The 72,089-nt window shown below is 42.4% G+C and overlaps 1 protein-coding gene and 1 pseudogene across 1 annotated transcript; one reads left to right on the top strand and one right to left on the bottom strand.

Annotated features, from left to right (window-relative positions):
* Positions 1 to 15,575: 15,575 nt before the first annotated feature.
* LOC147459640 (geranylgeranyl pyrophosphate synthase, chloroplastic pseudogene) lies at positions 15,576 to 23,980 on the bottom strand (annotated as a pseudogene).
* Positions 23,981 to 38,665: 14,685 nt separating this feature from the next.
* On the top strand, positions 38,666 to 43,429 carry LOC147459641 (uncharacterized). The gene is made up of 3 exons (XM_086510855.1): positions 38,666 to 38,797; positions 38,893 to 39,018; positions 39,153 to 43,429. The coding sequence occupies exons 2-3, from the start codon at positions 39,015 to 39,017 to the stop codon at positions 43,133 to 43,135; spliced, it is 3,987 nt and encodes a 1,328-aa protein (XP_086366981.1). The 5' UTR covers positions 38,666 to 38,797; positions 38,893 to 39,014; the 3' UTR covers positions 43,136 to 43,429.
* The last annotated feature ends 28,660 nt before the right edge of the window (positions 43,430 to 72,089 follow it).

Raw genomic sequence — 72,089 nt, forward strand, 5'->3', positions numbered from 1 at the left:
TTCAAGAGTGAAGAAGGACACCAAGTAGAGCTTCAACTGCTATCGAAAGAGATTTATGATGTTGTTGCAAAGCCAGACACAAAGGAGGCCAACAGAAGGCTAGGCCTCAGGGACTTCTACAACCAAGAACCGTGCAACGTAGATTCCTAGAAAGCCTATGAGCTACTGTCTACGATTAAAGAGGATGGATCAGCCCAAATTACTGACCAACAAGGGCAAAAAGTAGAAGTGGTGATCACAAAAGAGATTGTGGCCAAGACATTGAAGTTGCCGACAGAAGGGATGACAATGAGGGCCCGAGAAAGGAAGATAGCAGGCACCTTCACCAAGGAGACTGCTGCTGCAACCTTTGCTGACCTCATCCAAAGGCAAGTGGAAGAACTAGCACGTTTGTATCATCAACACTTCCACTTTTTAGCAAAGAGACCGCCACGATACACCACCCCTAATCATGCAGTTGCGACTACCTTCACCCAAGTGTTGAAGTCGACAAGAAGGCAACTGATTGATCACGCGTAGTATGTGCTAACAATGCTGAAGGTCACCAAGAAAGAAGGAAAGATCACCTATCTCTGCACGCCTGAGGTACTGACAAGAATAGCATACCATGCTATTGGCATGGCAGACAATTTTCCACCAGCCCCAGATCAGAATGCATGGATTGTGTCTGCAAAACCTTCTCCAAGAACTACACGTTTGTCAAAGAGAGTTATAAATCTGATGAAGAATCTACTGAAAGCTCCCACGAAGCTCATAGCAGTGAGAGCTCAGACAACGAGGAAAGACGGGCTAGGATTGAAGAGATGAAGAAGAAAGCAGTAGCTGCACACCAAGAGGAACCTCAACAAAAAAAGGTGAGGTTTGAAAGAGAAAAAAAAATTACGAAAGAAGTCGACAAGCAGGTGAGGACCCAGAGTGGTGGGTTCCAAAAGAGATAAGGGGACCCAAAACAAAGAGCCCTACAATGAAAGAAGCAGAGGACCCTACATACTTCCTTGAGTGCATGTATGCAAAGGTAGAAGCCCTCGAGTTGAAAGAAGCTGAGAGAAAAGCAAGAGAAGATGCAACAGAACAACAAAGACAAGTGGAGGCTACAGGGCAAAGCGGGACACATCATGACCAAGAAGAAATGTCTCCAAAGCCTACCTCACCCGCTACAAAACAGGCAGATCACCCAATGCCAAGCCCCCCCCCCTTCATCAACAGTTAGACCCAATGAGGGCGAGGAAGCCAAAGACAAAGAGCCTGAACCATAGGAAGCAGCCAATTTTGAGCAACCCAAAGCAACAGAGACAGAAGCCACACCTTCTACAACCAACCAACAAGAAACAACAAAGGCATCCATGAAGATTGAAGAAGCAAAAGCAGTCGAGGCAACCGCACAACCTCAAGGAGAGGTAGAACCCCCACCGCAACCACAAGCAGCCACCACAGAACCACTCAAGGAGCCACACACAGAGACTGCTGAAACATCTAGGCAGTCTATAGAGCATGAAGCCTGGGAGACGAATGACGAAGCAAGTAAATGAATATACCAAGCAAATGCAACAAATGACAGAGAAAATGCCAACAAAGGCACTTAGCCGTAGTGCTAAGGCTAGGGAGTGAGATGGTCATCGATGCTCTACAAGAAGAGCTAGATGACAGGATGAATGTCATCTCAGATCTATGGAGACAGATCAAAGAGCTAAAAGATAAGGCAGAACAGCACCAACTGGCCAAAGAGAAACAAAAAAAAGAAATGGAGAAGCTAGAAGAACTTCTCACCAAGTTAACCGATGCCTGCAAGATCAAAGACCAATAGCTGACAAAGGTAGCAAATGAACTCCTGAATCTGTCAGTACAGAAGATTCAAGTGCAGCTCAATGTAGTGAATGCTTCTCTGCAATGTTCAGAGCAAAGGATCAATGGTCAGGCATCTTTTTTGAGACAGATCAAAGAAAATCCTGTTGTCGCTTCCATAAAAGGTACATATAAAGTATATACAAAGCTTTGGAAAAGAAGAACAAGGATCTCGAGCTAGAGCTAAGAGCTAGAGCTAAATCTAGAGCAATCCCAAAGAAGAGACCTTGCACTGATGCAGGTACAATGAGAAGAGCAACTGCTCAAGGAAATAGCAGAGCTAAAGAGAGTCAATCAGCTGTTGTGAGAGGGACAACTAGAGACACAAGAAGAAGCTGGTACCTCTGAGCAACCAAGTATTAAAATTCTCTCTGACTCTTTTATTGAGATGGAAACACAGCCAACAGAAGGGCTAGGAGGAGAAGAAGACTTTTGGTACCACTCATAGATGTTGAACAAGTGCCCATGGTTGAGCTATCTAAAGCTGAGGAAGATGCACTCAAAGAGCGGGTTGCCTAGGAAATAGATGCTAAATGGAAAGCAGTGATGGATTGGGAGTTGAGAGTTCTCCATTCAGTTAATGTCACTTAACTCACTCCCAACCAAATCAATGCACAATGGCATCAACAATCATTGCCATATCCTTTGATCAAGGTAGAACTGTTATTACAGGTAAAAGAAAGACTATATAAGGATATGCAGGCAGAAGGCGTAGAGGATGCAATGGAGAAAGAGCTGGTTGAACAAGAATTCTATATATTTGATTATGTCCATAAGAGCACCTGCAGCCTTTTAGAAAGACCCAATCTTTTGTCCTGTACCACGGGTAAGGACATGGCAAGCACATGAAGCACTTACTAAGAAGCGGCCTACATGGCTAAACTATCCAAGATTGCCAGCTCTAGAACAGGGAACACCAATAGAGGAATACATGGTGAAAACCCTAACGGGAGCCATGACATTCTTCAAAAGCCTCCCTGATCTCTCATGTGTCATGCTCTACAAAATTTGCCGAATTTTGCTCACATGCATTGAAGCTTTTCACGAGCCAAAGCAAGCAGGAGCACCATGGATGTCATTCCTTGAAGGCAATAAGAGTCTCTGCTATGACCTAAGCGGCCAGCCTTCCGAAGAAATTCTTTACGGCTTCTACACTCGATGCATGTTCTTGCCATCTAGCAATATGTTGGCGTTTGAGGAAGCATTTTATACGGGTTTTTCACTTGGTGAACGAAGATATTTGGGCCAGTGATAAGCAACCTAACATCCAAATTTGTTGGCTATTCGGCCATTGAGCTTAAAAATAGGGTCACCATGAAGTTCTTGGAGGTTCCAGACAAAGAAAGAAAGATCAGATATGAGAAAGCCTTACATGTACTTAGAGACCGCCTCGCCAGCCGTCAACTCGAAGACTACTTCAACCCATGAAGCTGTGTCAAGGGACGACACAGTCAAGGAGGGGGGAATGTTAGCAGCAAGCTAACTCGAATATCATTTATCGGAGCTTTCATTATAAAAACACTTATTATTTTGATGAATTGAGAATATTGTAACTCCTACTTTCTAGATGAACATTGTAATTGATGAGACGGGGCTACAAGCTTCCAAATTGTATCAACCTCTCTTTAGTTAGAGCTCCCAGATTATTAGTTTTGACCACAAAAACCTTGGCTAAGGTATAAAAGCCAATTTTTGTAGGTTTTTCTAAAGTTTTGGATAATGAAGCACAGCATGAGCTAACGGTGCTCACTTCTCTCCTTCTCATGCTTCCTACTCCCTCCCCCGATTGTCACATTGCAGTCGTGTCTGTTGCGTTGCAACCGCAGGTAAGAGCTCTACGCAATAACTTATTGCACCCAAGGCAAGGGAGGTATCCCACTTGGTGGAGGGGTTGGATATCCCTTGATATCTTCCATATACACAAGAAAATATGAGTATTCATTAAGCCTCTTCCAAGATATGGAAAGAAGTGTTATGTGACCCACCTTCTAGTAGGCTATCCAAACCATCCCAAAAACCGTAAGAAAGCAACTCTAAGACCAGTTAAGATGCTACCTTTGAGTGCTTCTAAGAGTGAGCTAACTATTCTCATCAAAGTGATAACAAGGATGCAAGCAAAACTTTAGAAACGAGAAGAGATTGAGGACTCAGTTATAAGAGAAAGTCTTCAAAATGATCTTGGAGATCCAAGATCCTTTTGAACTAAGAGTGAGCTAACTTTTTTTATCAAAGTAATAATAAGGATGCAAGCAAAACTTTAAAAATGAAAAGAGATCAAGGACTCAGTTAATAAGAGAAAGTCTTCAGAAGTATCTTGGAGATCCAAGTGGTGGAGGCATGAGGGGTCTATACGAGAATTATATAGTTTACACTTTCATACAATTTTCTATATATAACCTAGGAGAATGATAAAACCGAATCTTTTAATGTCCCATCTAAATAAAACAAGAAACCATGTTTTAATGCTTATCAAAATTTGGGTGTATCATAACTAAAACCATAAATGAATAAGTAGAAGCATTGGACCTAGTGTGGGATCCATCGGTCCACCCATCAACATCCACTCCTAATATGGACACAAAGAATTTCACTTCACCAGAGTGAGCCAAAACACCTCCAACTTACTAGAGCCATAAGCCCATCCCACTTGGCCTCCCTCCATCTGAAAGGATTACAAACACCAACAAATGGTAGAAAATAAACCCCAACCGTACCAGTTTAGGCACTGTGACTCTTCAGTGCCACACTGAGTGTTTAATCCAAGCCAAGGCAAGATCTCTCATGTATTAGTTGTGTAGATCATTCAACCCCCGATGCACTAACCGTGTAGATGAGCCTAACAAAAAGAAGAAGATTTAGGCAACTCTTCCCATCCAACAAAGCACCAAGTCATCTAATTCTAAGTGATGTAGGTGATCCTAATCTTGTATCGATGCTATCATGAGAAACATAACACAGATTCCAACCACAATAACATCTTGCATATGCACAAACAGTCCTTCCCAAGGCAATCAACAAACTCTGCAGGGTCTATACCCTTATAGCTTTGAAATAGACTTTCAAAGCCACTTCATAATTCAATCCAAAACCATAAATAATAATCCAGTCCTCATCACATGGGTGAGAACTCCACACAGCTCTGTGTGATGCACATCCATCGTGAAAAACCACTTTAGTACATAACATGGCTATTAAAATTTTGACATCACAGTTATAACAAAAAAAATTGCTAATCCAAGAGCCACACCATCTTTCACAACAAAAAATAACGACCAAAACCATAGGAGGTCTTCAGCTCTTGATGATAAACCATATTCCTTATTATTGAATCCAACTCCCACACTTAGAGCTTTGACTATACATGTTGCAGTCAACTGAGCATTACACATGACCTTTAAAAATCAAAATTTTTATGCAGACAAAGAACTCCAACCAAGGACTAATTATAATCTCAAACCACCATTTTGAAAGAATTTAAATCATATGTAAATGATGTACCATGATCGTACCTCACCCCCTTGCACATAGAGCTAGTTTTGATCGAGAAGAGTGGAAAGTAGTACATACATGTACATGAAATAACAACATATTTCTTCCAAGGTTCCATGCACAAGTCCTCACATAACCCCAATCATGATGCAAAACAGCCCCACCACTTTGATCAACCATATACCATAACTTCACATGCAGGTGCAAAACAACTTTTTTCTATTTTTGAATGCACACAAACATACAAAAAAAGTGCTTGACATCGTACCAATGCATCAAGCTCAAACCTATAACACAAAATAACACCTTGTCATGTCACTTCACCCATATGAGACTCATCTTAACAATTGTGACACAAAAAGAAAGCCGTTTTATGCAAAATTTCCCATACAATTTGGGTTGGATAACCATACATCCACACATGAGTCTATGGACATCAAACACATGAAATCAGCTCACCAAAAAATGTATAAAACATATATGGACCTCTCATCAAACTCATGACTCTGTATGGTACCTCTCCTTGGCAGCTACCTACAAGTATAGGTAATCTCCTACAAAGAACCATTGGATTCAAGGAATACAACTTAAGGATAGTATGAACCTTGTCAATGCCTACAATGCTACAGTAGAGTAAGCAAATATAAATGTTTCTTTTAACTGATCAATGTTTTTGGTCTTATAAGACTGATTCTCTTTTTCTTGTGCAAAAATTTCAGTAGTATGCATGCTTACAATCATGTTTGTGATGACGACGTCTCTCAAACACCAAGTAGAATTTGTCACTCTAATTTGGGAGAATGAAATGGACTCAAGAGCAGACATGCTTGCGGAAGCTAAGTCTCCCAAGCCCCAAATGGATTAGTCATCCATCTTGGAAGGATGTCGTAGGGTAAAAAGGGATCCTCTACCCGCTAAGAGACATTGACTAATGACTAAGGCTTTATCTCTTCTACCTCATAGTGGAGGACGACTATGATTTCAAGAGAGAGGTAATGTCATGAAATCTAATATCTAACCAACCCAAATGATTTTCTCATATTAAACTGGTCATTTAATGTGGGAGAATAAATGGGAACAAGGGTTAGGATATAGACATGTGCTTATGGATCTATCTCAACAAAGGGCCAAGGTTAAAGGGTCCAAATGAGACATGGCCTGTCAAAGAGCAATGCTAGCTAAGAGAGCTTGAATACCTTAGGGTTAGCTTCCTTAAACACCTCCAAATGTTAGTGTTAAAAGTCCTTAGACCGTAGGCAAGATAGAGTTGTGCTTGAGGTGAGAATCGGGCCTAAGCTTGAGGTGCTTGTCGTGCTTGCTGACTAAGATGCTTGAGGTGCTTATCGTGCTTGTTGACTAAGGTGCTTGAGATGCTTAATGATTAAGGTGCTTGAGGTGCTTGTCGTGCTTGCTGACTAAGGTGCTAAGGTGCACCATGACTAAGGTGCTTGAGGTGCTTGTCGTGCTTGCTGACTAAGGTGCTAAGGTGCTCCATGACTAAGGTGCTTGAGGGGCTTAAGGTGTTCCCAAAGTCAACCACAATCCCTATTCATGGGGGGGCAAGCCCTTATTGTAGGGGCATGAGAGATAAGACACACCCTCATACAAAATCCTTTTCTAAAGAAGCAGCAAGGACACAAATCAAGTTTCTCTCCATGTTGCCCTCATAAGATGCCTAAAGCCTATTGTTTGGCCTCTCAAGGGGTCCAATGCTAATTTAACTAATTTAATTAATTGTTTATACATTTATCAAGTCCTCTCTGTCAAAGGGGAAAGGGGACACTTGTCCCAAGGCTAGCATGGTTGCTGGATATGCACTATGCATGTGATTGGCTAAGCTTTGACGGGTCCAATCAACTTGAAGCTTGAGCTACAATGAGGGGTCGACCAAGGAAGCAGGGGGCTTGCTTGCAGGGTATACTCTCTCCCACACACTCACACACACCCTCATTGTGTGAAGTGCAAAGTGCAAGAGCTCCATCTCCTTCTACAAGCTTGTTGAGAAGTTGAGAGCCTACACCAACACTCTTGGCTATGGAATGCAAATCCAACCAAGAGCCATGCTCCAATGCTTAAGATTGCCATTTTCTTTGTCATCATTATTATGCTATTATACTATTATACTATCTTATGCAAGAAGAGTGATTATAAGTGAGGAACTTCTTCTTCCTCTTCTCTACCCTCATTCCCCACTAGCTCTCTCCACCTTCAAAGGTGTTTGAGGCCATGGGACTGAGGCCGGGGATGGTTAATGCTTTTTACAAATTTTATGTTACGCTCATGATGCATGAAGCTTTCCATCTTCACTGCATCACCTAGATCACAAGGGAACACAAAGATTGTATTGTACCAAGTCTCTCTTTATGGGAGAATCTATAATACAAAGCCTATTGGAGGGGGATCGGCTCCATATAAGTCTGGTCCTCAATTGTTCTCATGTTCTCTAATTCTTTCTCTTGCAAAAGTATTGTTCATGCCAAGTTAAGTATAATGGTTATGTTGCTACCGCTATTTAAGTTCACTCTCTATGCTCTCAAAGTAGTCTCATGAAAATGCTCACTCTAATTCTCTTAATTTTGCTATCCTCAAAGTTTGTAGGCCATTTCTATTACAAAATCTATACATAGAACCTCAAGGACAAAATTTCTATTAGCTCACAAAACTATAGTGGGTTTACATTTTCCACAAAATCAAACCATTAACAGGCTCAAATGGTTGAATGTTTATTGGCCATCAATGAAAATAAATGTCCATAAATATGTAGACGATTGTAAACTATGCCTCAAGGTATCTCCAATACCTTTTGCTTTGCTATTCTAGATTATGGTTGTACCAAAATGGGTGTGGTCTTTGGTAGAATACCTTTTAGAAAAAATCTTTTCTAAAACCATGAGTAAAAGTTGAGACAAAGAGCAATTGAGATGAAGCTCAACATTATGGTCTTATTGGATAACAACAGTATATGCAAGGTAAAGATAAACAACTTCACTTATGCATTAGTGAAGACGGATATCTTCCTATATTAGTGAAAGGTGAGGATTAAGGGGAATGGAAATGGAGGGACCTTTTGGAGTTTAAGTTTTGAGGGAGCTTTTTCTAGATTTTTGCTCAATTGAGCAATTCCAAAAGTAAGCTAGCTTTGCTCCAAAACCAGATTTAGGAGAAAGCTTTTTTTCTTAATCCCTCAAACTCTCTCTCTCCCTGTCTCTCTCTATACATATTTTTATTTATTTGTTTATTTTATTTATTTTCCTCTCTCTCTCTCTCTCTCTTTCTATATATATATATATATATATATATATACATACATACATTCCTCTCTCCCCGCTTCTCTCTCTATCTCTCTAGATGAATCTTGTCCAAAAACATTTACCTGTAAATGTGTCACCTATGAGCCATGGGAAGCGCATATCTGCATATGTCGTACATGATAAAAAGCGCATAGATCCTGTGCATCGACCTTTTTTAATGAAACCACATAGTCATGCATGAGCACAAATCCCTATCAAGACTTGTAATTTGAAGCCAATTGCACAACATCGGAGACTCAGTCTATAGGAAATCCAAACAAGGCATACATGTGGCCAAGGCAAAAAAAAAAAACATATGGTTACTTGAAGAGTTTATTTTGAATTACTGGTTTCTTTTTGTGTGTGTGTAATTTTTATAGACTATCCTAATCAATATATTTTGCTCATTACACCAAAGGTGCCATCATAGGTGAGAAAGAGATGTTATTTTCTCCCTCTTTGAACTTGTTGAGCTTGAAGGACCTTTTCCAAGCAGCATAATGTTACCATATACATGTGCTAGTGATGTGTGTGAACACACTTAGGACTGTCGGGGCATTTTTTCCCTCACTAAGGAGGTTTTTTCCCCCATGCATTATATATACGCCCATCATTCTAGGGCTATCTATCTTTCCATTGCACACAAAGTAATACACTCTGTATTGTGTGCCTTGAGCTTTCTTCATCTTCTCCAAGTTGTGTGTGTTTTCTTGTAACCCTAATTCCAACAATTGGTATCAGAGCAAGTTGCATCCTCTCGGGCTTAGTCACCAGCAACTCCAGCACACGCCTACTCACTTTCTTCGATTTCAGTGAGCTTTGGCGAGCGTTTGCAAGTCGCCAACTATTCTGGGATATCTTGAAGAGCTTAGTCTGCTTAAATTATGATTCAGGCTCATTTCAGCCTCCATTTCCACTACAGGTAGTACTGCACATGCTATTTTGACATTTTGTGCAGTAATTCTCTTAGTCTCGTTTTTTGCATAACAAGTCCCTTACGGTCTTCTATGGTTTGTGTTATATAGCACTTGTTGTTCCCGCTTTCTTTATCCTCCTTTCGAGTGCTTTTCACATCAGGTGCAATATTTACCATGGCTGACAACAAAACAAATGTGCTGCTCACGACAGATTGGATGGGGACAATTACCCTATGTGGGCTTATATGATGCAACATGTTCTTGTGTCAAAAGGCATTTGGAAAATTGTGCAGGGCATTGATGTACGTCCTGGTTTTGAGGATCTAGGCAATGTTGAGGATGTTGCATGTCTTGCTGCAATGATTGCTGCTATTAGAGTTGTTTTTCCTATGGCTGAACAAGCTCGTTGGGATGTAAAAGATGCGCAGGCTCATGCATTAATTACATTGTCTATAAAGCACACTATTACTCCTCACATTCCTTTAACCAAATTTGCAAAATAGGCTTGGGATATTTTGGTTGGTCTTTATGCAAGGCGCAATGAGGCAAAAATTGCATTGCTGCGTAAAGAGCTGGAGTGGGAGATTATGCATAATAAAGATGACATGGACACTTTCCTTGCTGGTGTCAAGGATATCAATGAGCAACTTATTTTTGCACGAGAAGTCATTTCAGACATTTCCCTTGTGTAGATTGTTCTTGATGCCTTGCCAGATTCTTACCAAACTTTTGCTAGTACTTGGGAGACTTATGACCCAAGGAAATCTTGAAGTTGTCAAGTTTGATGCATTATGCACATTGTTGTTGCAAGAGTCGCTTTCCAGAAAAAACAAGGCTAGACACCATGCAGTTGAACATGCCTTTATTCTTGCTCAATAAAAAGGTGGTAACAACAATGCAGCCACTTCTTATGGTTCTTTTGCGAGTGGAAAATCACATGTTCCTAATGCTTTTGCTGACAACAATTTGTCTGGAAATTCTAGTGATAAGGGGGAAAAGAAGATGTGTTTCCATTATTGTAAAGCTAATAATCACTTGATCAAGCAGTGTCCTAAATTGAAGGCCAAAGAGGCTAAGAAGAAAGAGGCTGGTTCCACTACAAATGCAGCTATTGTTGAGTCTTTTGTGAGGAGACTGTGATGCTGATGTTGATGTAGAATGGGCTTTTAGTGCAAAGTGCACTTATAATCTTGTTGTCCATGATGCATGCATGTCAGTTGCTACAGATTCACATGTGTGGTATTTTAAGAGTGGTGCTACAAAGCACATTACCTCACATCGTGATTTTTTCACATCTCTTGAATTTGTCCCTCATGGGAATTCGGTTACTTGTGCCAACAATGCCTCTTATCCTGTTCAAGGAGTTCGAAAGATTGTGCTTACTGCTATAAATGGTAGTTCTTTCACACTTGTTGATGCACTTTATGTACCCGGGATCAAGAAGAATATTTTGTCTATATCTGCACTTGCTAGACTTGGTCTTGTTGTCAAATTTGTTGATGACAAATGTACAATACATGATCTCAATTTTGGTGATGAAATTGTTGCATCTCACATTTTATGTTGTGGGTTGTATAAGCTCACTTTGTGAAAATTGTTGGAAAAATTTTGCAAATGCAGTTGTGGATTCTAAGGCTATTTCAAATGCAAAATTTTGGCATGCACGTTTTGGACATCAGAATTCTGATAGTTTGCAGCGTTTGCAAAAATCTAATATGGTTGCTTCTTTGCCGCCTCTTGAAGCACTTGTCAAACATGTTTATGAACGTTGTATTTTGGGTAAGATACAGCGTTCTAAGTTTCCAAAGGATGGTCCAATTAGGGCTACATGCAAGTTCCAGCTTGTACATAGTGATGTTTGTGGGCCCATGCAAACTCCATCCTTGGGCAATTACCTTTACTTCGTGACTTTCATTGATGATTACTCCAGGCATGCATGGATATTTCCGCTTAAAGCGAAGTCCAAAGTATTTATGTGCTTCAAGCAATTCTTGGCTATCGCTAAAATTGTCTCAAAATGTACTATGGGCACCCTCCGTTTCGATCAAGGGGGGAGTATATGTCTCATAAATTTAATGCATTTCTGCCTAGTCATGGGATAAAACACCAATGTACATTGCCTTATATGCCTCATCAAAATGGTGTTGTTGAGAGGAAAAACAGGTCACTTACAAAAATGGCACGATGTGGTCAAAAGACAAGCTTTGCCACATTCTTTTTCGCTTGATGCCATCATCTACGCCACTTATGTACTTAACAAGTGTGCTACAAAAGCTTTGCAGTCTATTACTCCATATGAAGCATGGCATGATAGAAAGCCTTCTATTGAGCACATGCGTGTTGGATGTTTGGCATATGCTTTGGTGCCACAAACACAGTGCAAAAAATTGGATGATAAGGATGTCAAATGTATTTTTGTTGGTTATACTACAAAAAAGCAAAGGTTATAGGTTGTATCATCTGCAACCAAAGCGTATTTTGGTCCCATGGGATGTTGTGTTTGTGGAAGATTCTATTTAGCCCTTGCTCTCATGTACTAGAGACACTAATGTCAGCTCACATGACATTTATGACACTTTGTTACCTCTTTTTAGTGGTGGAAGTTCAAATGTAAATGCGAATGAGGCAAATGTATAGCCTATGGGGATTTTTGAGAATGTTACAATCAACCTATTACTGATGCATATGTACATGATGTACTTAATGAGGAAAGTGTTGAGAATGAGCAGGCTAGAGGTATGCCTAAATGGCTGGTGCATACTTTGTGTGGCAGTAAATTGGATGCACCTTTGTCTAGTCATACTCGTTCAGGTTCTCGCCATGCATCTTATGCATCAGATTTTTATGCTTTGGATGTGTCTAATTTACATGATGTTGGGAACCTCTATCTTTTGATGAAGCATAGAATTCAGGAAATTTGATGGCTGCCATGCAATCAGAATATGATGCACTTATAGAAAATGCCACATTGACTTTATGTGATTTGCCTCCTGGAAAAAAAGCCATTGGTACAAAGTGGGTTTACAAGTTGAAACACAAGTTAGATGGTGAGATTGATTGCCATAAGGCTCGACTTGTTGCAAAAGGTTATGCACATCAAAAAAGGCATAGATTATGAAGAGACTTTTTCTCCCACTTGTCGTATGACTACTGTGAATTTTCTATGTGCATTGATAGCTCATTTTGGTTGGAATGTACATCAATCCGACATTATTACTGCTTCCTTGAATGGTGACATATTTGAGGAAGTTTATGTAATGCAGCCTCATGGTTTTGTCAAGAAAGGACAAGAGGATAAGTGTGCAGATGTAAGAAAGTTGTGTATGGGTTGAAGCAATCTCCTTGTGCTTGGTATGAGAAGGCTGACACTCATTTGGTCAAACGAGGCTTTCATAACAATCCAACAACACTTTGTATGTAAACCATGAGGGTGATATACTTCTCATTCTAGATTTGGGCATGTTAGCATCATTACTTGGGTATACAATTTAAGCAGTGTGATGGTGGTATTGCCTTGTGTCAGAAAAGGTACATAGAGACATTGCTCTGTAAGTTTGGACAACCTATTGCCACTCCCATGGAAACATATTTGAAATTGGGTCTTCATGATGTTGGTGATCTTGCAGATGTCACTCTTTACCAAACTGTTGTTGTGGATGTCTCATTTATGTATGCAACACGAGGCCGGATATTCAGTTTGCAATCTCATAGGTCAACAAATTTATGCATAGCCTAGGGTCTAAGCATTGGTAAGCTGTCAAGAGGATTTTTTGCCACCTGAGTGGCACTTTACATCTTGGTTTGTTTTAGCCCAAGGGGGGATCATTGATGCCAGACTTACATGCTTTTTCGGACTCATATTGGGCTGGTTGTTTCAACACACAAGTGTCCACAAGTGGTTTTTGTTTCATGCTTGGAAATTCATGTATATCATGGTTAAGCAAGAAGAAACCTATTGTGGCCACTTCGAGTTGTGAGGCTAAGTACATGGCAGACTTCATAGCTATGGTTGAGTGTGTATGGCTCAGATGCCTTATGGCTGATTTGGGTGTTGGACGTGACACTGCCAACACTATCTACACTGACAGTCAGAGCGTATTGGCAGTTATGAGGAACCTAGTTTTTCATGCTCGCATAAAGCACATTGAAATGCATTACCATTATCTCAGGGAGAGGCTCTCAGCAGGAGAGATCAACTTGGCTTATGTGCCAACATAATACAACCTTGCAGATCTTTTCACAAAGGCATTGTCTTGTGAGAAGTGAGAAGCTTTCCACAAAGCTATGGGATTACTTCCCTTTGTGGATTGATCATGTCCTCAGGGCATGCCACTTCCGTTTACTCTATGTGCCAACTCTTGTTCATCGCATCACTCCCAGGGGGGATTTGTTACCATATACATGTGGTAGTGATGTGTGTGAACGCACTTAGGATCATCGAGGCATTTTTTCCCTCACTAGGAGCCCCCCCCCCCCCCCCCCCATGCATTGTATATGCGTCCATCATTATAGGGCTATCTATAACGCCATTGCATACGAAGTAATACGCTCTCTATTGTGTGTCTTAAGCTTCCTTCATCTTCTCCAAGTTGTGTGTGTTTTCCTGTAACCCTAATTTTCACACATAAGAGTTATGATGTCCTCTCCTCTTGGACTCTTCAAGGGATAATCCGCTACTTTCTTCTGAAGAGGAGAAAGATGATGAAGATGGAGAAGAAAGTGACCTCTTTCTCTCCCTTTTCTTCTTTTGATTCCTCTTTTCCTTCTCGGAATTACGAGGAGAAGGACTATACGATTATCTTTTCCTCTTGGAAGCAATTGGAGATCTTTGTGACTGCCATCTTCGTGGAGCCACATCTTCCAAAGGGTTTAAAGAGTCACTTCTTTCTTTTTTGTATGATTCCTCCTTTTCTCTCACCCGAGAGATTCTTCTTTTGGAGGTATCAACAAGAGGCTTCCTAAGCTCTCTCTCTCTCTCTCTCTCTCTCTCTCTCTCTCTCTCTCTCTCTCTCTCTCTCTCTCTCTCTCTCTCTCTCTCTCTCTCTCTCTCTCTCTCTCTCTCTGCTCGGGGAGTTTGGAGAATCCCATGGGTGCAAAGTTGTTGGATAACTTCACCTTGTGGAGTGGGGTTTCCCATGGCTTGTTGTAGCCTAGTGACAAGATAATTTACAAACATAGGGGCATCATTAGTAGCACTTTCATGTGCAAAATCAAAGTCATTAGTGTTCATTCTACTCTCTTTATTATTGTCAGCCATGCTAACAAAATTTATGTGTGCACTACAAAACCTTTGGTAGAAAGCTTAAGTACCTCTCTTCTTAAGAAAGAAAAGAGAGATCAATAACTCTGATACCAATGTAACGGATTTAGGCTATCAACTTTTATTGAAGATGAATTAAAATGATAGTAGTGAGCATTTCATTAAGAGAATTCCTAATGAAAGTAGAGAGTTTTACCAAACACAAAGCAATTTTTTTGAGAAAACCAAAAACAGAGCGTATTCCACCAAAATAATAGCCATTGTCTACCATAATTTGTACCTTTTTTGTGGGCACCAATTGCCCTAGTAGAAATTTCTCGTTCATCTTTGTTCCAAAAAAATTTGGAACGATACATTAGGACGTTGAAGTTGATCACAATTACAATATGATATGCCCCTCCAAGCATGTGGAGCCTATCTATTATTTTTGTGGCTTTATTGACTCACTCTCTCTCTCTCTCTCTCTCTCTCTCTCTCTCTCTCTCTCTCTCTCTCTCTCTCTCTCTCTGTCCTCCTAGAAAGGGGAATATGTCGACAAGGGTGTGTGCTACTATGGTGGCAAAGTACAACTCTGGCTAGTACCCTTCTCTCTCCAAACAAGTACGTGAAGCTGAGGTATAGTTAGATTCTAGTATCCTGGCAGTTTCCTTAGAAAGGACTCATCGTTAATAGATATTTTTAGTAGGGCAAAATAGGAGGTATGCATGCATGATTTTACATAAACATAGAGGGTGATAATATTTTCTAGGAAAAATGACCAAAATACACATCTAATTATTATATATACATGAAATCTCCACCACGAACAACATTTTCAGCACCTTTCCTTTCCTCCTCAAACTCCTTGTCCCTCTCCTTTTTACTTTCATAATCATGAGCATTTGTCCGAAGCTTGAACTGGCATATCGAACATAATTGACAACAATTGAGGACCAGATTTACTTGGAGTCATTCCCCCCTCCAAAAGGCTTTTGTATTATATGTTCTCCCGTAAAGAGAGACTTGGTACAATGTATTCTTTGTGTTCCTTGAGACCTTGTTGATGTCATGAAGATGGAAATCTTCATGCACCAATATTATGCCAAAAACAACAATTAAACTTACTTGCAATAGACAAGAACTTGTCCCTGGCCTCAATCCCAAGACCTCAAACACCTTCAAAGGTGAAGAGAACTAGCAGGGAGTGAGGGAAGTGAAGAGGAAGAAGATGTAGCATACAAGAAAGAAGTATTTTCCTCACATATCATCGCTCTTAGAGCATAGCTTAGCATAGTAATGAAGATGGAGAAGATGATAAGCATGCTTGAAGCTTGTCTCTTGCTTGGATATGCATTCCACGGTCAAGAGTTGTTGGTGTAGGCTTCTCCTTTGCTCTTCCTTGAGATGGAGACTTGATTTGCATTTCTCAAAAGTGTGTGTGTGTGTGTGAGTGGGGCTCGTGAGATACAAGTGGGGGAAACACACACACACACACACACACACACACACACACACACAGAGGACAACCAAGCTTGATACACCAGCTTGAAGCCTATTGGTCCAAGCTTAGGCCTAGCCAATGAAAGGCTTAGTTCATTTCAAGCAAGGGGTGTAGCATTGTGACAAGTGCCATTCTTTCCCCTTTGAGAGAGCTTAATTCATTAGTCAAATGAATCTAAATTCTTATTGGTTCTCATAATCAATTGTCTAATAGGAAGTAATCTTGCACATGGTCTGGTCAATTCTCGTTGGACATCTTGGTACAGTGTCCGATAGGAATTAAGGAGGTCCTAATTCTTATTGTTTCATTTTGATGGCCAATGAATGAAGTTTAAGCTTTTTTTTATAAAGCTTAATTCTCATTGGTCCTTCACATTGGCCATCCAATACGAATTAAGCTTCATTGGGGGCAACATGGCTAGGAGCTTAACATGTGTCCTATATGCCTTATGTAAAAATATGACTCTTGGTGAGTGAGTGAGTGTGTGTGTGTTCTCTCTCATCCCCCTACAAGGAGGGATTGCCCCTTGAAAGTGGTAGATCAACTTGGCCACTTGCACCCACTAAGAGACCTTAGACCACAGATTCAAAGCTTAAAATTAGCTAGCAATAGCAATAAACTAGCCCATTGGTCTTTTCCCTAAGGACTTTTAACACTAGCCTTTGGAGGCTTTAATGAAGCTTAACCTACAGTCTTTAAAATCTCCATTAAGTGTACATTTCTCTTTGGTAGACCTCTCTCCATTTGGACCCTTAATGGGATAAGCTTATCTCTCCTCTTGATTCCCTGCTCAGAGTAGATCTAGCAGCACATATCCATATCCTAACTCTTGTTCCCTTTTATCTTCATTAAATGACCAGTTTAGTACGGAAAAATCATTTGGGATAGGTAGATAATAGATTTTATGACATTACCTCTCTCTTGAAATCATAGTCATCCTCGACTATGAGGTAGAGAAGAGGTAGAGAAGATAAAGCCTAGTCATCCATGGTTTCCTAGCGGGTAAAGGATCCCTTTCTACCCTAAAAAACCATTCCAAAATGGATGACTAATCCTTTTGGTGCTTGAGAGACTTAGCTACCGCAAGCATGTCTACTCTTTAGTCCATATCATACTTCCAAAGTAGAGTGAAAAATTCTACTTGGTGTTTGGGAGATGCTGTTGCCACAAACATGATTCCAAGCATGCATACTACTTAAATTTGTGCACAATAAAAGAAAAAAAGAAAGTCTTATAAGTCTTACAAGGCATACATGTGGCCAAGGCAAACAAGTGAAAGGATCACGATGGCTTTCTAAAAAGATAAGAAAGTGATAAAGTCATTAGGTTGAGTTTAAATAGAATCAATGTTCAAAATAGGACTGCCTCAGCTTTGCCTTGAGCCAGTTGAAAATCGAGACTAGCTGATTGAAAATCATGGTAAAGGCAAGCAAAACAGTGCAATATGTGAGAAGATAATTGAGAATCCTTGCAAATTTATGCTAGTATTTCAAGTTCGCTTCTTTGTGAGGAGGAATTTTGGCTGACGACTGTTTAATAAAAGAGACTATCTTGAATATTGATTAGAACTAATTTATAGAATGCAAGAAAAGTGTATGTGGGTGTGTGTGTGTGTGTGTGTGTGTGTGTGTGTGTGTGTGTGTACAGAATTTACTAGAATTATGCAAGGTGAAGCTTCACTTTAACATTCAACATTTTAAAACAATAGTATGCAAGAAAAGTCAAGACATGTCAGGATGTGAAATGAAAGGTGAAATAAAAAGATCCATTTACTATTTTAAAACTAAACGACATTTAAGATAAGTCTCAATCATCACTGAAAACATTGAAAGTATGCCTAACACAACTCTCCTCTAAGGATTCTTTTAGAAAGCCAAAAAAAACATATGGCTACTTGAGGAGTTTATTTTGAATTACCATGTGTGTAATTCTTATGAACTATCCTAATCAATATATTTTGTTCGTTATACTTCCACTTTTCTATACAAGATATCTATCAATACAAAGCTCATTTTACAAAGCCAGTCTTTCACCCATTTTAATTAATTCTATTTCATTAGATCACATCTCATGTAGATCTAAGGGTTTTGAATGTGTCAAAGCTAAGACATTTACATGTTTCTATCATCCAAGTACTTTGTCTAGCATTTCAATCCTAGTTGGTCATGCAAACACATATCATAGTGACTCCACATGAGCAAATGTTTGGGGTGTGCTAAATGTCACACTTGGTACCCAATTGTGAAAATTGGGTATCCCTCATCTTGCACCCACCCAATGTTTTTATTCTTTTCTACTTTATGTATCGTCCAATGACTCTCTCAAATTATTCCTTATGAATGCTACAGTAATCACGTCACATTAATTAAGAATTGAGGTTTTGAGGGAGATTTTTCTATATTTTTGCTCAACTGAGCAATTCCAAAGGTAAGCTTGCTTCGCTCCAAAATAATTTTTTGGAGCGAGATTTTTTCTTAATCCCTCAAACTCTCCCTCTCTCTCTCTCTCTCTCTCTCTCTCTCTTCCATCTCTCTCTCTCTCACTATATATATATATATATATATATATATATATATATATTCCTCCCTCCCCCCTTCTCTCTCTCTCTCTCGATGAATCTTGTCCAAAAACATTTACATGTAAATGTGTCACTTATGAGCCATGGGAAGCCCGTATCTGCATATGTCGTACATGACAAAAACCGCACAAATCCTGTGCATCAACCTCTTTGAAAGAAACTATATAGTCATACATGAGAAAAATCCCTATAAGGACTTGTGATCTGAAATATTTTGAATTACTGGTTTTTTTTGTCATGTTTAATTTTTATGAACTATCCTAATCAATATATCTTGTTCATTATATTTCCAGTCTTCTATACAAGATATCTATAGATACGAAGCTCATTTTGCAAGATCCTACAATCATTTGATAGATACACTTATGACGAATGTGGTCATGTCAAAAAATCCAAACTTTAATAGTTAAAATTTGGTAGACTTTTCTAAAACAACACCTTAATTTGTTTAAATAGTATAGATAAATTTTAAATAAAATAAAATATATATTCTACAATATTCTTTCTTATGAATTTCATGAATTCTCTAGTGTTAATTGTTAAGTTTCTCATATAAAAAAATTTACTCAAAATAAGCAACATAAGCCAATCTTTCACCCATTTTAATTAATTTTATTTCATTATTTCACATCTCATGTAGATCTAAGGGTTTTGAATGTGTCAAAGCTAGAATATTTACATTTTTCTATCATCCAATTGTTTTGTCTAGCCTTTCAAGCCTAGATTGGCCATGCAAGCACATATAATAGTAACTCTACATGAGAAAATGTTTGGGGTGTGCTATATGTCACACTCACCAATCTGTGAAAATTGGATACCCCTGATCTTGCACCCACCCATTGTTGTTATTATTTTCTACTTTATGTATTTTCCAAGTGCTCTCTCTAATTATTCCTTATGAATGCTACAATAATCATGCCACCTTAATTAAGAGTTGAGATTTTGAGAGAGCTTTTTCTAGATTTTTGCTCAACTTAGCAATTCCAACAGTAAGCTTTCTTTGCTCCAAAACCAGTTTTGAGCGACATTTTTTTCTTAATCCCTCAAACTCTCTCTCTCTCTCTCTCTCTCTCTCTCTCTCTATATATATATATATATATATATATATACATATCTATATATATATATATATATATATATATATATATATATATAGATATGTATATATATATATATATGTGTATATATATATATATTTATGTACATACATACATACATATATATATACATATATTCCTCTCTCCCCCTTCTCTCTCTCTCTCTCTAGATGAATCTTGTTCAAAAACATTTACCTGTAAATGTGTCATCTATGAGCCATGGGAAGCTCATATCAGCATATGTCATACATGACAAAAATTGCACAAATCCGGTGTATCAACATCTTAGAATGAAACCACATAGTCATACATGAGCGCAAATCCCTATCAAGACTTATAATTTGAAGCCTACTAGGCTATGCACAGCATCGAAGACTCGGTCGATAGGAAATCCAATTAAGTCATACTTGTGGCCAAGGAAAAAAAATACATAGAAATGTGTAAAGTTCTCCCTCCTCCTTCAGCTTTAGCACTATTTGACATGTGGTCTAAACGACCCCAAAAAGGTGGGATCGGTGGTCGGAGTTGAAGCGGGCAAATTTTGAGGTGGCAAAACGGTGCAGGAAGCCCGGTGAGCTAACCAAGCAAACGCGTATGGTTTGATGACAACCAAGTGAATTCACATTATTATAAAGTTGGTCTTTGTTTCCCCCCACCATGTTCTTACTCATATGGCTACTTGAGGACTTTATTTGGAATTACTGGGTTTTTTTTGTCATGTGTGTAATTTTTTTGAACTATCTTAATCAATATATTTTATTCATTATACTTCCACTTTTCTACACAAGATATCTATAGATACAAAGCTCATTTTGCAAGATCCTATAGATACACTTAGAGGAATGTGGTCATGTCACAAAATCCAAACTTTAATGGTTAAATTTTAGTAGATCTTTCCTAGAACAACAGCTTAAAATGTTTAAATAGTACAAATAAATTTTAAATAAAATAAAATATGTATTCTACCATATTTTTTCTTATGAATCTCATGGATTCTCTAGTGCTAACTGTTAAGTTTATCATAGAAAAAAATTTACTCAAAATAAGCACCATAAGCCAGTCTTTCACCCATTTTAATTAATTCTATTTCTTTAGTTCACATCTCATGTAGATCTAAGCGTTTTGAATGTGTCAAAGCTAGGATATTTACATTTTTCTATCATCTATGTGTTTTTTCTAGAATTTCAATCCTAGTTGGCCATGCAAGCACAAATAATAGTGACTCCACATGAGCATATGTTTGGGGTGTGCTAAATGTCACACTCGATACCGGACTATGAAAATTGGATACCCCTGATCTTGCACCCTCTCAATGTTGTTATTATTTTCTACTTTTTGTATTTTCCAATTGCTCTCTCTAATCATTCCTTTACGAATGCTACAATAATCATGCCACCTTAATTAAGAGTTGAGGTTTTGAGAAAGCTTTTTCTAGATTTTTTCTCAACTGAGCAATTTCAAAAGTAAGCTTGCTTCGCTCCAAAATCAGTTTTCGAGCAAGCTTTTTTTCTTAATCCCTCAAACTCTCTCTCTATATATATTCCTTTCCCCCCTCCCACCCCCCTTATCTCTCTTTCTAGATGAATCTTGTCCAAAAACATTTACGTATAAACGTGTGCATATGTCGTACATGACAAAAACCACACAAATCGTGTGTATCAACATCTTTGAATGAAACCACATAGTCATACATGAGCACAAATTCCTATCAAGACTTGTAATTTGAAGCCAACTAGGCTATGCACAACATTGAAGAGCGGTCTATAGGAAATCCAAACAAGACATACATGTGGCCGAGGCAAAACAATACATATGGTTACTTGAGGAGTTTATTTTGAATTACTGGGTTTTTTTGGTAATGTGTGTAATTTTTATGAACTATCCTAATCAATATATTTTGTTCATTATACTTCCACTTTTCTACACAAGATATCTATAGATATAAAGCTCATTTTTGTTACCATATACATGTGGTAGTGATGTGTGTGAACACTTAGGACCACCGGGGCATTTTTTCCCTCATTAGGAGGTTTTCCCCCCCCCGTACATGTATATACGCCCATCACTCTAGGGCTATCTAATCTTTCCATTGCATACTAAGTAATACAAAGAGAACTGTCGGGGAATTTTTCCCCTTCGATAGGAGGTTTTTTCCCCAGTGCATTGTATATGCGCCCATCACTCTAGGGTTATCTAATTTTTCCATTGCATAATAAGTAATACACTCTCTATTGTGTGCCTTGAGCTTTCTTCATCTTCTCCAAGCTGTGTGTGTTTTCTTGCGACCCTAATTCCAACAATTTTGCAAGATCATAAAGTTATTTGATAGATACACTAATGAGAAAAGTGGTCATGTCAAAAAATCCAAACTTTAATGGTTAAATTTTAGTAGATCTTTCCTAGAACAACACCTTAATTTGTTAAAATAATATAGATAAATTTTAAATATAATAAAATATATATTCTACCATCTTGTTTCTTATGAATTTCACGGATTCTCTAGTGCTAATTGTTAAGTTTCTCATAGAAAAAAAATTGCTCAAAATAGCACCATAAGCGAATCTTTCACCCACTTTAATTACTATTTCATTAGTTCGCATCGCATGTAGATCTAAGGGTTTTGAATGTGTCAAAGCTAGGATATTTACATTTTTCTATCATCTAAGTGTTTTGTCTAGGGTTTCAATGCTACTTGGCCATGCAAGCACATATAATAGTGACTCCGCATGAGCAAGAGTTGAGGTATGGAGAGAGATTTTTGAGGAGGTTTTTTCTAGATTTTTGCTCTACTGAACAAAAATTAAAAAAAGCTCCCTCCTGGAGCGAGATTTTTTCCTTCTCTCTCTCTCTCTCTCTCTCTCTCTCTCTCTCTCTCTCTCTCTCTCTCTCTCTCTCTCTCTCTCTCTCTCTCTCTCTCTCTCTCTCTCTCTGCTCACGGCTAGCCCTCTGACAGTTTCACCTCTTGTTTGCAATGCCTCAAAAACTTTGTCTTCATCAAAGTCCTTAAGCTGAGCCGAAGCCTTTTGTTTTAACTCCATATCAAATTCCCTTACTTTATCAAGCCCAAGGAGTTTTGGGTAGGTGGCCTTGTCTGCAACCAAGTCCTTGCCCACTATCATTTTGAGCTCTTCTGATGAACTTGTGACATCCAAAATATCGTCTACCACTTGAAAGAGCAGTCCATTACATTGAGCAATATCCCGAGCTTCTCCATTTGCTCATCTGTAGCACCTCTCAACATTGCTCTGCTCACAATCAAGCATTCCAATATGGCTGCAGTCTTGTGAAGGTGAATAAACACCGTCATTTCAAGATACATAGTCTCATTTCTTTCATTCAACATCGACTACCTGGCCCGCAACTAGGCCATGAGGACCAATGGCCTTGGTAACTTCTGCAATAACCTTGACAACTTTGTTTGAGGGAACTCCTTTGGTGTCTCTAGCTATGTGCTCGAATGTGCTGAAATTTAGAGTGAGGGTGCCATGAAGGCCATACACATAGAGTATTACATATATATATATATATATATATATATATATAGAGAGAGAGAGAGAGAGAGAGAGAGAGAGAGAGATGACGCTCACATTGGCCTTTAAGTGGGAGATTGTTGGGTAAAGGCCATGTGGCCGGCCACCTGGACACTTTCTCTACACTCACTAATTCACTAACATTCTCTTATATACAAAAAGAAACAAAGAGACACACAAGCTTGCTTGATTGTGCTGTGTGTTTCCCCCAAATTTCATACTCTCCTCTTCTTCTTCCCCCTTCCTTGCATGCACGTGCACGGGCGATCCACCCTCACGCATGAGATCCTTGCCAATTGGAATCTTATTCACAATTGGATCAAGTTAGACAATAGGTCCTCTCAAGGTGAAATCGTATTCACAGTGGATCTTAAAGCAATCTTATCTTCCATGAAAAGAGGAGAAATATTCCCACACCAAAAAGAAGTTAGTCGTACTATACTTTCTTTGGTCTTGGTTTAAACAAGAGATTACCTGTCATGAGGCTCCCTTGGCATATTCATGCAATTTCATGAATTAGTTTCTGGACAGCCAGGCCATGCCCACCTGCCCTACAGACAAAAAATCTCATGTGTAGTACAATGCCTACCATTGCGATCATATGCAACGAACACAAGCAAATACACCAGCCACAACTCTTTCTAAATAGAGTAGCTGATGTTACATCGGAAGTATAAACAAATATTCAATGGATTTAATCTTAACGTATTGGCATGCCATGCATGCATATAAAAAAAATAGAGTAATAAGCCATTGGCTTCAATGACGGTCTCAATAGTGTGAGCCAATGCCATATGTGCCTTGCACAATTTGTAATGGCATGGATATGTCACAGTTTGACGTAGGTTATATCCGTATATTGCCAATTTACCAAACTTGTGTGCCACTACCCTTGATCATAAGTCAATGGGTAATACATTGGCATGAAGTAGAAGCCTTGCTTCTCATTAAGTATGTCAAAGCAATTTGCTTTGCAAAATAGGGAAATCTTTTCCAAATGAAAGGGTAAAACACAAAAAAACAAGAACTTGAAATTGTCTAACCTTGTCGCCCCTCTGTGGCCACTTATCCTGAAATTCCCAAAATTTAGAAGTAAACTCTTGCTTGAGCATGAAGTAACGTCTGATTTTGTCATATGGGCTTCAATTTGGCTCATATCCATGTAGACTAAGAAATAGGGAGCTATCATCCAAACCATGCATGCCCTCTTGGCTTGGTTCATGCCGGCCTCTAGTGAAATAGAGAGCTATCATCCAAACCATGCATGCCCTCTTTGCTTGGTTCATGTCGGCCTCTAGTGAAAAGCATTTAGATATGTTGCAAAGTTTTCCCAAGTTCATATGCTAATAGCATATTCCAAACTTGGGAACTTCTTTTCAATGTGCCCTAAATTGAAGCTTTGTTTTGCATAAGTACATAAAAATATAAGATAAGCAGGAGCTTGTGCTCATAGCTAACGGATGCTCCTGCTACAAACAGATGTCAAGGCAAAAGAAAATTGACCTTGTCGAGCTTTCATGAAGAATGGACCTTGTTAAATTGTAAGTCTTATGGAGAATCCTTAGATTGCCCAATATTGAACGAGATAGCTCAAGAATCAAACTACAGTTGACTACAAAACCATTCTTGACAAAAGCAACTTTTGCTTTCCAAACTGGCTTTGGAGAAAATTTGCAAAATTTAATAAGTTCAAAATTGTAAGCTATAAATTGAACTTGCTCTCCCTGTCGCCGCCCTTGGCACCGAAATTTCTATCACCCCTTGATGTGATTTACTTATGCAAGATGCCTCATATATGAAGAAACCGTGCTTCACCATGTACAATTGTATGGATCGACTTAAACTCAATTTTCTTTCGCCTAGGAACCATGCCCTAGCAAAAATTCAAACCCAAAACTTGGAGATAGACAAATAGCCGACCATGCTGAGCATCTTTGCCTCACCAGCCATGGGCCTTTCTTGCATCTTCATGCCGAGCACCTTTGACTTATAAGCCAAAGGTCTTGCCTGGACTTGCCTTACTGCAACTGGATGACTTATTATCTATTGTCGATGATTCTTGACCGTTGTGGAGCAAGATCTTTTGCTTGCAAATTTGAACCTTGCTTGTCGTCCTTTTCCTTTACATGTCATAGCTCAAAATCAGCTCTGACTTTATAACTCAATTCTCGTCACAAGAAAGCCCAACTATTGCAATTTCTTGGCTTGTACAAATCTTCCAAGGAGTTGCACTTTGGCAAAGTTGAACCCTTGTATAAGTTAAATTTGATGCCAAACTTTATCTGCCACCATAGATCATGTTGTAGAAATTGGTCTATGCATGCATGATCTTGCTAAATGCATGCAAGCTTAGTCGGCATGTGCGTTCAAGCGTAGCTAATCACGATCCTTTGCATGGCCACTGCTCGTGGTTTCGTGGCATATGCATGAACACTCCTTGTGGGTTCATGACATAGCCACTCCTCATGGTTTGCTACACCTTGCAGGCTTTGACGAGTTGACAAGTTACTAAGCTGTGGAGTGTTGACTCATGCACAAGCTTGCCGAACCGAAGATAGTGGCCAAACTTTGGCCGTAGCTAAAATTTCTACATGCCACTGTAATTTTTTGCACAGGGCTTTAGAACAATAGTAAAACCCGCATGCGGAGGTCGTACCAAGGCATGGATAGCCCATGCATGCATTCAACTAGACATCCCTTGCTGGAGGCCCTGTTACGGCCATGTGGTAAGTCCCTTTGTAGAGGGTTCCCACTAAAAATATACTTGCCTTTCTTAATCGTCTTGGGATTTTTACACATGCGCGTGCTGATGTGAAAAGGGTATCCAACGGTGATGGCGTTTCCTGCTGTAGCGGATTCAAATGAAGATCAAGATGCAGGGCATTTCTAATGAAGGAGAACACACTTCTCTTGCCTTGTCGATCCCTTTTGGATCCACTCCCACCTCAAACAGTGCAGGTTTTTGCACGGTCCTCCTACATACAAGGGTCGCTTCCCGTAGGCTTGTTGAAGACGCCATTTCATCGTAAGGGAGCTTGCCCATGACCCAAGCTCACAGCTTGGTCACGGCCCCAAGCCCTCCATGAACGTGGGAAGAGAGAGAGAGAGAGAGAGAGAGAGAGAGAGAGAGAGAGAGAGAGAGAGAGAGAGAGAGAGAGAGAGAGCAAGCATCCAAGCATGCTCCCACGGATTGTCCATGCTTCTCCCCCTCCTCCTTGATTGCCTCAATCTCTGATACCAATATGAGAGACTGGGGACTAGCACATGCACATCTCCACCAACCATGCCATATATAAGCCCTTCGCCTGCTAAATATAGGCCCCCTTTATCGCATGTGTGTCTTGGCCCTATGCCTGGCCTGTCTTACCCTAGGACTGACAAATGGCATACTAACCTTCTCTATACATTATTTCTAACTCTTTGTTGTAACCACCACATAACTACCCCATAGGAAGATGTAACCAACAGCGAGAACATTGTATAAGAATCCAACTTGGCAATCACCAGGCACAATGTAAGCACGTGAGCTCTAGCTCTATCCACGTTCATTTCAAGACTTTAGCATGACTATTTACATCTCTCTCTCTCTCTCTCTCTCTCTCTCTCTCTCTCTCTCTCTCTCTCTCTCTCTCTCTCTCTCTCTCTCTCTCTCTCTCTCTCTCTCTCTCTCTCCACTAGAATATGAGTCAAGGAGAGAAAATGTGGATTTATCCCACATGTAGTGGTGCAAGGCTGTAGAGCTACTTAATGCCGATTTCATGAATGAACAAATCCATTCCATGTTTGCATTACATATCTGTTGTTTACGGTGATCTTGTGATGGGTTAGTAAACTACTTTAGATCGTGTTTATGAGTCCAAGTTAATCTATCTTGGAACCTAATTCGCTTGAGTGATAATCTAGCCTACACACACTCACTTGTGTGCACAATGTTTGTCCTTCATCCACCCTAGCTAGCACAATTCCCATTCCCATCAAGTGGTATTAGAGCACCAATTGGCCGATTAAATTTCGCAAGTTGTATGTGTGCATAGTCCTCTACACTAGCTTTAATTTGAGCTGTTAAGCCCCAAAATTCGAGGGGATTAAGCCATCTAATCATATCTCTAACTTTAGGTGTGTATGTGTGCCTACACATTGTAAAGGCGGCACACAAAAGCTTATTTTGGAGTGTCTCACGTGGAAAGCCATGAGGCTTGTTGACTTAGCCCACTAAAGTTGGGATGCTTGATACAAAGGTTGCGGGCTCAAGGCTTGTAGGTTTTGGGAAGCTGGGCGAACGTGAATCAGGCGCCAAATTGTGGTGAAGGGTAGCATTTTGAGTCCGTAGATAGGTGTTCCCACAGTGCACACTTGAAGTCGGACGTGAAGCAGCAATTAAGACCCCCTTTTTGGATCTCTGTCGGGTCTATAGGGTGGACTCCCGCCCCACACTGCTCCGTGCCTATTGGAGGTCAATTGGAAGCTTTTCCTTCTCGCTGCTCGCCTCTTGAGGCGGCGATTCCTATGCATTACAAGCTTTTCCAAGGCCTGCCCACATAAGGGCACTATCTCCCTACCCCACCAACCAAAGCTATATCCTGACAAGGGAACAGTCCCACATGATTACACAAAAGCTGCATTCAAGGAGGGTTTACAAAGCATTCTAGAACTTCAAGCTCCCAAAGGGCATTCTAGTAGATCTACTCTCTCTCTTCAAGAGGGATTCAAAGAAAATTTCAACAAGCATTCAAAATCAACTCTAAGCTTCAAAGAGGAACTTCAAGGCCTCAATTCTTTCAAGCTTCAAATTTTTATAGTGAAGGGTGACTTCACCCAAAAAGGTGGAGGTACTTTACATTGAAGGAAAATTTCAAAGTACTCATTAGAATTAAAAATCTTGCAGCCAAGCACAATTTCTTGCAATGTATGTCACTACATCTATCATTAAGAAAAATAATGTCATCGGGCTCATGTACGGAGTTCTAGACACTAGCCTTGGAGAGTCTCCAAGTGCAAAGACCGCTCCAAGGCACCATGGGGAAATTCAAAAATTCACTTCAAGGGGAGGGAATTTGGCAACAATAGCATTAGCATTCGCATTACCAGTTCTTTTACATCAGTATTTTGGCATTGTACTTGTTTTTTCAATAAAGCTCAAGACAAAGCTATGGCGACATGGACATCATTGGCACCAACAAGGTGCGGCTAGAAGACAAAGACCATGAAGCAATTGAAGACAAAGCATTGAAGAAGATGAAGGTGCTCTTGGATTAGAGCAAAGCAGATTTTTTAAAGGTTTTGCTCTTGGATTAGAGCATTGTTTTTTCTTTTGGATTGGAGTGTGGCTTCTGGATTGGGGTGTTATGCTCTTTGTCTCTTAGATTGGGGATGTATGTTGTCTATGCTCTTGGATTGGAGTGCTGTCTTTCTTCATTAAGTTGTAGCCCAAAGCCAAGGGGAGGTTTTCTATCATCCTTGTGAATCTGTCATCCTTAGTGGATATGTATTGACATCCTATGTGGATACTATGTGTCATCCTTAATGGATAAAAAGTCTTCAATGTATTGTGCTAGTCCAAACCTCCAGGGGAGGATTGTAAGGTGTGAGCTTTGTCTTAGAGTCACTAGAGTATGAGTCAAGGAGAGAAAAGGTGGAATTATCCCACATGTAGTGGTGCAAGGCTGCAGAGCTACTTAAACCTCATTTCATGAATAAACAAATCCATTCCATGTTTGCATTACATCTCTCTTGTTTATGGTGAGCTTGTGATGGGCTAGCAAACTACTCAAGATCATGTTTATGAGTCCAAGTTAATCTATCTTGGAACTTAATTCATTTGAGTGATAATCTAGCTTACACACACTTACTTGTGTACACGATATTTGTCTTTCATTCTGTCATAAAATCTAATAACTAACCAACCCAAATGATTTTCTCATATCAAAATGATCACTTAATGTGGGAGAATAAATGAGAACAAGTGTTAAGATATAGATATGTGCTTATAGATCTATCTCAACACGGGGCCAATAGTAAAGGGGCCCAAATGGGAGATGGAGCATAAGACCTTAGGGTTAGCTTCATTGAAGACCTCCAATAACGTGTGTAAAAGTCCTTTGACCTTAGGTAAGCTAGGGCTGAGCTTGAGGTGGGAATCCAGCCCAAGCTCAAGGTGCTTGTCGTGCTTGAGGTGCATGTCCTGCTTGAGGTGCTTATCATGCTTGAGGTGCTTGATTAAGATGCTTGAGGTGCTTGACTGGCTCCATGCTTGAGGTGCTTGACTTGGTGCATGATTAAGGTGCTTGAGGTGCCTTGAGAAGCTTGCCTGAGATGCTTGTGGGAACACCCCCTACTTCATGTGCTTAGTCATGCTTGATGACTAAGGGGCTTGCTCATCCAAAGTCAAAAATATCCCTACAAGGAGGGGGGCGAGCCTACAAGGGGGGGGGGGGGGGGGTGAGAGAGAACACACACACACACACACAAGGGAAGCCCTAGCTTGAAGAGGCAGCAAGGACACTTGTCAAGTTCCTCCCCATGTTGCCCTCATGGTGTGCCTGAAGCCTATTGGTTGGCCACCCAAGGGGTCCAATGATAATTTAGGATATTTAATTAATTGATTTTGCATTTATCAAGTCCTCTCTCTCAAAGGGGAAAGGGGGACACTTGTCCCAAGGCTACCCATGTTGCTTGTAATGGCTCCTGCTTGTGATTGGCTAGGCCTGGAGGGGTCCAATGAGCTTCAAGCATGAGCTACAAGGGGGGGTCGACCCAAGCAAGCTAGGGGGGTGCTTAGGGGGTATACTCACCCACACACACTCACAAACACTCTCATTGTGTACTATGCAAAGTGCAAGAACTCCCTCTCCTTCTCCAAGCAAGTAGAGGTTGAGAGCCTACACCAACACTCTTGGCTATGGAGTACAAATCCATCCAAGAGCCATGCTTCAATGCTTGAGCTTGCCATCTATTTCTTCTTCATTACTATGCTATTATGTATGCTAGGACAAGAGTTATGATAAGTGAGGAACTAGCTCTTTCTCGTATGAAATGTTTCTTCTTCCTCTTCCCTACCCTCATTCCCTGCTAGCTCTCTCCACCTTCGAAGGTGTTTGAGGTCTTGGGACTGAGGCTTGGTATAGTTAAAGCTTTCTTCAAGTTTAGGTTATGCTATGATGGTGATGCATGAAGCTTTCCATCTTCATTGCTTCACCTAGGTCACAAGGAACACAAAGAATGTATTGTAACAAGTCTTTCTTTATGGGAGAAATCATAATACAAATGCCTATTGGAGGGGGGACCGGCTCCACATAAATCCGGTCCTCAACTGTTGTCATGTTCTCTAAATTCTCTCTCTTGCAAAAGTATTGTCCATGCCAAGTTAACTAATTGCTATAATCATGTTGCTATCTTCAATTATGTCTACCCGCTATGCTCACAAAATCATTTCTTGAAAGTACTCTCATTAAATTCCGCTACTCTCAAATTGAATAGGGAAATTCCATTACATTGGTATCAGAGCATTTGGTTTCTCTTTTCTTGCTTAAGAAGAGAGGTCCTTAAGTTCGCCTATAAATGGTTGATGTTGTTAATTATAATAGAGTAAGTGGAACTGGGATCTAATATCGGTTTTGTTAAGCCCACTATGTGGGGGATGGTGCACACCTCGGGGGCTTTGGACTTAATAATGGAGTCTTTTTAGACTTGCCTACGGCTTTACCATTATTGAGCCATAGAGAAGTCCGAAAGGAGCTAGCCCTTGGCAACTCTGCTATGTTAGACCTACTCCTCTACTCTCTATAATTAACCACTTTGAGCCGTGGGTGTAGATACTTAAGAGCCGATTTTCAAAGGCTAAGAGGAGTGGCAACTAAGGTTTTGAACTGCCAAAGCATACACTAAGTATAAACATAAATTTTGTTAACATGGCTGACAATAATCAAGAGAGTAGAATGAACATTGATAGCTTTGATTTTGCACATGAAGGTGCTAATGATGATGCTCCCATGTTTGTGAATTATCTCGTCGCTAGGTTGCAGCAAGCTATGGGCAACCCTGCTTTGCAAGCCGAAGTTACTCAACAACTTCGTGCTTATGGAATTTCCCTTCCTTTCCCAGAGGAGAGAGAGCTTAGGAGGCCTCTTGAAGAGACCCCCAAAAAAAGACTCTCTCCCATTCGAGAGGAGGAATCCAAAGAGAAAGAAAGCAATGAAAGTCTAAGTTCTTCTGAAGAGGTGGCTCCACGAAGACGGTGGTCTAGACGATCGCCTACTCCTCCCAAGAGGAAAAGAGAAACCTATAGTCCTTCTCCTCATCACTCTGAAAGCCAAGAGAGGAAACAAAGGAAGAAAAGGGCTAGGAAGAGCTCACCCTCTTCTCCTTCTTCTTCACCTTCCTCCTCTTCCGATGAAAGTTATGGCTATTCTCCTAGAGAATACAAGAGGGGAGGACATCGCAAATCATTTCCTGCATGGCGAAGGTCACAAAAGCTAAAGAAGTTCAAGGAGGGAGGAAAGAGTATCTCTTTTCTCACCTACGATGGCACCTTTGGTGCTACCGACAAAGTGTTGGCCTTCATCCAGCAATTTGATGCGGCCTTTGGGGACGAGGGCTTCACAGAGTCCTCCAAGCTACGCCATGTAGCTATGCACTTCCAAAAATCAGCTCGTCAATGGTGGGCTAGCCTTCGTGGCAATGGAGAAGCCCCAAAGACATGGAAAACTCTACGAGTTTCCATCCTGAAGCAATTTCTTCCAAGCGGAACTAAAGATAAAGTTCTTACCGAATGGCGCGGCTTGAAGCTTCTCTCTCATGAGTCTATCAACAAGTATGTAGACAAGTTTTGGGATTTACATCTCAAAGCTACTGTCTTTCAAAAGATAGACTTTACCGAGCAAAGACAGCAATTCTGTGCGGGATTACATGAAGAGATGGCCGAATACATCAACTCTCAACGGCCTGGTACTATTACCGAAGTAATCCATCACACGATGGTTGCTTCACGCATCAATTTCCATCAAGGGGCTAGACGTAATGTCAAGCCCATGGAAAACAAAGATAAAAATGATGCAAAGGGGAAATCCAATGCTCAAAATAATTCCCAAGGTACTTCCAACAACAACAATAACAACAACAACAACAATAGTTCCAAGGAGAAGGGAGTTTACAAAGGTAAAAAAAAACTCTCTCCTGAAGAGCTTGAAGCTTTTCGCAAGGACCATAAATGTTTCAAGTGTGGGGAGCAAGGACATGGCTATCGTTCTTGCCCCAAGAAGAATACTCGCAATGAGACTCCTAGGGCTTCCACCATCGAAGCTCCAAAAGAGGATGCTCATTGCAAAGGATCATCACTCTCCTATGCTTGGGGAAAGGTAAGAGAGCATGATGCCTTCATCTTGTTTGAGCTTGGCTCTACTCTCAACTTCATATCAATAGAGTTGGCCACCAAGTTGGGCATTCAAGCTTTTGAGATGGGAGATATAGTAACAGCTGATGCAGCTTTCAAGGGACAACAAGCCTCCGTTACTCCCTTGATTGGGAAGTTGAGGCTTCATGTCCAAAGCTATGTCGACAAAGAAGACTTCTTCATCTCTCCTCTCCAACATCAGGATGTTATCCTAGGGGCACCATGGTTTGATCGCATGGCTGCCAACATGAAGTTCCCTGAAAGGAGAATTTACTTCACCTACAGGGGAAAGAACATGTATATAGATGCTAGTGAGCGTGGTTGCACTATTCCACTTATAAATCCTCTTTCTTTTGATAAATCAATGAAGAGCTCAGTTTCTGCGTACATGATTTATGTCAAAGAGTCTCTAAAAGCTAATAATGTTTCCTATCATTTTCATCAAATGAAAATGATAGGAATCAAGAAGAGTTAGACTTGTCTACTTTTCTAAAAGGATTCCAAGATGTGTTCATTGATGATATCCCTATGGACCTACCTCCAAAACGAGTGCATGATGACCATCGTATTGAGCTCCTTCCAGAAGCTCACTGCCTAACAAACCTCCTTATCGAGTCTCACAAGCTCAGCAAGAGGAGATTATGAGGCAAGTACAGGAATTGGTAGACAAAGGGATGGTGAGGCCTAGTTCCTCTCCCTTTTGTTCTCCAGACCTTTTAGTGCAAAAGAAAGATGGTACATACCGTATGTGTGTGGACTATCGAGCACTAAACCATATCACTATCAAAAACAGATTTCCCGTGCCTTGGGTAGAAGATCTGTTTTATAAGCTACAAGGCTCTACCTACTTCAGTAGGATTGACCTTAAGAGTGGCTATCATCAAATAAGGATAGTGGATGAAGATATCCTAAAGACCGAATTTCGCACAACATTTGGTCTTTATGAAAATCTAGTCATGGCTTTTGGCTTGACTAATGCACCAGCTACTTTCAATCATCTCATGGAGAAATTTTTTAGACCATATCGTAAATTCACTGGAGTGTTCTCTGATGATATCATCATCTACTCCAAATCTTTGGAGGAACATAAGCAACATCTCCAAGTGATTTTTCAAGCCTTGAGGGAAAACAAACTTTTTCTCAACCAAAAGAAAAGTGAATTCTTCCTTCAAGAGATTCAATATCTAGGTCATATTATCTCTCACGATGCTATTCGTATTGATCCATCAAAGTTAGAGGTAATAAAATCATGGCCTAACCCAAGGAATCTACATGAGCTAAGAAGCTTTATTGGTATGTGTGCATAATATAGACGCTTCATAGCAAAATTCTCTCAAGTAGCAGGACCACTACACGACTTAACAAAGAAGAACGTTAAGTTTGTATGGACTGCTAAGGAGCAAAATGCTTTTGAAAAACTCAAAGAGAAGCTTACTTCCCAACCAGTCCTCGTGCTTCTGGATCTCTCAAAACCATTTGAGGTCCAATGTGATGCTTGTGGTGATTGCCTTGGAACGGTTGCCTTGGAACGGTTTTACTTCAAGAAGGGCATGCCATAGCATATGAGAGCCGAAGGCTCAATAGTGATGAACGAGTCTTGGGCATTTATGAGAAAGAGCTTTTAGCTGTTCTACATGCCCTAGATACATGGAAGCACTACCTATTGGGGACTCCATTTATCCTACGAACCGACCACCAAAGTCTCAAGTATTTCATGACGCAAACCAAACTTTCCGACAAACAAATGAGGTGGGCAAATTTTCTTTCGCAATTTAATTTCCATATTGCTCACATAGCTGGTAAGCACAATCAAGTTGCCGATGCACTTTCACGATGACCAAAAGTTAATGCGGTGTCTATAGCTACTCACAATGATCTATCCTCTATGATAGATGAGTATGCTACTGACCCTGACTTTAGAGACATAATGTCAGCCCTTGCTTTGGGGAAGAAAGAGGAACCATTCACCTTGCAGGATGGTTATCTTCTCCACGGAAATAGGCTATGTGTTACCCATTCCCTTCGTGGGAAGGTTATGTATGAATCCCATGCTCCTCCATATGTAGGGCATAGAGATATTCAACCTACTCTCCGAGGATTAGAGACGTATTTCTATTGTCCTACCATGAAAGTGGACATAAAAGAGTATGTTTCAAAATGTGTAGTATGCCAAAAGACCAAGTATGATAGAGGGAAGCAACCTGGATTACTCCAGCCATTGCCTATTCCAAATTCACCATGGGAGAGTATATCCATGGATTTCATCTTTGGATTACCCAAGTCTATCCATGGGAATACAGGAATATGGACAATAGTCGACAGGTTTAGCAAGCAAGCACATTTTATTCCTGTCAAAAAGACTATTAAGGCACATCAAATGGCAACTCTCTTCATATCTCAGATTTTCAAGCACCATGGATTACCCACATCCATCGTGTCAGATAGATATCCTAGAATGACCAGTAATTTCTGGAAAGGTCTCTTTGAAAATCTAGGAACAAGATTGAATTTCTCTTCGGCCTATCACCCACAATCGGATGGCCAAAGTGAGATAGCCAATCTTACGATACTCGATCTACTCAAGACTTATGTTACCGAAGTAGATCAACGCTCACAATGGGAAAAGTATTTACCTCTAGTAGAGTATGCCTACAATAATTCTGTACATACTTCTATGGGGAATGCACCTTTCGAGATCATAGAGGGAAGACTTAAAGGTCCCTTGCTACTCAAAGTACATGGGAAGATCTTCGCGGCCGATGAGTATAGCCGTGACCTACAAGAATCTTTTCAAAAGATTAGGGAGGCTATAGCCATCTCTCAACAAAGGCAAAAAGCTAATGCTGATAAGCACAGAAGAGCCTTAATGTTCAAAGAAAATGATTGGGTCTTAGTCAAGTTTCCTAAGGCTCAATTAAGGTAAACGACGGGCAAAAATCCTACGGGCCATCAAAAGTATTATGCTAAACTAGCAAAAAGATACTATGGTCCTTTCCAAATCTTGAAGCCCATCAATGAGACGGCTTATCAACTCAAGTTGACCAACCATTGGCTTATACACAATGCCTTTCATGTAAGCCTACTTAAGCCCTACAAAGGAGAGCCACCAACTGAACCTATTATTGAAGACCCTCCCGAAGTTGAAGACCAAGAAGAGGTGCTACAACCCGAAGCTGTCCTTCGGCATGAAGACAAGGTACTACGACATGGTAAGATAATCCGACGGTATCTTATTAAGTTCAAAAATTATCCTTTTGAAGATGCTAAATGGATGCAAGGAGTACAACTTAAGGATAGTATGAACCTTTTCAATGCTTACAATGCTACATTAGAGTAAGCAAATGTACAACTCTCTTTTAAATGACTCATGTTTTTGTCTTATAAGACTAATCCTCTTTTTAATTGTGCACAAATTTAACTAGTATGCATGCTTAGAATCATGTTTGTGATGACGACGTCTCTCAAACACCAAGTAGAATTTGTCACTCTACTTTGGGAGAATGAAATGGACTAAAGAGCAGACATGCTTGCGGCAGCTATGTCTCCCAAGCACCAAATGGATTAGTCATCCATCTTGGAAAGATGTCGTAGGGTAAAAAAGGGATCCTCTACCCACTAAGTACGATTGACTAATGACTAAGACTTTATCTCTTCTACCCCATAGTCGAGGACGACTATGATTTCAAGAGAGAGGTAATGTCATAAAATATAATATCTAACCAACCCAAATGATTTTCTCATATTAAATTGATCACTTAATGTGGGAGAATAAATGAGAACAAGTGTTAAGATATAGATATGTGCTTATAGATCTATCTCAACACGGGGCCAATAGTAAAGGAGCCCAAATGGGAGATGGTCTATCAAGAGCAAGGCTAACCAATGGAGCATAGGACCTTAGGGTTAGCTTCATTGAAGACCTCCAATAATGTGTGTAAAAGTCCTTTGACCTTAGGTAAGCTAGGGCTGAGCTTGAGGTGGAAATCCGGCCCAAGCTCAAGGTGCTTGTCGTGCTTGAGGTGCTTGTCCTGCTTGAGGTGCTTGATTAAGATGCTTGAGGTGCTTGACTGGCTCCATGCTTGAGGTGCTTGATTTGGTGCATGATTAAGGTGCTTGAGGTGCCTTGAGAAGCTTGCCTGAGATGCTTGTGGGAACACCCCCTACTTCATGTGCTTAGTCATGCTTGATGACTAAGGGGCTTGCTCATCCAAAGTCAAAAATATCCCTACAAGGAGGGGGGCGAGCCTACAAGGGGGGGGGGGGGGGGGGGGGGGGGGGTGAGAGAGAACACACACACACACACACACACACACACACACACACACACACACACACACACAAGGGAAGCCCCAGCTTGAAGAGGCAGCAAGGACACTTGTCAAGTTCCTCCCCATGTTGCCCTCATGGTGTGCCTGAAGCCTATTGGTTGGCCACCCAAGGGGTCCAATGATAATTTAGGATATTTAATTAATTGATTTTGCATTTATCAAGTCCTCTCTCTCAAAGGGAAAGGGGGACACTTGTCCCAAGGCTACCCATGTTGCTTGTAATGGCTCCTGCTTGTGATTGGCTAGGCCTGGAGGGGTCCAATGAGCTTCAAGCATGAGCTACAAGGGGGGGTCGACCCAAGCAAGCTAGGGGGGTGCTTAGGGGGTATACTCACCCACACACACTCACAAACACTCTCATTGTGTACTATGCAAAGTGCAAGAACTCCCTCTCCTTCTCCAAGCAAGTAGAGGTTGAGAGCCTACACCAACACTCTTGGCTATGGAGTGCAAATCCATCCAAGAGCCATGCTTCAATGCTTGAGCTTGCCATCTATTTCTTCTTCATTACTATGCTATTATGTATGCTAGCACAAGAGTTATGATAAGTGAGGAACTAGCTCTTTCTCGTATGAAATGTTTCTTCTTCCTCTTCCCTACCCTCATTCCCTGCTAGCTCTCTCCACCTTCGAAGGTGTTTGAGGTCTTGGGACTGAGGCTTGGTATAGTTAAAGCTTTCTTCAAGTTTAGGTTATGCTATGATGGTGATGCATGAAGCTTTCCATCTTCATTGCTTCACCTAGGTCACAAGGAACACAAAGAATGTATTGTAACAAGTCTCTCTTTATGGGAGAAATTATAATACAAATGCCTATTGGAGGGGGGACCGGCTCCACATAAATCCGGTCCTCAACTGTTGTCATGTTCTCTAAATTCTCTCTCTTGCAAAAGTATTGTCCATGCCAAGTTAACTAATTGCTATAATTATGTTGCTATCTTCAATTATGTCTACCCGCTATGCTCACAAAATCATTTCTTGAAAGTCCTCTCATTAAATTCCGCTACTCTCAAATTGAATAGGGAAATTCCATTACACATCCACCCTAGCTAGCTAGATCCCATTCCGATCAAGAAGTAACCATCACATTTAATTAATTTATGTGTAATCTATTACGACGACATCACATGCATTTTACATCATTAGGGAAAAAGTAACTTTGCTTTAAAACTTCAAAGGTGTTTCTTTGCATCACAATGTCCGTGACTAGTGGGTTGTAGGTAGTCCATCAAGTGGCTACTTCTAATTGGTGATAGACATTCTCACAAGGGCCAACTAGAAGCAATCAAAAGAATCACTCACTGCTTGCTTCTCTTCATGCAACACTGTACTCGTTCGTCGATAGGCCAACTAGAAGCTATCAAAAGAAGCACTCACTGCTTGCTACTTCGAATTGTGCATATATCCTCTTGAAAACTCGCATATTACTTCGAGGACACTCTTCCGGCCATGCGATGCAAATTTATATAGATGATATTATATGGTGATGGGATGGGATGGGAAGGCCATATAAGATTTACAGGTAATTTATAGCATGTTGCGTTTTTCTGATGGGATAGCCAAACGCTCATTGCAGCACGATTCACTCTCTGTGACGAAGGTAACCATCCTCTTTCCCCGTAGAAGATATATGCGCCAGGATCTGTTCTCTTCTCTTCATTGATGCCGCTCTTTTGTGTGTTTTCATCGACACAGCCAGAATCTCCTCTCTTCGCATTTTCCCTTCCTCACGTGTTAATGACGAGTCTAACGAGGTACTGCGATGCTGAGGGAGATGATATTTTGGCAGCGACCCGTGATTAGTGTAACCGGTGATCATGGGTAAGCGAAATCTTAGTTCAATTAGATCTTATTTGCAATGTCTTGAGGATGTCACAGGCAGTACTGTTATTTGTTCTGAGTATGATGAAGTAGATCGCAAAATGTTTACATTTTACTTGCCCTGAATATGGCAGATGAAGATGAAGATGGTGGTTTTAGGGAGTTTGCTACCCTTTTGAAGGGTCATTCAAAGGACATGCGTGGAAATGGGTTTTTCCACCATCATAACATAAGAGGGAAGGGCTTGTATAATAGACATCGAAGCCGAGATGATGGCTTTTGTGGCCGAGAACTTGCTTGTGATGAGGCTTTTGGGTCAAACGCTGTAGGCCACAGGGAAGGCTGGCGCCATGGAAACAACAATGGTTTTCAGCCAGCATGTGATCCATATCGGGCAAATGAGGATGCAAACAACATTGATTTACCACCTCACAAAAACAATGTTCCGTTTCCAAGGATACACAGGGGGCATCATCCTGATTTTGGAGTGCATGACAATGGCCACAATCAACAAAATGCACAATTTTTTGGGGACAGATTTCATGGCAAGGGGCGTGGTAGGAATTATGTCCGAGGTGGCTTTGCTGGTAGTCACTCCAATGGTCGTGGCTATTTTCCTCGACGTGATTTCAACCACAAGGATGCACAAAACCACAATTTTCACGGGCAAAGGCAAAACTTGCAACCTAATAGTGGTTGCAAGCAGGTCAAGAATAAGGTTTTTACTAACAATCATGCGAAAAGGGGAGGGAGGGCTCACTGCTTTTATGGCAGCTATAAGAGAGTTGCTAGATCTGGGATCAATGAAGGACTACAGTATGCAAATAAGAAAGTGAATGTATCCAATCCTTCACCTGTGGATGGGGTTCGTGCTGAGCAACTTAAGTGCAAGAAAGATGGTGATGTCTGCACTATACAGACTCCACAGGAAGTCAAGGTTGATGGCTCCAGTTGTATGGAAAGCGAAGTCGGAAGCGCTTGTCCCATCCGAAGTCCTTCACCCCTGGATGCGGGTCCTGCTGAGCAACTTGAGTGCAAGAAAAATGGTGATGTCTGCACTATACAATCTCTGCAGGAAGCCAAAGGTGATAGCTCCAATTGTATGGAAAGTAACGTCCAACGTGGTTGTCCCATCCGAAGCCCTGCTTCTAATAGCTGCTCACAGTCAGCTGCTCTTTGTAGAGGTGAATTTCAAAAAGAGGAACTTTCTCCTCAAAAGGACGGTATAATTGGTTTTGGTGATCAAAAGCATCTTGAGAGAGCGTTCATATCATGTAGTGGTGGCACTGGAAAGCGCAGAAGGTCCTCAGCAGTAAGAGACTTTCCAATGCTGAGTGGTAGGCTTCACATTTCTTCAGTGAAAAAAGTTATCATCAAATCTAAAGGTAAGAAGTTAAATGTTGTGAGGGATGTGGTATTGGAAGACTCTGCTCGAGCTTGTTCTCCATCTGATCTCCTATTGGCAAATGAAATTTCAAGCTTCTCAAACCCGATAATTGTGCCTGCTGATCATGTTTGCCCCGAACTAGAGGATCATAGCAAGCCACATCTTGGAATGATTGATGGTTCTTTGGATCTTGTCATGTCTGATCCTGAAACAATTTGTGAGGTTGCTACCAAGATAGTAGTAGATGAAGGAAACTCTTCTGCTGAACTAACTCAAGTTGGCTTTGGAAAGGTTGTTGAGAATTGCTTAACTTTATCCAAAGGATTTGGTGGGAATGAGCAGTTTTTGGGATCAAGTGAAGTCTGTGTTCAGGTTGCTTGTCCTGAAGAGAGTGTTCGTGTTATTGAAGCAGATGTACCTGAACCTACCGTCCAAGTTTTAGATGGGAAGGACACTCAATATTTTGAACTTACTGAAGTTGAAAAGGTTGTTGAGAATTGCTTAACTTTATCCAAAGGATTTGGTGGGAATGAGGTTGCTTGTCCTGAAGAGAGTGTTGATGTAATTGAAGCAGATGTACCTGAACCTACCGTCCAAAGTTTGGACGGGAAGGACACTCAATATTTTGAAAATTCATCCCAGATCCCTTCCGGTCTTACTTGTGAGAAGATTCCTGAAGCACTTGATGATGTAGCTACAATAGTTTCCAGGCAAACGACTTCACAAGGAAATAGTTTGGATGGAAGTGTGAACACTTCCAAGAACCCTTCTGTTCTTACTCATGTGAAGCTTTCTGAAGCATCCGATGTGGCAACAATAGTTTACAGGCAGATGACTTCGCAACAAAATAAAGATTTGCGACTAAAGGAATCAAAGAAAAACTGGAGAACAGATATGCAGGCTGTGGGTGGTCTTCTCAAGTCCAAATCCAGACCCAACAAGGTGTCGGGAGCTGTGACGGATGGATTGCACAATCACTGTCATGTGCCAAAGAAGCTGAAAGTAGAGGACTCACTGGAGCTCACACAAGAGACGGGTGCTTTGGTACCATATCAAAGCACTGATGGAGGAAACGTGAGAAACAAGCATTTTACAAAAAGATTGCTACATAAAGGTAGCCATAGAGCAAAACTCTTTCAAACCAGCAAGAGCTTTGACCCGAATGATGCAGCCAAATTGTCCTCTTTGGAAGCAAGTGAAGGAGTAAGTGATCGTGCTTTAGTGAAACGTACTTTGCATGAATTTGAATCTATTCGAAAAGCATTGGTAAAGTCTCAGAATGCTGTCAAAAGAGCAGATCTCGATGCTGGTGCCATGTTAAGGGAAAAGGGTAAATGGAGGAACTGTAAGGAGAAAATTGTTGGTGAGGTGCCGGGTGTAGAAGTGGGAGATCAGTTTTCGTTTCGAATGGAGATGCACATTATTGGCTTGCATAGGCAAATTCAAGCAGGAATAGACTATATTCCTGGAACAAAACGCCCCTGTGGGTCTCCCTTGGCAACAAGCATAGTGTCTTCCGGTGGTTATGAGGATGACAGAGATGATGGGAACACACTCATCTACTCTGGGCAAGGAGGCAATAATATCAAAGGAACTAAAAAGCAAGAAAGCAACCAGGAGTTAGTTCGTGGTAATCTCGCTCTGACTAATTCCATGAAAGAAAAAACCCCTGTCCGAGTCATTAGAGGAACCTCTGATTTGGCCAGCCCATCATCAAAAGTTTATACCTATGATGGGCTTTATGATGTAGTTAACTATGCTTTTGAATGCGGTGTAGCAGGGTTTTGGGTATATCAATTTACTCTAACAAGAAGGCCAGGACAGCCTCAGGTGGGCTTATCTTTCCTAACCATTCTGAAAAAGAAAGGCTTGAGCCGGCCTAACCTTCTAATGAATGACATTTCCAGAGGTCAAGAAAGGTTGTCTGTTTGTGTTGTCAATGAAGCAGATGAAGAACCAGTACCTCTTCATTTTACATACATTCCGAGCATAAAGTATCCAATATGGTACTCACCTCTTCTGCCACAATGTTGTCAATGTGCTGGGGTTTGTGAAGAAGAAACATGCAGCTGTGCTGTCAAGAATGGGGGAGAGTTTCCATATAATGAGAAGGGCTACTTAATACGGGATAGAAAGGTCTGGTATGAATGTGGTCCTTCATGCAGTTGCTCAAGCTCTTGCATGAATAGAGTGAGTCAGAAGGGATTAAGGTACCGGCTTGAGATTTTCAAGACGAAAAACAGAGGTTGGGGGGTAAGGTCTTTAGACTCCATTCAACCCGGAGGTTTTATTTGTGAATACACTGGAGAGCTTTTGTCAGATGCCGAAGCAGAGCAAAGAGTTGGGAATGATGAATATCTGTTTGAGCTTGGCAAGGACTGCAATCCATCTGCCATCGAGTCTGATTTGGCAGATGTCAGCAGTAATTTAGCAATGGTCCCTGTTGCAGAGGATGTCGCATACACTATTGATGCCAAGGACCTGGGCAATGTTGCTCGGTTCATCAACCATAGCTGTTCACCAAATCTTTTTCCACAAAATGTTCTGTATGACTCTGATGACTTGAGATTTCCACATGTCATGCTGTTTGCTATGGAGAACATACCTCCCATGAGGGAACTGACGTATGATTACAACTACAGCATTGGTCATGTGCGGGATGCACATGGGAACGTGAAGAGTAAAGCTTGTTACTGTGGAGCCCAAGATTGCCAAGGAAGGCTGTATTAACATCAGTATGTTTCTGCACTAAGCCCTTGGATAATGCACGGCTTTTCAGGCTTTAACTGTTTGTGGCTTTACAATAACAGCTTCCATTTTTGTGGAAAATTGGTTCAGTGCATTCAAATTATGTAAAACGGAAAGCCCAACTCCTTGCTTGCCAGTTTGGCATGGTTGTTTTAAGGGTAGCACCTAGATTGACAAACATGGCATTGCCTGTAATTGTAAAAAATATGTTTTGAATACATGTAACTTTTATAGGCAGTCGGTGAGGTGTATAATAAAAAGCCATTTTATCTTCTCTGTGACACTCGCAGATGGTGCACATTTCATGTTTTAATTCTCAGAGGCGAGATTTTCATTTATGCTCTTATTTTTTAGACGATCTAGTGGTAGTTTTGCTTCCATTCAACCTTTTTGGAGCATGAAGAGCAGTGCGAATCATGCTTTGCAAAGAATGTCTTTGTATTTGTCCAATCTGAGAATGTAAAATATGACAAAGTAGCTTTTAAAAGTTTGGTCATGAGTGAGACTGTATATTAATGGTTAAAGTGCATGTGCCGTGTGAAGGGGGTGTATTTAAGTTGGACTCATACTCAGGTTTATAGAGTATGTTTTAATTGAGAATTAGCAGTGTGCAAACCTGCACGTTCTCTTGGCATTGATGATGTAGTAGGATGCATAGCTGTTTTCCAAGCTACGCATGATAAAGGCGACGGTCTTTTTCTTCCTATTTGGACAAAGCAATGAAGGTTGAATGTTGTCAAGTTTTCCACTTTTTCTTCTAGTTGGGTATGTTGTAGGTCGGTCTTTAGCTCTGGTATATTGAGGCCGGGTTCAGATGGCCTGGAGGCAAAGAAGAAGATAGGGGCCTGCATTCCTCTCGGCACATACGCACACCCATTGAGTTGAAAGAAAAGGTATTTCCAGATCCCTACGCCTGTGTGGCCGGAGGCACACATCAAACCACATGAGCTCCTCCCATTGGATGCCATGAAAGCCCACCATTTTTCTCGCCTCAACTCCCCTTGGTGGGTCTGGGAGTGGACTAAAAAAAATCTGTAAGCTAAGCTGTGACTGTCTCCCCCCCCCCCCCCCCCGGCCCCCACGGGTCTCTGTAGGTGATTGCAGAAGTGTATCCTTGTGCCTTTGTATCTCTAGCAAGCAGTGCCCCAGCTGTCACTGATCTCGAGAGTGCATGATATCTCGGAAGGTAGGCTGCCCTCTGATATCCGCATAAGCTCTACATCTGCAAACAAAACGCTCCTCGCTCTCCACTTCCTCTCTACATACTCTACACACCTCTACATACTCTACACACTCTCTGCTCCATGGGAATGTCATGAGGTCGCCCCACCTCGATCTCTAGTCTGTGCAATGACACTCTGAGCTGACCAATCGCCCACTCGTGAGTTGTGTTGACATGTAGGTGCCCACATAGCGTGGTCATTGTATGAACCCGTCCTCCAATATGGTAAGAAAATGGTCTTTGTAGTGTGACATCTTCCGTTGGAGGGGAGATGCGATCCAAGTCTGTCTGATATAGAGCTGCCAGAGATCCTGTCGGATCACTATGTTTCTCTCACTACGTGAGGGATGAAGCTGGGGGGAGTCGGGGTAGTACTGGGAAGGTGGCAAACTCTCCAGGTCGAGGCCGTGTGCTCCGAACCATGCTCCAATCTTAGTGTATCATGCTCTGTCGTATCCAGCCTCTGATATCTGTATAGCTGAATCAGTGTGAGTCTGTCGATCGGGTGCTCTTTCACTCTCTGGATGAAGCAGATCGTCTGGAAGAGTGCCACTACCATGGGGGGTTTGTGTCACAAGGCGGGCACCACGTGCCAATAGAAAAGAACAGACTGAACAAACTTTTAACACTTCAATAACAACTGAACAGATACAGAGACGACACGCGACATGGAGTGGCGGAATTCCACCTCAGAGAGTATTGGCCCCAAACCTTGGCACCCCTTTCGGTATTTCTTTATATTGCATCAACATAGTACAAGCCGGTACTCCAGACTGCACCTTCGCCAGGAAGCATGCTAGAGAATGAGCCCTAGTCTCATATTTAAAGGCCCTTGGCCTGAAAAGCAGTTAAAGTAAAAAGCCTTCAAAACTCAAAAGCTTCTTGTCCAACAGCAAAGCCAAAAAGCTGCCAGTGTAAATCACGGAAATCCGTAGAGCCTGCCACGTCATCAACCAGCGCAAAACGCGGAAATCTCCCTATTGCCCTTAGGGTTAGGGTCAGGGTTTCTGTAGTTTTAGGGTTAGGGTTTCTAGAATTAGGGTTTGCAGGTTTTAGGGTTAGGGTTTCCAGAATTAGGGTTGCAAGTTTTAGCATTAGGGTTTCCAGAATTAGGGTTTCAGCAGTTAGGGTTTTTGGCAAAAATTAGGGTTAGGGTTTTTGCTCTTGGGCAACCACGTCATCACTTTGTGACACTTCTTGTGTTACTTGTTCTTCTTAGGGTTTAAGGCGGCCACCACGTGCCAATAGAAAAGAACAGGCTGAATAGACTTTTAACACTTCAATAACAACTAATAACAACTAATTGAAAGAGAGACGACACGCGACATGGAGTGGCGGAATTCCACCCCAGAGAGTATTGGCCCCAAACCTTGGCGCCCCTTTCGGTATTTCTTTATATTGCATCAACATAGTACAAGCTGGTACTCCAGACTCTGCACCTTCGCCAGGAAGCATGCCAGAGAATGAGCCCTAGCCTCATATTTAAAGGGCCTCGGCCTGAAAAGCAATTACAATAAAAAGCCTTTAAAACTTAAAAGCTTCTTGTCCAAAAGCAAAGCCAAAAAGCTGTCAGCGTAAATCACGGAAATCTGTACAGCTTGCCACGTCATCAGCCAGCGCAAAACGCGGAAATCTCCCTGCTACCCTTAGGGTTAGGGTTAGGGTTTGTGCAGTTTTTTGGGTTAGGGTTTCTAGAATTAGGGTTTCAAGTTTTAGGGTTAGGGTTTCGAGAATTAGGTTTTCAGCAGTTAGGGTTTCTGGCATAAATTAGGGTTAGGGGTTTCTGCTCTCGAGCAACCACGTCATCACTTTGTGACATTTCTCTGTTACTTGTTCTTCTTAGAGTTTAGGCCCCTCGGCCACACTTGTAAGTTGGCTCCATTCTTTAGGCTTTTGACACGTCAGCAGTTTGCTATAGTTGGTAAGCTCTGCCTTGGTGATGTCCGGTGGCACTGTGTGCTTGCCTCGAAACAAGCGAGAAATCATATAGATCTGTGGTCTCTCAATCCGCGCCCATTGGCTATTTGTCAATCTGGGTGCCTAACTGCTATTGGATACATCACGGTTGGAGTGACTAATGTGTCGAATAGCCTTCCCTTCGTGCGGGGCTCCTGCGAGTGTGCATGATGGCATGTCCGCTCTAGCATGGCCAGTGCTGCATATCCTCTGGTGAGTCTGTCTGTGGCGGCCTGTGCCATGGAGAAGGGCCCCTGTCGGTTGGTGAATGTGACTCCCAGGTAGATGTAGGAGGGGTCCTCCTGTTGCTGTAAATGTGACTACTAGTCGAATTGTTGTGCAGGTGTGAAAGTCATGATCTTGGTTTTCCCAAGATTCACTGTGAGTCCCTTGTTTGTACAAAATTCATTCAAAGCTCTCAGATGGCTCTGCAGGCCCTCTGGTGACTCTAAAATTAGTACAATGTCATCAACATATAACATAATTTGGACTGTGGTACATGCTAGGTCCGCTCCCGCCCCTCCCGCTCGTAGGATATAGTCGGAGATCTCGTCGATGTAGAGTCCAAAGAGAGTTGGGGAGAGGGGGCATCCTTGCTTAACACCAATGGTGCTAGCAATAGACTCTGACATATCGCCTGGGCACCGAACTCTCCTAGTCACTCTCTCATAGAGAGCATAGATGGCCCATATCATCTTCAAAGGTATCCCCAAACTCTGGAGTCGTCGAAAGAGCCTCTCCCGTGGGACGGTGTCAAACGCTTTGTGAAAATCCACAAAGCAGCAATAAAGCCTCTTCTTCCGCACCTTTGCCCCATCAACGAGGCAATGGAGAACAAAGATGCGATTGATAGTAGAGAAGGTCCGCTTAAACCTACCTGGCTAGGAGCGCGTAGGCCTTGAGCCGCCCCGTAAGAACTAAGCTCAGCCGCTAGAACTGCCCCATATAGTTTGGCCATTGTATGGCCGATCATGATAGTCCCGTAATTCCCTGGGTCCGAAGTGTCTCCAAACTTGTGGATTGGCACAATGGTGTGCCTGGTGCGACTGCATAGATGAGGTGCTCACTTTGTAAACCTGTATGGTCTGATGATTGGTGGTGCTGTAGTCGATGGATGGCCTTCTTGACCATCTCCGTTGTGAAGGAGCAGCTTGCGGGTCGAGGCTCGGGAGGTGGTGGAATCGGAGGCTGGGTTGGCACCTCATAGAGTTTCTCTGCGTAGTCGTGCCATACATGTGGATCCTCAACGGGGGTAGTTGGTCATGGCTCCCGGAGGGTGCGCCATGCTGTGGGACTATCCATGCTCATGAATAGGTGATATAGCTCTAGCTCCCGTGCCTCCTCAAAAGCTCGCCACTTTCGGCGTGTGAGTGTCTTCATCTGGCGTCTGGCCTCCCGATTAGTGGTCTCTCCAAGAGTCTGCTGTGCACGCAGCCGGCGGTAGAGGTCTTTGCACTCATCATCGTACCGGTAGTTCTGTGGCATGGTCCCTTGGGGGGGGGGGGGTATGGGTGGTGTGCGGGATAGAGCTGATGGCTGATGTCTGAAGAACAGATGTGATGTGGGAGGCAAGCATCGGTAGTGGTGTAGAGGGGTGGAGCAAGAGTCGTCTCGTCTTGACCTCTGCCGAGTATAAGGGGGCTAGCTCATGTGTGAAATGGATCGTGGTCATGGGTGTGTGGGGTGTGGCATCGCCAGTGCTTATAAAAGAGAGCCTAGCGCTCAGTTCATAACACAGAGTCACCAAGGGCGCCAATTAGTGGCCATTACTCTTGGAGGAGGGAACTCGTCCCCTCTCTGAGCAAGTGATTGTGTCTATTGCTGGTGTCATTCCGAGTTTATAATTCAAGTTCCTGTTTCTCAAGTCTTTGTAGTAGTTCACTGTGGTATCAGAGCAGGATTGTTGCTTTTTCATCTAGCAAGCCGATCCAGGACTGCACCAAAGTCAGCATGAAGAACAGGAGTACAAGATAATGAGATTGAAAAGGAAGTTGAGGGGACAATTAGGATCTAGAAGAGGAAAGTGTGCACGAGGCAGAGACGTTGGGCAGAGAGCATACGCGGGGAATCTCTTGGAGCAGTTTTTGCAGTTTACAAGGGTTCCAGATATACGGCAGACACATAGAGGAGCAGGTCCTGAAGAGAATGTTCAAGCAGTGTGGAAGGAGGTGAAGAATCCCCCTAATCCTTAGTTTAGCGCATCAGCAAAGGGCACTAGGACATCCAACAGTTGAGAGGCTAGTCATTAGAGTGGATTGAAGTAGCAAGCAAGAAGTCTCGTAAATGCCCCGAAATTTATGGGTGGTATATCCACATTTGTTGGACTCGCAAGGAATCCCCCTAATCCTTAGGATTAGGTGAAGAATCCCCCTAATCCTTAGTTTAGCGCATCAGCAAAGGGCACTAGGACATCCAACAGTTGAGAGGCTAGTCATTAGAGTGGATTGAAGTAGCAAGCAAGAAGTCTCCTAAATGCCCCGAAATTTATGGGTGGTATATCCACATTTTTTGGACTCGCAAGGAAGGATTTTTTGGGCTGCAACCAAGGGTTATGTTGTTATGGTGTTTTTGGCATAGCCACTCCAGGATATGATCAGGGGCCTTTTGTAGGGATGCAGGGTATGATGCCAGGCATGCATGAACGTCCAACTGAGCCTATGTTTTCAGGGGTGCTGAAAGGTTTGGACGAGGGATGACTCCATCTTTTGGTTGCACATCCGGTGAACTGGGCAGCGCATTACTGCGGGCAACTCCTAATTATCAGTTGTCTTCTATGGGAGGATAGCAGAAGGAAGGAGGGCAAAGTGTCACTTTTGACACCTTCCATTCACTAAAGACAAGTTAAAAGCTCTAGCTTTCATCCAGCTATTTGGACATATTACGAGGACAAGCTCTATTATGCGGCTTGAGTTCAAGCAACTTTCTGCTTCTTTATGGCTCACAGTCGAGTGAGATAGATGCTTGGAACCAAACTAAATGTGAGAAGGAGATACTTTGGGATTCTTTCTTACTACTTGCCTCCTTCAAATTGGTAACCCTAGGGCCTAAACTAGCAGTTTGAACTAAGCATTATTGTATTAGACTAGTCACATGCTTGGTTGGCTTTGTCATAGCAGCTTATGTTTTCAATATATAAAAGAATACTATTGGTAAATTGCTTGATTTTCAAACAAAAGATATACTGAGATGAACATAACACATTTGTGATGCTAAAATCAGACTGTAATTGTGAAAGTAAAATTAGATTTTCAGTTTTGTGTAAAGCATGAATTTAATTTATCCATTAAGATGGAGCATTGGCCTTTTGAGTAATGTAATCATTTGGAGCAGGCTAATAATATAAAAATCTTGCCTTTAAGAAACTACTAACAAAAGCAAAACCCCCCTTAAACTTCCCGTTCTATGAAATTTTGCAAAATTACCAAAAGCAGTAGATAGTGCACAGGGTAAGTGAGTACCATACGGGATATGGTGGACCAGTTTGCACAATGTCCCTCCAAAATTTTAAGAAATGGAAGCCTTGCCTTGCCTCGCCCCGTTGTCCACTTCCTACTACATAGGCATGTGAATACAGATTGAAGTAGCAAGCCTGAATTCTATTTGTTTCACTGTGGCACACTTTGTTTTGTTCTCTTTTGCTTTTGAGTATTTATTTCACTGCAATTCTGTGTTGCACGAGTTATAAAGTGAAGATGCTGTCACAAGGCAAGAAGTGGACGATACTTCTATATACTCCAGAAAAAACCGTTTTATACAAAAACCTTCGAGAATATAGACACGAATTGAGACCCCAAAAGATTGGCTGGTCCCAGAAAGAGTAATTTTTATCAGTGGGGAATGTTCATTTTACAAGAACATGGATCGAAAAAAGAGAGTGCTACTGCTCTCTGCTCTTTCCTAAATCTTAGTCTCATAGAAAGAGAACAAATTTTCTATCTTTTTGAGAGGATAGCAAGATCCTTCCTGTGCTAGATTCTTCTAAATGATGCTATGGACCGAAGAACTTGCCATTCTGAGGGAGGCTCAATTCCCAGATGCTATGGACTGAAGAACTTGCCATTCTCAGGGAGGTTCAATTCCCAACGGATGTTCCAAATGGATCATTTTTGAACATAGCATGGGCTGTATTTTTACTTACCTAAACTTCAATAGGCTGATTTGTACTGGTGGACCGTGTTTTATTTCTTCTGATGCATAGTAGTTGATTATGTGTGCACACCAAAAGTCTCCTTTGCTGAGATTCTGCTCACAGAAGTTTTCAAAAGGTTGGAATTCGTTTGAACAGCCATCGTCTTCTTCGAAAAGGGTGACATTCAGTTTCTCTTTGTGATGGATCTTTCTCTTTTGATGTAGAAATTCATGAGAGAGGACTTGTCTGAGTTGGCTCTTCTTGAGGGGAGCACACAAGCATACTCTCGTCATCTGAAGCTTCCTCAAGCTTGTGAGATGGTGAAGTCACATTACTTACTTTGTCTATTATCTTTAAGGGTCGATGGTATCGAGCTTAACTATTCCCTTTATTTCTGAGTTGTTTCTTTAATCTAGCCTTCCAAACTTGAGAAGTACGTATTGGCTGACATCTAGATCTAGATGACATATATACTTATCTGCAACTATTTTATGCTTACCTTGAAGCATAATCTAGCTCCTTTAACTTGAGCATAAGCTGTGTCTATATCACAGGCTAATTAATCGGCGGCGAAAATCTTATCTTTGGTTGAAGGATGGGAGGGAGATGAGGTTTGCCATTCGCAACTTCGAAAGGAGCTTTGTGAGTAGGTGAATGGATCGTATTATTATATGCAAGTTCTACCAAGGGGAGGTGTGTCTCCTTATTCCGTTTTTTGTTCAGATACATAGCATTTCAGTAAATCAAGGATAGCATAGTTAGTCGTCTTGCTCTAAGGAAAAGTTCAATTTAGTTCCTAAATTTTCAAAGAGAGCCCTCCAAAATTCCCTGACATTCTTGGATCGCTGACAAATGTTTTCGGTAGCAAGAAAAACTTGTGCCATGTTATCAACCTTGATTGTAATTTGAACTCGAGTCAAATGTGCTTGCTTATTGAATCTATCAATGATAGCATCATTTCCATTCTAGTAAGTGGGATATCCATGATAAAATCCATGGCTATGCTTTCCCGAGGTACTTGTGGTACTCGAAAGGGCTGACACAGGCCAAGAGCTCTATGGCTATTGTAGTTCATCTTTTGGTAGGGGACGCACTCTTGAACATATTTTTCAATATCTGCTCATATAGTGGGTTAATTGTAAGGTGCAGCAGAAGTGAATGTGGAACTTTGCTCAAGATGAGTGCTTTGAATTGTGCTCAAGGGTTCCTTCTACTTACGGAAGGGAGAGCCTTCCGTTCCTTTAGTGAGAGAGTGCAAATGATCACAAACATAGTGGATGAACATTGTGAATGAAGGTACGTGAGACTGAGAGATAGAGAGAGAAGAATACGACACCAGAATGTTGTCAAACCCTCCTCCGAAGGCCCCACTCTCTATGGCGAGAGCGGTCTATTTATGATTGCACAAATCTCTACAATGCTTGGACTCGACGACGATGAGAACGATGACGAGATGGGTTGAATCTGAAAATGCTAATGGCTGAAATCTGCAAATCTTTATCTGCTGAATTTTGTCTCTATGTCGGCGATGACGATGCAATAGACGACGCGCTGAAAACGTAGATGCTGAAATCTGCGTTTTCCGGGCTGGAACTGCAAACTTCGCGGGATTTGACCGTGCGGCGAGGATCTGCTGCGGGAAGGTGAGTTCTGCGAGGTTCGGACTTGTTCTGCGGAGTGGCTATGCTGAAAACTGAAAACGCTGGTCTTCTTGTTGACTTGTCGCGACGGAATTGCAAAAACGCTGGATGTTATGCTGCTCCAAAAACGCTAGGCTGATTTGGTGTCATGCGGGAAGAATTTGCTAATGCTAGGGCTGATCTGCTGTATTCTACTGTCGCCATGCTGTTGCAATTGCAAAACGCGGGGCTGATGTGCACATTGAAGGAAATGCTGGCTGGCCTAGGTGCAAAACGCTAGGTCCTGCTGATGATGCAGAACGCTAGGCTTGCTAGGGTCCTGCTGAGAAGGTGCCTGTTGAACTGAGTTCCTGCTGCCTCTTCTGTCAGAAAGTGCTAGCACTAGGTTTCTATATATACAAACTTAGCAAAATTGCCCTACCCAGTTCCCAACAAAAGTCACTAAAAAATAATAAGTGAAAAATGTCAAAAATAGGGAAAATAGGTCTATGCAATGTAAAAATGCTCGTGACGGGTTCTGAGTGTAATCTGATGATCATGCTGTGTGCAACCAGAGGATATACATCTATTCTAAGTGTCTGGACATGCACGGTCTGCGAACAGACTCACAAAAGTGCGAGATCACTTCCTATTCTAGACTGACTTGACTGAACTGAACCCTAGTCATGCTGTAGCTTGTCCATGGACACATAGGGTTGGATGTGTCACGTGACATCCCCTCCGTGAGGTACTGGTACCGAACTGTATGGCGTCGAGGGAGATCGCCAACAGCGTTTGGAATCGTGGGAAGAACTCTTCGCCGGCCCACTCTGAGGCGTGGGTCATGCGATACTTGAACTTCATAAAGGTTTGCAACGCTTGCTTCTTTGGGCCGCGCCGAAAGCGACACAAAGTCTTCTGAGGCTCCTTCAATGCTTCAACTTCGTCTATAGTCATGCTGCTTCCTTCTTCAAGAATCTTCGAGGCTGAAAATCCTAGAAACCACTCTCAACACAAAAACATGAACATACCCATTCCATGTAAAATGAATGGAAAAAATCTAATCTTCCTAAAAGACTGTGCATGCAATGTAGATGAACAAATAGACGGAGTGCCAAACCGTTCACCACACACACGCAAACAATGAGATCGAATCTTGTCTTTCTGATCTAAATCAATCAATTGTGGCAAATCACAATGGACATGCCGATGCTTGATGCTCAATCCTTCTTGTGCTCTTTCTATGACCGTGTCATGTAAAGGAAGAGACATGGAATGTAAATCCCTTGAAAGAAAACATTTCATTTTTGCATGAATCATTCGCCTACATCTGTGCTCATCGTACAATATGTCATGCCTAGTAAAAGGGATCACATAAAGACACTGACTAAAATACAGGAAACGATAAAAAATGAAACACTCGAACAATCCGTGCTGACTAATCATGCGTACACATAGTACTTCTTGTGGGGGTTCTTTGGACCTAGGCTTGAGAGCCAAGATCGGTTCGTCGTGTTTGATATAATCTGCCTGGTGGGGTGTTGTGGACCTCGACTTGAAAGCCAAGATCGATTCTTCGTGATCGATCGAATCTGCAACGAGGTTAGCTTCGCTAGAAAAAGCATCAACTAAACCATCATCCTTGTGAACAATCACGTCTTGATCATACAAATCATTATGCTTGTGAGAAAACACATTTTGATCATCATGCAAATCATCATGCTTGTCCTTATCATCCAAGTCATCATGCTCATCATTATCATGCAATTCATGATGCTTATCATAACCATGCAATTCCTGTGTATCATGCTTTGGAGAAGACGAGATCGAGAGTCTCCTTCTCCTGAATCCGTTCAATCTTCGCCGCCTGCACATTAGAAATGAGAGATGGAGAATGAGCAACTTGCTCTCCACGAATGACAATGGGAGAGTCACTTTTGGCATTGAACGTATTTTTCGCCCAATCAATGAGAGGGTTATGCTCACGAAACCATCGAATGCCCAAAATTATATTACATCTTGAGAGAGGAGAGACGAAAAATTTTCTACGAAAAGCAGCTTGTTGAACTGCAAACAACACATCACGGCACTCTTTTGTGATGAGAGAGTCCATACCAAGAGCGAAGCCAGAGACCTCGAGAGGAGATTTCTGACTAACCTTTAGGCGGGCTCTCTCAACAAGAGAGGGACTAATCACATCATGCATACTGCCTGGGTCAAAATATATGACAAAACGTTGCATGTCATATGACCATATAACATTTAATGAGAGACTCATCAATGGGAGGGTCATTAGAAACTTGGGGCACACTTGTGGTGTCATTTATAGCATTGACAGAGGAAGTTGGTTCTGTGGGCTCTTTAGATTCATTGAATTCAAGCTTATGACATGTTCTTTTTATGTGACCCTTAATGTAACATTGAAAACAACGACCTTCCTTAGAATAAGTTTGCTCTTCCGACGTGATGTATCCTCCTAAAACTCCTTGTGCTACCTTTTCATATGGAGTAAGCTTAAGTTAAGCAATTGTGTTAGCTTTACCCTTAGGTTCATTTTGAGAGTTCTTTTCTGAGAGACTATTGAAAGATTGGTTAGAAGAGTTACCGTTCTTACCATTCTTACCGCTCTTACCATTTTGAGGGTTCCGAGAAGTCTGAGAGGTACTTGTGGAAGTTATGCTTTCCTTAGGCTTTCCCTTGTTGTGCTTCATCTCCTGTGCGAGAGCAATTGCTACCGCCTTGTTGAGATCGATTGGATCGAGTATTTCGACATCATACTTGATATACTCGTCCAATCCATAAAGGAATGCCTCCTTGCGCCCTCCGATTTGCGTAATTGAGTGCCGAGCTGCAAAACACGATTTGAGAAAGACATGACTGATATATCATTTTGCTTGAGACCGCGCCAATCGTCCTTCAATCGTGCGAGGTACTGAGGTGGAATAAACCGCGCTGTGAGCTTGTCTTGGAAATCGGCCCAATTGAATGAAAGGGCCGTAAATTTATCGGCTTCCTCTAGGTGCGCGGCTAACTGTGCCTCTTGCCATGCATGGTACCAATTTATTGCATCATCGGCAAGGTACATGGCTACCGTCAAAACCTTGCTATTTCATGTCTTCTTAGTTGTCGCAAAATAAACCTTAAATTGATGCAACCAAGAATGAATAACCGTAGCGTCCATTTTACCATCATACTTACTGAACTGGATCTTCTCTGTGACTGGGTTGTTGGAGTCCGAATCTCGGATTGCGCCACTTGATGAACTACCAACATCTTTGGTTGGCTCGGACTTCGAGGTGAGCCTCTCGGACCAGCTCTTTCATGCGGAGGTCCCTTTGCACTTCGTGTCTTTCTTCGGCTTCCAAGCGCGCTTGCTCAGTAGCTGCCTTTCTTTCTGCTTTTCTTTCTTTTTGTTCATCGCGCTCGCGTTCCAAGGCAACGCGAGTCGCTTCTTGTCGTGCCATCATGTCCATCATTGTCTTGACCAAAGCCTCCATAGGTTCTTGAGGTTATGGAGGTTCTTCTTTCGCTTGCAATCTGTGTTAGAGAAGGAACTTCTCTTCACCCGAGTTCTGCTCTTTTCCGTGGGCGCACCCCTTTGCGGCCTTGCGCTCACACCAAGGTTGCTTTTTCCCACCTCACGTAAATTGGCCGGCCGCTAAGTGCATGGTCCGCTCTCAATGAGTGAAAAGAGGCACCAGGGGAGGCTGGACAAGCCCTTCTTTCTTGGGATTCATGTCACTCTTCAAAAACACGATTAGGAATTGAGATACCCAAGAAGTCTTGGGTTACATGCGACCACAAGAAGCAAAAATATTCTTGTGGTTCTTTACTTGAGTGATACGGAACACTGCCAAAGCTCTGATACCAATGTAAGGTGCAGCAGAAGTGAATGTTGAACTTTGCTCAAGATGAGTGCTCCGAACTGTGCTCAAGGGTTCCTTTTACTTACGGAAGGGAGAGCCTTCCGTTCCTTTAGTGAGAGAGTGCACATAATCACAAACAAAGTGGATGAACACTGTGAATGAAGGTACGTGTGACTGAGAGATAGAGAGAGAAGAATACGACACCAGAATGTTGTCAAACCCTCCTCCGAAGGCCCCACTCTCTATGGCGAGAGCGGTCTACTTATGATTGCACAAATATCTACAATGCTTGGACTTGCCGACGATGTCGACGACGACGAGACGGGCTGAATCTGAAAATGCCAATGGCTGAATTCTGCAAATCTTTATCTGCTGAATTTTGACTCTTATGTCAGTGACGATGTCGATGACGACGATGCAATGACGACGCGCTGAAAACGCAAATGCTGAAATTTGCTTTTTCTAGGTTGAAACTGCAAACTTCGCGGGATCTGACCGTGCAGCGAGGATCTGCTGCGGGAAGGTGAGATCTGCGAGGTTCGGGACTCGTTCTGCGGAGTGGCTATGCTGAAAACTGAAAACGCTGGTCTTCTTGTTGACTTGTCACGACGGAACTGCAAAAACGCTGGATGTTATGCTGCTCCAAAAACGCTAGGCTGATTTGGTGTCATGCGGGAAGAATCTGCTAATGCTAAGGTTGATCTGCTGTATCCTGCTGTCGCCATGCTGCTGCAATTGCAAAACGTTGGGCTGATCTGCACATTGAAGGAAACACTGGCTGGTCTAGGTGCAGAACGCTAGGTCCTGCTGATGATGTAGAACGTTAGGCTTGCTGGGGGTCCTGCTGAGAAGGTGCCTGTTGAACTGAGTTCCTGCTGCCTCTTCTGTCAGAAAGTGCTAGCACTAGGTTTCTATATATACAAACTTAGCAAAATTGCCCTATCGAGTTCCCAACAAAAGTCACTAAAAAATAATAAGTGAAAAATGTCAAAAATAGGGAAAATAGGTCTATGCACTGTAAAAATGCTCCTGACGGGTTCTGACTGTAATCTGATGATCATGCTGTGTGCAACCAGAGGATATGCATCTATTCTAAGTGTCTGGACATGCACGGTCTGCGAACAGACTCACAAAAGTGCCAGATCACTTCCTATTCTAAACTGACTTGACTGAACTGAACCCTAGTCATGCTGTACCTTGTCTACGGACACATAGGGTTGGTGTCACGTGACATTAATAGAAGTATCGCTTTCATGCTTGGGTAACTGGAGTAATTCCTTGATGTCCAGCATATGGAGATGTATAAGCTTCATCCATTACGTTTTGTCCTGATGATGGTAGTGATAACCATCTTTTATGGAATAAGGAAATATAGAATGTCATGCTTGCAAGTGTTTTCATATCTTAGTAAAGTCCGAATCTTTAGGTTATTCTTATGGTAGAGTTGCTAACTCGAGGGTAAATGCTAGTAATAGCATTTACTTTTGAGCATCGTGACAATGCGTTTGCTACTACGTTTTTGCATCTAGAGGTGTAATAGACTTGGACACTCCAAGCCAAAGATCTATAGCAACACACGTGAGAAAACTGCAAACAACTGATTAAACTTGAATAGAAGGAGAGAAGATGAGAGTCGACACGGCACGACACGGTAGAGTTCTGAGCCAAAATGCACTGGCCCAAAGACTGACGCTCCTTCCGGTATTTCTTTATATTGCTTCACAAAGGGACAATGTGTGAGGGTGCCCTCTTTGGCGATGCTCCCAAGCTAATCTGCTAGAGTGAGGCCTTGGCTATGTATTAAATGCCCCTGGCCTGTCCAAAAGTAGTTACATGAAAAGCATCAATATTAAAAGCAAGAGGTTCAAAATTTGGGCCCCCTTGGGTAGTAGCGTAAAACTCGGAAATCCGTACAATTGTGAGCATGATTTTCGGTCTTGTTTGTGCAGCTTGCCACGTCAACACTTTTAACGCAAATTGCCTCCTTGCTTTATTTTAAAAGGGTTAAGGCCCCTTGGTCGGGTTCTGGTAAGTTGGTAGGGTTAGGTCTTTAAACTTTTAACTCCCAAGTGTCCTTTCAGCCAACCTCTTCAAGTTTGGGCATGCCACATCATCGGTTTGTGACATACCCCCCTCTTGAAAGAATTGTAATCGTCCCCGATGACGCGTGCAAAAGAGGCGTAGGACAAAAACTAGCTCAATAGACATTGACTTTGAGTACTCATGTACTAGACCTCACACATCTAGCACTTGCACAAAGACGACAATCACTGGACATTCACATCAGTATCCCCGTCAAGATCTAAGATGAGTGTCACAAACTGCCGACGTGTCAAGCCATTGAAGAACGGAGCCGACCTGTAGATCTCGGTCGAGGGGGCCTAAACCCTAAGTGAAGAAGCAGAAGAAGTTTTACCAACTTGCAAAGTCTTACCGAGTGGTCTATTTTTAAAGAAGAGTTCCTGCCAACTTATGGGACCTCGTTTGATGGGGCACAAGTAACATAAAGGCATTAAAATAAGGCTAGATCCTCTCTCTCTCTCTCTCTCTCTCTCTCTCTCTCACACACACACACACACACACACACACACACACACACACACACACACACACACACACAAAATAGCGTAAAAATTGATGACGTGGAAGCAAGTATGGACGCTCGCATTTTACGTTGATGACGTGGTAGGCTTGTACGGATTTTCGAAATTTGCGCTAACCAGTTGACGTGGTAGCCTCGGATTTCTGCAAATTGCGTTGCTGACGTGGCAGTTGTACGGGTTTCCTGCTTTTGTGCTAGTAGCTTTTGGACCAAATGCTTTTGAGTTTATTGCTTTTCATGTAACTGCTTTTGAGGCCAAGGGCCTTTAAATATGTGCAAAGGGCTCAGTCTCTGGCACTCTTCTGGGTGAAGGTGTAGAGCGCGAGTACCGGCATTGTACTGAGTTCAAGTAATATAAAGAAATACCGAAAGGGACGCCAAGGTTTGGGGCCAATACTCTTTGGGATGGAATTCCGCCACTCCGTGTCGCGTGTCGTCTCTCGTTTTCTGTGCAGTTGTTATTGAAGTGCTAAAAGTCTGTTCAGTCTGTTCTTTTCTATTGACACGTGGTGCCCGTCTTGTGACACCCGACCCCGGACTTATTAGCCACTTCCACCCTTACTTCATCGCGCATCGGGCATGCTTTCGTCTTCACCGTTTTGTGTTACAAGTCATAAGCCATAAAGAACCCAAGACATGGCGTTCATGGATTCAACAGAATATTTGTAGTTTCTTCTTGACGAGCTTTGCGACATTCTTTCGCGGCATCCTCAACAGAATCTTCCGATGGTGAAAAGTTTTCAACAACTTTTGAATTACATGTTACCCCCTCTGATGCCCCCGGTGGTACCTCCTCCTTCGGCACCAGAGAGTACAAGAGCTTCCAACCGGGAACCTTCCTAGCCGTCTGTTTCGATCGAGGGAGTCTTCAAGAATATGGTGCAGCCATCTGACCATGATCGAGTGCAACTGCCTTTGCCATCGCTGCCGCCCCCACCTCCCCAACCACCTTTTTACCAGGCTACAGTGGTTGGAGCCCATATGGATATCCTTATTATCTGTACCTAGGATACGTGCCTAACCAACCCAAAGATTTCAAGGATGGTGGCACGACAATCAATTTTTTCACTTTCTCCGGGGTGAAAAATCGGAAGAAAGCATTGCAGTTCCTCAACAATTCGACAACATCTATGCTTTGGGAAACTATACAAAAAAATCCAAGATTTCTCGAGCAGTAGGATTTCTTAAAGATAATGCTTTTCAAGTTTGAGTTTTGTTTGAGACCTGTATGCTTTCAGAAAAGCGTAGTGGTGGAGTTCAATCGCGACACAATTGCATGCTCCAAGGATCTGGCAAGCTTTCAAGACAGTATTTGCACGTAGTTATATGACTTTCTATGTTTGAAGTCCGGATCTTGGCAGAATGGGGCAATTTCAAAATGCTTGCCACAAAGACTATGGACAACTATAACCAAAGGTTTCTCGACGTATACCTTCCGATATCCTTCTTTAGGTTCGTTCCCTTGGAGGCCCACTGCGAGCGATACACCATTGGACTACCATCACCGTTGTAGGAATGTTCTCTCTCCAAGCAAGTCTCCACCATGCAAGAGCTTATGGACCATGCTGCGGTCGGCTACAAACTGATGAAGGGAAAGCTGGAGTTTACCACAGAAGAACCTTTGGCCACTAACCAAAACTGTCAGTGACAACGAACAACTTCTGGGGAGTCTCTCTCTCTCTCTCTCTCTCTCTTTTAATTCAATTGTTATTGAAGTGCTAAAAGTATGTTCAATCTGCTCTTTTCTATTGGCACGTGGTGCCCTTCTTGCGACAGTGGTATCAAAGCATCAGGCGTGTGCTTTTCTGAAAGCATACAGGTCCTACAAAAGAGCAGACAAAGCAAACCGACGCTTCCAAAGGCTACTGGAATTTCATTGACGAATCCTCGTGTCTCGACCCCGGACTTATTAGCCACTCCCATCCTTACTTCATCGCGCATCGGACACGCTCCCGTCTTCATCGCTCTGCCTTATAGGGCATAAGCCATAAAGATCACTTGCAAGAGCAGGATCAAGGATTTCTCAAGCTGCCACCATTTTTCTCAGCGGTAGTGCCATGCAATGGTGGATGTCTATAGCTACCAAGCTGCACACTCCAAGGACTTGGCAAGCTTTCAAGAATTTTTTTGCTCGAAGTTATATGGTTTTGGCAGCTTCTAGCAGAGTGTGGTATCTTGAAATGCTTGCCATGGAAACCCTTACAGATTAAAACTTGAAATTTCTCGACATCTCTCAACAGGTGTCTCTTTTTGAATCGATAACCTTGGAGGTATATCTTGGGGCTACCATCATCACCACAGGAACTTTGTCTGTCGAAGCTTGTTTCGACTATTCTAGAGCTTATGGAGCATGCTGCAATCGGCTACAACCTTACAGAAGAAACCTAACCATAATTTTGGGTGCAGGTTTTAGGGTGGAAAGCCAGTCGACTTTTCAAGCTCGATTGATGTCGAGACTGCATTTTAAGTTTGAGAATCTATTTGAGAACTTGTTTGGTGATCATGTTTGAAATTTGTTTGAAATGGATGGTATCTGTTTTAAACCTATCTTGGTGCCGATTTAAATTGTTTAACTCTGGTTTTAAATACTGGTTTTGATGATTGGTGATTTTACTCCCGGGTGGAGTACTGAAAAATGATGTTTGAGAATGCTTGTTCATACTCATGGCCCGGACCCTAGTGGTTATTTGTGGGGGGAGTATTGAAATGTTTGAAAAGTGATGTTTAAAAAAAAAAACTCTTGGCCCGGACCTGGATGGTTATTTACGGGGAGATGATTATAAAGTTTGAGCAGTGGCTACTCTCAACACCTCCAAACGATGCAGGCTGCGGTTTGGGGGGTGTTTGGTTGTAAAAGGCCTCTATATCTCCCGGCTCGGACCTTTTTAGGTTATGTGGGAGGAGTGATGAGGGAGGCAGTAGGCTGGCGTGGTTAAGTAGGCTTTCGGCTCGTGTTGAATATCTCCTAGCCTGGACCTTGTTAGGTTATGCAGGAGGAGTGTTCATTGGCGACTTAAAGTTTCTATAACATGTATAGGTGAGCATTTGTGTTGCATTGTGATGTGCCAACCACTGAATATTCCTTATTGGATGAGATACATCTAGGAAGTCAACGACCCAGGATATCAAGAGTTCCGATCTGGAATGAGACTCCTTATTGGATGAGATTCTTCTGGAAGCCAACGACCCAAGAAATCAAGAGCTTCGATTTGGAATGAGAAAATTGACTGTCCCTCAGAATGACCCTCGAAAATTTTAGTTGTTTTGCAGAAATGTTGTAATCGCAGACGATTACTTTCTTTCAAGCAGGGGGAATGTCACAAATTCTTGACGTGTCAAGCCACTGAAGAACGGAGCCAACCTGCAGATCTCGGCCGAGGGGGCCTAAATCCTAAGTGAAGAAGCAGAACCAGCAGAAGAAGTTTTACCAACTTGCAAAGTCTGCCAAGTGGCCTATTTTTAGAGAAGAGTTCCCGCCAACTTATGGGACCCTGTTTGATGGGGCACAAGTTACATAAAGGCATTAAAATAAGGCTGACCCTCACACACACACACACACACACACACACAGAACGGACGCCCGCGTTTTACGTTGATGACACGTCATCATATTTTGTTGTGCAGTGTCTTCTGAGTGTGTTCTGCTTTATTTCTAATGCCTTTATGCCACTTGGGCCCCATTGGACGGGGTCTCGTAAGTTGGTGGGAACTTTTCTTTAAAAGTAGGCCACTCGTCAAGACTCTGTAAGTCTGTAAAACTTGGTCTTCTTCTGCTACTGCTTCTTCTTGGGGTTTCGGCCCCTTGGCCGGGATCTGAAGATTGGCTCCGTTCTTCAGTGGCTTGACACATGAGCAGTTTGTGACATCCCCCCTTCTTGAAAGAAAGTAATCGTTCATGATTATAACATATTTGCAAAACAACTCAAGTTAGGTCAAAAATTTCCGAGGGACAATCCGAGGGACAATCAGTTTGCTCTTTTTTTGTTAAGGAGTTGGCTTCTCCTTTTGTCCAGATCGGAACTCTTGATATTTCGGCGTAGTGAAATTAGCCATCACACCTAGACCGCACTGATCTTCCACGGGTGTCTTGATGCACTAAAATTACTTACCCAGGCAATCTCATCCAATTAGGAATATTCAGTGGTTGGCACATCACAATGCAACACAAATGCTCACATATGCATGTTACAAGACATAGAAACATAAAGTCGCCAATGAACCCCCCCCCCCCCCCCCCCGCAAATAACCATCCAGGTCTGGGCCATGTGCTGTTCAACGACTCTCTCATCACTCCTTCCGCAAATAACCTAAAAAGGTCTGGGCCATGAGATATGGAGGCCTTTGACAACCAAATGCCCCCCATACCGCAGCCTGCGTCGTTTGGAGGTGGTGAGAGTAACCACTACTCAGACTTCTTAATACTCCCCTCGCAAATAACCATCTAGGTCCGAGCCATGAGTAACAACAACAATACTCCCCACGTAAATAACCACAAGGGTCCGGGCCATGAGTAAAAACAACACTTTTCAAACATTTCGATATTCGCCCCGCAAATAACCACAAGGGTCTGGACCATGAGTATGAACAAGCATTCTCAAATATCATTTCTCATGCCTTCAACCGGGAGTAAAATCACCATCATGCCTTCAACCGGGAGTAAAATCACCAAACAATTCAAATCGGCACCAAGACAGGTTAAAAATAGATACCATCCATTCCAAACAAATTCCAAACAGGATCACCAAAGAAGTTCTCAAACAAAGCCCAAACTTGAAAAGCAATCTCGACATCAGTTGAGCTCGAAAAGTCAATTGAATTTCCATCCTAAAACCTGCACCAAAAATTAGGGTTAGGTTCGTTCTGTAAGGTCGTAGTAGCCGACCACAGCATGGTCCATCAGCTCTTGGACAGATAGTCAGCGATGGTAGTCCCAAGACATAGCAATCACACCGGACCTCCAAGGTTATCAACAAGAGACACCTGTTGAGAGATGTCTAAAGACTGCAAGTTGTAATCTGCTAGGGTTTCCGCAGCAAGCATTTCAGGATACCCCATTCTGCCAGAAGTTGCACTTTGAAGGAAGATGTAAGAAACCATATAACTTTGGGAAAAAATTCTCTTGCAAGCTTGCCAAGTCCTTGGAGTGTGCAGCTTGGTAGCTTTAGACATCAACATCTGCATGGCACTGCTTTTGAGAAAAACAGTGACTTGAAACAAATTTTGAATCCTTCAAAGGATCTTTTTAGCTTATGCCCTGTAAGACATGAGCGATGAAGACGGAGCGTACCTGATGCGCAATGAAGTAAGGGTGGGAGTGCCTAATAAGTCCAGAATCAGGACTCGAAGGTACTTCAAATAAAATTCCAGTAGTCTCTGGTTTGCTCTGTCTACTCTTTTGTAGGACCGGTATGCTTTCAGAAAAGCACATGCCTGATGCTCTGATGCCATTGTCACAAGATGGGCACCATGTGCGAGTAGAAAAGAACAGACTGAACAACTTTAAGCACTTAAAATAACAGCTGAAACTGAAAGAGATGCACGACATGAGACGAGGAGTGGCGAAGTTCCACCCCAAGAGAGCACTGGCCCCAAACACTGGCGCCCCTTTCGGTATTTCTTTATTATTACTGATTCTCAAAGTACAATAGTCGGGGAGCACCTTCTCTGCAATCTGCGTGCTGATGAGTGCCAAAGAGGGCCCCCAAGCCTCATATTTAAAGGCCCAAAGCATAAAAGCATCAAATATGAATATGACCCCAAAAAAACACTTTCCTAAACTTTTGGGATTTTCCAAAAAAATCCGCCGTACGTCATCTTATTTTGCTGTGCAAAGTCTTCTGAGTGTGTTTTGCTTTATTTTTAATGCCTTTATGTCACTTGGGCCCCATCGAACGGGGTCCCATAAGTTGGTGGTAACTCTTCTTTTAAAGTAGGCCACTCATCAAGACTTCGTAAGTTTGTAAAACTTCTCCTTCTTCTTCTTCTGTTGCTTGGGGTTTTGGCCCCTTGGTCGGGATCTGAAGGTTGGCTCCGTTTTTCAATGGCTTGACATGTCAGCAGTTTGTGACACAAACGAACTGTCTCCCTGTTGGTGTTAGAGCTAGCTGAAATTCACCATGCCGCGAGGACGAGTTTCACGAGGTAGTAGGCAAGCAAAGAGATTCATGGATGATCTGGATAGGGTCAGCACCATCAAGAAGGAGTTAGAGCAAGGCTCTGATACTAATGCTCCTCCTGGTCCAGGGACAACTGATGAATGGAGGGATTCTCAGCACTAGACTCATTCTAGAAGGAGACGTGCGAGGAGAGCAGACCGACGGACTCTATCCAATGGATCTCACAGGAGCAGAAAACATACTGATGGCAGTGAGGGTGCCACGAGGCTGTGGCAACCACTAACCTTAGTTGTTGGTTTCTTTCACTTGATTTTTACTTAATTTTTGGGACCCTCTTTTTGAAGTCACAAATGGCTGGACATTGTGTGGCTAGTGTGAAACGGCTGACGGCAGAGATTTTCACCCGCAATCGGGAAGGGTAGGTCGCCACGAGATGGTCGGGCCGGTCGGCACTGGCATCTGAGCAGTAAAAGGGTGTCTAGGCTCAATTTAAAGTCATTTAGGCCCCTCACTACACTTTATAAGTCAGTGGGTACTAGGAATTAACTCAAAAGAGGCAAAGTGGACATTTGGCGGCTGCAGATGCAATTGCCAGGTCTGTAAGAAGAGGGGGTGCCCAAAATGAGAGAGGAGGCTGTTGTTTGCTAAAGAAGGGACTATAGTGTGTGTGTGAGTAGTGTGTGTAGGTGATCACAACTTTAATGGAAAGCTTGCCTATGTAGCGTAATGATTTGCTCTCGTGCATCTCTCTCTCCGTTTTGCACATATGGTAATGCCCCACTAGTTTGGCTTCTCAAATGACCATGTACAATTCTGGGGGTTTTATGCGCGTTTGCTAAGGCAAGAGCCTTTTGAACATGCATCGGATTAGCTAATTGCTAATCCCCCACAAGTACGCATAGTTCCATCGCGAAGGATTGCGAAACGGAGAGTTTTTTTTTAGTGAAAACTCGTCCATTTCAAAAGGGGAAGTGTTCCATTGCGTGCGGGAGCACTTGAGGCACACGTAGACGTGCTCGCTCCACCAAAACAATCCAAAACAGAAAATTACAGCCTGCTGTGTTTTTCTGCAGGTTTAGGGTTTCGCATGTAAACTGTAGGACATCGCCAGGGAGCCTCGAGAAAGCCTTGGAATGCTTAAACAGAGCTTTGGGCACCTGACAGTGACAAAACAGGGAATCACAGCATGCTGAAATTGACCTGCAGCTCACTGGAAAGCTTCCAAATCACAAGGGAAAGTATCCTTTACATGTACTTTTGACCTACAGGGGTTTTTACGCAGTTATGTGGCGAAATTGGGTCAAAAACCTGCAATTACAGCCATGGACAGGTTTGGACAGCTTGGTGATTAAGCGTTCAGATCGTCTATTTGCAATAAGAATAAAGAAATACTGAAAGGGGCGCCAGTCTTTGGGGCCTACAGGGCGTCGCTGTCTGCTTGGGAGCGCTCTAGCTACCAAGCCGTGTTTTGTTTTGAAGTTTTGAACTCCAATCACAGGCTTATTCGTGAAGTTTCTCTGTGTCGTAAAGTTTGAGTAAAGTTTTTCAAGTAAAGAATCGGGTGAAAGCTAAAGTCTACTGCCCTAGGGGCCAGTTTCATGGTTCCATCGGGACATAATCACTTTTTCCTTAAAGAGTGAGCCTTGGTTGGTTTGCGGTGAAGACACAGAGCACAGGAACTGGGAATTACATATGGCTGACAGGACAAACAACGCGAGGGAAGAGGGTTCCTCTTCACAGGAAAGACAGGCTATTCCTCCAATGTTAGGTTGGCGAGAGTTCACAGCCACCCTTGTCTGTACCTTTTGTTGATTTGAATGATCCACAAGGTCAAGGGTATATGACTGGGCAACTAGATGAGGATGCGTTTAGGACACAATTGGTTACTACTATGAATGTGTTCTCTCGGTTGGTGCAGAATCCTAGGTTTATGGAATATTTTCAAGTGCCACCAGTGCCACAGCAGACAAGGCAACCGTCTCATGCAGTAGAGCTTGTTGAGGCTCAAGCCCAGGTCCCTTGTGTATCCCAGCAAGGCGGGGAGCACTCACATGTTGTGGAGTCACGTGGGGCTCCAAGACAAGTTCCTTCTGTCCACACGAACATGTGGTTAGGATGCCTATTCCATAGGATTTATCAGTTCATCCAGCCACCTTTCAGAGTGCTCATGTTGCATTAAATGGACAGGAACGAGTTTCCAGGCTATGCAACAGGTTTTTCCACCACCCACGGTACATCATGGGTATTTCGGGGGTGGATCTGTGTTTTAGAGCATGGTTGGTTATGCGCCTGGAAACCAACAATATTTGCCAGGAACAGTGTTTGGGGGTATGCAAGGCATGATGCCAAACCCCATGTATGGTAACATTGGCATGTAGCAAGGGTTTCAGTGCAACCTGGGCCAGTTTGGGGTGCCACAAGGCAATTCTGGCATGACTGGTTTTTTTGACCAGCAGGCACATATGGCACCCGTGACGCAAAATGTCATTGGCAAAGGGGCACTGATGATCCTTATTACAGTGTCCATGTTGTAGACAATTCCCTATGACGGTTTGGGAGCACTGGAAAAGTCAAAAGCATACAAAGAAGGTGGCATAATTGTAAAGTTTGATGCTATGCAGGGAGGGAGGCATTTTACAGTGGCCTCAAAGGTTAGGAAAGCTGCCACTTTCTTGATAGGCAATGCGCTTACATGGTGGACGACACTGTTAATGCAAGGACAGACGCCCGCCACGTGGGTATATACTTCAAGTAAATGTTAGCATCTGCATGGTTGTCAAATGAATTTGAAGCCAATGTCATGACGGATTGTCACCAACTCACTGCGGCTACTTGCAAGAGCCTACAGGAGTACAATCGGAGTTTCTGTAAAGCGTTGCTCTCAGTTATCTCCTACAGGTTTGTGCCACTGACAGAGCATATTGAGAAGTATTGTTGTGGGCTGCCTAAAGGGCTTTGAGATTACTGTGCAAAGAACATAGTGGCTACCCTCACTCAGCTTATGTAAGTTGCCAACATTGGTCTTGCCTTGTTGAAGGGAGAGGACAATGGGTTTCCGGGCAACGGGAAAGGGGGTGAGAAAAATAAAAATTCAGCAAAGAAGCCCGTTGTGAAAGTGACTGCTGAAGCGTCCAAGAGGTCAGAAAAGGCAAACAAAGGCAAGGACTCAGCCGAGACGTGAAGGACAAGCTAAGAAAAAGAAAAGGAAGCCTTTTGTGCGCAAGTCGTTCGTGGAAAAGAAGGCTTTCAAATGGCTGAGAACAAATGTTTCATATGCGAGCAGCCTGGTCACTTTGCTATAGATTGTCCACAAAGAAGAAGACCAACTGATTCGGATGACAAAGAGGACAGGAAAGGCAAGAAGCCCAAACCCACGGCAGATCTAGTGCCAGATATGGTGGGTGATAGGCCAAGTTCAGATGCCAATGAGCTATGCATAGGGTGGGGTAAAGTCAGAGACCAGACATGACTTATCTTCTTTGATCTAGGTGCTAAAGCAAAATTTATCTCACCATAGTTGGCCATCAAGCTGGGCATCAAAACTAAAGAGATGGGGTACACAACAGAGACAGAGTTGGCATGTCCTGGCCACTCGGAGTGTGTTAGGCCTATCATTGGAAAGCTACGTCTGCATATCCAGTCATATGTGGACACATATAATTTTATATCTTGCCACTTGAAGGGTGCAATGCGCTGTTGGGAATCTCGTGGATGTTCCGTATACATGGAGTGCTGGATGTCTTCAACAAAAAGATCACCTTCAGCATAGGGGTAAAACTCACATCCTTGATGTAAAGCTTAAAGGGAAATCTACCCCTATTGTATCTGCTAGGCTATCACTTTTGTAATTAAGAATCATCTGTCTGCGTACTTGACTTTTTCACGTGATGTTTTAGATAATTGCTAATTAAATTTATCTGTGTTAGATAAAGAAAGGTCAGCATTTTTGCGAGAGTTTAGTGACTGTTTTTCTGATTCATTACCGGCTCAGTTGCGGTCGGGGAGGCCTGAGGATCATGCGATAGATTTGGTGCCAGGTTGTAGTCGACCAAATAGGCCTCCGTACAGGGTTAGTGTGGCTCAACAGAAAGAGATTATGGGCCAAGTAGAGGAGCTAATAGAGAAAGCCTAATTCAACCTAGTTCTTCACCCTTCTGCTCCCCAGTGCTTTTAGTGCAGAAGAAGGATGGCTCGTGGCACATGTGTTTGACTACCGTGCGGTGAACAAGAATACCATCAAGAGCAGATTTCCTATCCCAAGGAACCGACTAGAGGGTGCTGCGATTTTTAGCAGGTACCATCATATTCGAATCAGGCTAGAGGATGTGCATAAGAGTGCATTTAGGACGACATTTGGTCTGTACAAGTTCTAAGTGATGCAGTTCGATCTTACAAATGCTCCTGCTACGTTCAATAGGATGATAGATAGGATCTTCCGCCCACATTAAAAGTTTGTTGGCACATTCTTCGATGACATGATAGTCTACTCAAAGAATGAAGAGGAGCACAGGCGTCCTTGACCATTGTCTTCGAAGAGCTACGCAATCACAGGTTGCTTGTTAATCCTAAGAAAAGTGAGTTCTTCTTGGAAGATATTCACGTTCTTGGCCACATAGTGTCAAAGGATGGTATCCGAATGGTCTTCCCAATGTTGAAGCAATCAAGACATGGCCAGATTTGAAGACTATGCATGATGCCCGTAGCTTCTTGGGCTTATGCTCTTACTACAGAAGGTTTATGAGGAACTTTGCCTAGATTGCTTCACCCCTACATGCTTTGCAAAAGAAATAGGTCACGTTCAAGTGGACACAAAAAGAGATTTCAGCTTTTAATCTCTTAACGGAAAAGATGACTTTGGATTCAATAATTGTTTTACCAGATCTCAGGAAGTCATTTGTGGTCCAGCGTGATGCGCGTGGCAACAGTATTGGGGCAGTGTTGATGCAAGATGGTCGGGTAGTAGCTTACGAGAGCAGAATCTTGCAAGGGCCAGAAAAGACTGCAAATGTATGAGAGAGAGCTACTGGCCGTGATTCATGTGCTCTCTAGCTAGAAGCACTACCTATTAGGTGCTAATTTTGTTGTCTAGATAGATCATTTGACCTTGCGATACTTGTTGACACAGTCAAAGCTATCTGAAAAACATACGCAATGGGCAAACTTTATTTCTATGTTCCACTTTCAAATTTTGCGTGTAGAAGGCAAGAAGAATGTTGTGGCTGATGCGTTAGCAAGAAAGCCACAAATTTCAGCTGTGCCAATTCCTTATCATCATGAGCTTGATGACATGAAGGAACAATATGAGCCAAGGGCTCATTCTCTGGTATGATTCTGCATGAAGGTGCAAAGGATGGAATATCGGGGATGTACTGAGTTGAAGCAATATAAAGAAATACCGAAAGGGGCGCCAGGGTTTGGGGCCAATGCTCTCTTGGGGTGGAACTCCGCCACTCCGTGTCTCGTGTGTCGTGCATCTCTTTCAGTTCAATTGTTATTTAAAGTGCTTAAAGTTGTTTTGTCTGTTCTTTTCCATTGGCACATGGTGCTTGTCCCCATGACAATAACCTTGGTTTTACCAAGGTTTACAGACAATCCACTATCCTCCGCAAAGCTATGTAATGCATCCAAATGTCGTTGCATACCTTATGGTGAGTTAGAGATCAACACAATATCATCAGCATATAACAACAATGGAATCCATGTCCCTGCCAACTGGGCACCTCTGTCACCCTCTCTATCAATGTAATCAGAAACCTCATCTATATACATACCAAATAGAGTAGGAGACAATGGACAGCCTTGTTTCACTCCAATAGGGAGTGAACTAAATCAGATATCCCCTTTGGAGTGCACACATGTCCCACAATTGATCTGTACAAAGCCATGATCCCCCAAATCAACTCAATGGGCACTCCCATCTCCTATAGTCTATGCATCAATCTTGCTCTGGGCACCATGTCAAATGATTTACGGAAATCCACAAAGCTACAAGGATGTTGCATACTTACCCCACACATCAGGAGAAGTAATCACTGGGGGAGGGGAGTGCTCATGAAAGAAACGCCATGCCTCCATGCCTCTCCCAAGTCTCTACTCAAGCACAACTGGTATAAGTCTCGCTCCATCTGAGCTAGGAATGCTCGCTTCTTCCGTCGCACAAGGCACCTGAAGGCTATGCGAGATTGTCTATGATTGATGACCCCTAGGAGAAGATATGTGTGAAGCTGTGCTCTCGTCTCTCTGCACTCCTCGTCAATACCAATTTTTCTGAGGCATACTCCCAGAACAACGTCTCTGATTAGGCAGTGTGTAGGTTTCCCTCTTTTGCTGCATCATGCAACGTCTTGGTCAGGAACATGGTGATCTCCTCCATTGAGAGTCTTGGTCTACATAGACGACTATAGATTTCCTCTGTATAAATAGAGTCAGTCTCTGGTGTAAATGTATAGCGGGTATCTGTCCTCCCTCTTGACACCACCTGGGCTGTAGTGTATTGAAAGGAGACAGAAAATGTCAAGAGAGCATGATTGACTCCTATACCCACTAGTCTGGGTCCTATGAAATCTTGAATGCAGGGGATGACGCTCGATTGTTGTCACAGGCTTGGGCACCCCAAGCAGAGAATGCGACACGACACACGAGTAAATCACTTAAAATACTTCACAACTTTAAAAACTCAAGTCGACATGGCCCGGCATAATTCCGTGCTCAGAGGTATTGGCCCCAAATCTGGCGCCCCTTTTAGTATTTCTTTATTATACCAATGCTTGATCAAAGTACAACTCTCGAAGGGGTTCTTTGCTCTCAGACTCTGCGTCCATATGCTCTAAAGAGTGAGGCCCCAATGGGTTTATTTATTCTTACAAGGGATGCCCCAATAGCAGTTTAACTCAAAAGCAATTGGTCCAAAAGCTACTGGTCCCAAAAGCTGGCAGAAAAAGCATCATCGCAATTTGCGGAATTTCGTACAATTTGCCACCTCACCACCATGTCAACGCGGGCGTCCGTACAGCCAGCCTGTTAGTGCATTTCACGAGCAGTTTGTAGAGGCAGTGCCACATCATCGTACCGTATTGCCACATCAGCCCCTCTGTTTGCAGGTGGTCATGCCACGTGATCATTTTGTGACATACCTCCCTCTTGAAAGAATTGTAATTGCCCTCGATTACGCCTGCAAAATCAGACATAAGCCATAAACGAGTTCAATAGACATTGACTCTAAGTACCAATGCACTAGACGACACAAATCCAGCACTTGTACAAAGACGATAGTCACATCACATTCAGATCACATCACATAGAATCTAGGACTGTGATTCCTAGTGACGTATTTAGCAATCACATCTAGATCCGCACCGGACCTCATTGATGTCGATTTAACTAATCCCATATTGCGATCACGCCCATGGATTCCGTTTTGATTTAG

This window comes from Adiantum capillus-veneris, chromosome 4 (genome assembly GCF_014529385.1).
Source record: "Adiantum capillus-veneris isolate H3 chromosome 4, ASM1452938v2, whole genome shotgun sequence".
In the NCBI taxonomy this organism is placed as follows: Eukaryota; Viridiplantae; Streptophyta; class Polypodiopsida; order Polypodiales; family Pteridaceae; genus Adiantum; species Adiantum capillus-veneris.